General features: G+C 39.5%; 7 protein-coding genes across 7 annotated transcripts; 4 read left to right on the top strand and 3 right to left on the bottom strand.

Annotated features, from left to right (window-relative positions):
* The first annotated feature begins 934 nt into the window (after window positions 1-934).
* Window positions 935-1,905, top strand: LOC104415346 (germin-like protein subfamily 1 member 7). The gene is made up of 2 exons (XM_010026623.3): window positions 935-1,116; window positions 1,204-1,905. Exons 1-2 carry the CDS (start codon window positions 999-1,001, stop codon window positions 1,755-1,757), a joined length of 672 nt encoding a protein of 223 aa, XP_010024925.2. The 5' UTR covers window positions 935-998; the 3' UTR covers window positions 1,758-1,905.
* A 5,938-nt stretch (window positions 1,906-7,843) lies between these two features.
* Window positions 7,844-8,796, top strand: LOC104415345 (germin-like protein subfamily 1 member 7). The gene is given in 3 exon segments (XM_010026622.3): window positions 7,844-8,025; window positions 8,113-8,523; window positions 8,526-8,796. Coding segments are annotated over 3 exon segments (669 nt in total). The 5' UTR covers window positions 7,844-7,907; the 3' UTR covers window positions 8,666-8,796.
* An 18,953-nt stretch (window positions 8,797-27,749) lies between these two features.
* Window positions 27,750-28,718, top strand: LOC104415344 (germin-like protein subfamily 1 member 7). Its single transcript, XM_010026621.3, has 2 exons — window positions 27,750-27,929; window positions 28,017-28,718. Exons 1-2 carry the CDS (start codon window positions 27,812-27,814, stop codon window positions 28,568-28,570), a joined length of 672 nt encoding a protein of 223 aa, XP_010024923.1. The 5' UTR covers window positions 27,750-27,811; the 3' UTR covers window positions 28,571-28,718.
* A 5,045-nt stretch (window positions 28,719-33,763) lies between these two features.
* On the bottom strand, window positions 33,764-34,374 carry LOC120286891 (two-component response regulator 24-like). The gene is made up of 2 exons (XM_039299484.1): window positions 34,114-34,374; window positions 33,764-34,000 (listed from the first exon to the last, which is right to left on the bottom strand). The coding sequence occupies exons 1-2, from the start codon at window positions 34,369-34,371 to the stop codon at window positions 33,824-33,826; spliced, it is 435 nt and encodes a 144-aa protein (XP_039155418.1). The 5' UTR covers window positions 34,372-34,374; the 3' UTR covers window positions 33,764-33,823.
* Window positions 34,375-35,928: 1,554 nt separating this feature from the next.
* Window positions 35,929-38,842, bottom strand: LOC104415343 (GDSL esterase/lipase At5g33370). The gene is made up of 5 exons (XM_010026620.3): window positions 38,581-38,842; window positions 38,359-38,486; window positions 37,604-37,846; window positions 36,847-37,099; window positions 35,929-36,444 (listed from the first exon to the last, which is right to left on the bottom strand). The coding sequence occupies exons 1-5, from the start codon at window positions 38,840-38,842 to the stop codon at window positions 36,209-36,211; spliced, it is 1,122 nt and encodes a 373-aa protein (XP_010024922.2). The 3' UTR covers window positions 35,929-36,208.
* A 9,390-nt stretch (window positions 38,843-48,232) lies between these two features.
* LOC104415342 (germin-like protein subfamily 1 member 13) lies at window positions 48,233-49,357 on the top strand. Its single transcript, XM_010026619.3, has 2 exons — window positions 48,233-48,431; window positions 48,613-49,357. The coding sequence occupies exons 1-2, from the start codon at window positions 48,314-48,316 to the stop codon at window positions 49,164-49,166; spliced, it is 672 nt and encodes a 223-aa protein (XP_010024921.1). The 5' UTR covers window positions 48,233-48,313; the 3' UTR covers window positions 49,167-49,357.
* A 14,447-nt stretch (window positions 49,358-63,804) lies between these two features.
* Window positions 63,805-64,903, bottom strand: LOC104415341 (germin-like protein subfamily 1 member 13). The gene is given in 3 exon segments (XM_010026618.3): window positions 63,805-64,283; window positions 64,286-64,537; window positions 64,720-64,903. Coding segments are annotated over 3 exon segments (669 nt in total). The 5' UTR covers window positions 64,838-64,903; the 3' UTR covers window positions 63,805-63,984.
* Between the last annotated feature and the right edge of the window lie 6,566 nt (window positions 64,904-71,469).

Below are 71,469 nucleotides of genomic sequence, written 5' to 3'. Positions count from 1 at the left end.
ACTTGAGGGGGAGTGTTGGAATGTATTGGAAAATCTTCTATAATCTCTCCCCGATTATATGGAATATTACGTGATATTATGTGATTTGATTTGATTTTGTTAGCTGTAAATTAGCTACTGATAGAGATTAGAGGCTAATTAGGATCTTTACCTAAATAGGTTTCTTACCTAATTTAGGTCCTCTATACCTATATATATACACCATGTAATCACTCTATGTAATATAATAATACAGATTCTTTTCTACAAAATTACTTTCTCCTGATCCAAACACTAGTGGACCATCGCATATTCGAAGCTTCCTCAATTGAAAACTAGTAAGGAAATTTCTTAATTAAACCAAAGCATAACGATATTGAACAGGATCAAATGAATATCAAATGGCATGTTCGACCCAAAATCAAGAGTTTTTAAGGAAATTAAGCCCTCCTGTTTTGCCCTTTTGGGTTTCCCCCGGGACCAAATCGCCGAGCAAGCATATTTGGAAGTCCCTCACGCAACTGCCTCCGTGGTCGGCGGAGAGAAAGATGCCTATGGAAAGTGTTCTTTTGCGATCTAGACCAATCAATCTTTTTCAGATATAAGGCCTCGCACAGGAAATGCTCTTTACTAGGTAGCCTTCTTTGAGATATGCTAAAGAGTTGCAAAAGAAATGAAGAACAGGTACAAGGATGGAAACTTCATCAAAAACCATTTCCATATCAGGTGATGTCAATTCTTTAAGCAGGAGGAGACAAAGTCAAACAGATCACCGAGTCGTCGTAGTTGTTATAGAGTAATTCATCCTCGGACTTGTGAAGGGGAAAACAGATAACACCTCTGAAGACTTGATCATCTGCAGGGAAACTTGCTGAATAAACTATAGACTGGGTCAAATATTTCCATCTATAAAGAGAGATCGTGATGCCATGCAACTCCTCACTCCTCCCTCAAGCAATACTAGCCTGTGCAAGGATTAGAACTTGAGGAGATCAAGGCCCTAACCGTCCACAACCACAATGAAGTTTCTTCCTATCAGCTTTCTCGTCTTGGCTTTGGCGACTGCCACTGCTTTTGCTTATGACCCGAGTCCTCTTCAGGACATATGCGTGGCCACTAATGATCTGAGCTCTGGAGGTTGGTCCTCCATTCTTCCATCACCCGTGTCTTTGGCTTCTGCCTTATGATGTCCAAACTTTAACGTGAATTCTTTTTCTTATGCAGTATTCGTGAATGGAAAGTTCTGCAAGGACCCGAACCAAGCCTCGGCTGATGATTTCCTCTTCACGGGGTTCAGGAATCCTGGAAACACTTCGAACCCGCTCGGATCAAAAGTCACAACAGCTTTTGTTGACCAATTTCCAGGGCTCAACACTCTGGGAATATCCATGGCTCGCCTCGACTTTGCTCCCGGCGGCCTAAATCCTCCCCACACTCACCCTCGTGGCACTGAGGTTCTAGTTGTGGTGGAGGGTACGCTATTGGTTGGTTTCGTCACATCCGACCAATTAAACAACACTCTCTTCACCAAAGTCCTGTACAAGGGGGACGTGTTTGTGTTCCCTATCGGTCTCATTCACTTCCAGTTGAATATCGGAAACACGTACGCGTTGGCCTTTGCCGGTCTTAGCAGCCAAAACCCTGGACTCATTACCATTGCTAATGCCGTCTTTGGAGCAAAGCCACCCATTTCTGCTGATGTTCTCACCAAGGCCTTCCAAGTGGACAAGAAGGTTGTTGACTATCTACAGGCACAATTTTGGTATGACAACAACTAAGAGAATCTATGACCAACATAAGTTGCCTGGAATAATTGAATTACAAAATTTACCTTGTTACCATAGGTGGTTGCTATACACACACAATTAATCTATGTATCTCACATATGACTGATTCAAATAAAACATTGTTACCTCTCTCTTTCTCTCTCTCTCTCTCTCTTCATGCATAATGACGATGACCGGATTCGTGCCTCAAACAAAGGGCTACAAATGTGAAACGAAAAGCATACCCTATCTAGAAGTGGAGAATAATATTAAACTGTGATAAACTCGGAGGTCGGAAGGATGTTATCTAAGTTTGAATAATGCTTATCAGATTAAGGAAACGTGTACTCTGAAAAGGCTACCATCATAAGAATGTACTGCCCTAATAAAGAGTCTGATTGGGTTAAGAGAGTGCTTGAAGAAAACATTAGTGTAATCATTTACAGACACCGCCCTCGGGAGGCCAAAGAGAGAAAAAAAGAAAAAGAAAAAAGAGTGTAATAATTTATAGACACCGTCCTCAGGAGGCCAAAGAAAAAAGAAGAAAAAGAAACAGCTTTAATTTACATCATTATCCTGGAAGAGGAAGTTACCGTACAGTATTTCATGAGTTCAAGTTTTTGATAAATTACGGCGGATGACATTTCTCATTTTATCTCCGGCGTACTAAATTCTGCGGATAACTTATCTTTTTTGTTAGTATACAGGAAATTGGGCTCTGATCTCGAGTTCAGAAGGGCAATTGCTTCAGGGAGGAGTGAGGTGTCTTGCATGGTAACATGCTGTCTATTTATAGATGACAGTGCTTGACTCAGCATATTCAACAAAAGTGCCTTGCAGTTTACCAAGTCCTTAATGGTTACTTCTTTCGCTTCTTCTCCTCAAGTCCAGGAACAACGTTCCCCAACAACCACGTTGACATGGCAGTTGGTCTGATTTCCTCTTCTCCAGCTTAAAGAATTCATATTCATCTGATACGAAAGTGGTAAACTCAAATTATTGCAAATATTTGATTACTTATTCTTCGCCATTTCAACTCTTCAGCATCAATGCAGTGGGGGCGTCATCAATCACGCACCATTTCTTCAAAAACTTACCTACCTGAAGAAAGATTGAATCGACAGGCTATGGCTTTGCACACCTATCTTCACCAGGTAAAATTTCAGGCTGATAATATACCCTGCTAATTTTTAATTAGGAGACTTCATTTGATTTAACATACCAGGCACCAAAGTTCATAACCATGTACGCCTAAATGAATAACCTTCCTTTAGAGGCCTTACTGGTCAAATGATGCTCGTGTATAACTTATTCATTTTTCCAGGAATGGTTTATGGGGAGGTTGGAGATAAGATACTTTTGTCGCCAGCTGCCTTTGCTTTGCAACCTAATGAACAGAAGGTTTTAGTTTCATGCACGGTACCTTAATCATCTAGAGCTTCAGGGCCCGTTACTTGAGGATGGACAGTACAAGTTATTTACTTTCTTGTACCGGTGAATCTTGCAAATTGCTGAATTCTCTTGGAATTCTGACGAAGAAATGGCAAATAAACAGGAACCGCTGCTGCGGTCAGCTCTGTCATGGCCTGGAGTCAGCAACACTTCTCAGTATAACATGGAAGATGCCTGTTTAGATGATGGCGACTTTATAACTTGTACCTCTGCTGCAAGCTTTCACATCCGAATCGTTGTTGAAACTGAAATTTTATGAGAAAATTTTCCTTCTCTGCTTATGAAGTATGGAAAGTTCTATGGCTTAAGCGCTCTCCATTCTCCACTGAACACCTGCTCCATATAAAATATGAGGGGGGACTCCAATTTGGTTATAGCGAGTCTCTGTCGCCCACTTATTTTGAATTTTCCATATCGAACTTTCCGCAAAAGAAGGAGAGGGAGTGTTTTAGAATAAGATATTTTATTGCTCAATGACCATTGAGATGAATTATTGTTTATATTAAAACTACATCAAATAAAAAGACAGTTAATGATCAGACCGGTCAACTTTAAGATACATAAAGAGTTGGATTGTAATTTTGATGTGGACATAGAGAACTAGTGAAATGGTTCCACGTCTGATAAATGTCGTGACAAAGAGCATTTAATATATTTAGTTGATCCTAGACTTGTTGGCTTAAGTTTTTGGTTAAAGGTAAGTCTGGCAGAATATGTTAATAAGTCTAATTAAGCTCTCTCAAGGTAATCTACTTGATGAGGCATGGCAACAACTGCTCTACTCAAGGATGAAGATTGGTTGACCCAGTACAGTGCCTCTGCGTGATAGGCAGCATAAAATTCGCATATGTTCAAATGTTATGCTTGTTTAGTTGTAAACACAAATGACGAATCATTCCACAACAACTTCAAGCACGTGTCCACTAATTTCCTGTTCCTCAGATTAAGAAATGAACACCAACCTTCATGAAGTGGTGCGACCACCTGTACTAGATCCATGGAGGCCAAGTCTTAAAAGGAATATCAAGTGAGAGGATCTGACCACGTTTGTTGTACATAATTGCTATCCAACACCGTTTCAAGCAACAATTTGTTTAAGAATTGACACAATATTGTATCTGTAAATGTTGTTGAAAGGGTCAATCTCCATGTCTTTGGAGCATTTGCTTTTACATTCATGAAAGAAATAGTCTCTGGTTGCTGATGTTGTTCTTTTTTAATTTAGAAAATTTGACCCACTCTGTTATTTGGAGGAAAATACAAAAGAACATTCAGAGCATATGCTTGCTTGCAATGCACTATTATATGCTGGGCTAAAACATATCTTATCCAGGACTAAAGCATTTCTTAAGATTGTTTCACACAGCTAGGCTTTGTTAAGAAGGTTATCTCATATTCTGTTGCATGGATTTCTGGATAGTCTCATATTTTATGGAATGGATGAGCCTGCTTGAGGATCAACCTGATTTTCAGTTTGGTTTTGTATGTCATTATTGAAATTTGAAAAGTTCTTCAAGCAAGGACTACCTTAGCAAGCATGTATTATCTAATGTACTAGAGAGGAAACTATGCTGTGAATAGATCAAGAAATCAGGCAGCACACTTGGACATGATTGTTTAATCCTGAGTTTAAACACAAGTCAAATAAAATATAGATACGGCATTTCAGATTAGATAGACACAACTGGATAGTCATTTGATCCTGTTCAACACCATTATCCTTTGATTAGTCAAGAAATTCGCTCACTAGTTTTTAGTTAAGGAAGCTTCAACTATGCCGTGGTCCATTGGCGTTTGGATCCTGAAAAAGTAGTTAAGATCAATAGTTTCAGTTATTGCATTGCACTTCACCTACCTCCGTACAATGTAAGTCACAACACCTGAGGCAGTCGTGCATACAAGTTTTTTTAAACTTTCCTGCATACAACTTCTCAGGCAGCCTGCTTATTGAAGTAAATTGGATCCAATGAAGCTTTTTGAAAGGGAAATATGTGCAAAAACCCCATTGCCTTGCCTGGTGTGCGTATTGCATTTATGATTCAATCATGTACTTCTGCTTTTGATTTTTTTTAGCATTGCACGGATGTAAAAGTGCAGCACAATCAGCAGCCAACCAATCTTGGTTCTGTTCGTTAGATCCAAAAAGAACATGTAGGGGGATGATGATTGAAAAAGAAAAACATGGAATAGAAGGAGGTCATTCTTGGACTTCTGCTAACGAGGACTTACTTGCAGGAAATTGCAGAAGAAGGGGCAGAGCTGTTAAAAGTGGTTACACGATGGTGACTTTCTACCGTAAGACTATGGTCACCTTGTCAAAAGTCTGGTGTCGACCTTCTTAAAAACACTGCATCCATCATTGGGTCCTCTGCTTTCAATCCTTCTCTGCAGAGTAACTAGTGTATGTACTGCATTTTTCGAGCGATTCCCACTCTTGATTCTCCACCTGGACCGATAAAAGTTTTAATGCAGATGCCCACAATCTGGTTTGTCGTTGTTCATTGTTTTTCCTTGTTTAACCAACCATCTAAATTAAGGTTCTTGAGGTGTAATTTGATGTAACCTGTCAATTTCCCCTCTCTGAGCTTCCATGCGACTGAAGCGAGGAAAAATAACACCGATGGAGGGCATAGTTGAGACTTATGACATCGAGTTATTATGAGAACTGAACTAAACTCCCCGCACCAAACGCAAATAATAAAGTCACTGTAAGGAGACATTCATTTTCACTCTGTCAATTCTTGAGTACTCCTTTGGTTCCTGGCTCAGGGTGAGGATTATTTTTGTTGAACTCACATAAGTTGATTGGATGGACATTTTCTGTTTTATCTGCCGGATCTTCTTGGTATGTCGTCTACAAATTTTCCTCTGAACCATGTGTTAGGATGCACATGTAAATGAGTTGTGTTAGAGAAATCCTACGTCGGAGAATTGATGTGGTGCAGAGAACTTCCCCTGCCGTTCATCACCATCACGATCCCATTTAATAGCATCCCAATCGTAACTTCAATCCCACAGTTCATCAGTGTGGTCATAACGCTGAGCTCATCGCGATTCTGGCTGAGGGCGTCATCGCGGTCATCCTCTTCGCATCAGCCAAAGCCACGAGTTGTCTCCCTGCCTATTCCCATACAAATCAGATTCCACTGCGTAGGGCGGACGATGGCTGTTCCGAACTACCAGAGTGAGCTCTCCGAACATTTGTCTGGGGGCATTACCGTAGCCACTTCTATGGTGGCCTAATTCTTTGAAAAATTGCTAATTTAGATTCAGTTCCAATTTTGTCTCAAACTTTTTTGTCTAAAAGAATCACCAATTTAAGTACAGTCTTAAATCTACCCCGAACTTTAACTATTGTCTAAAAAATATTACCAACTTCAACTATTGTCCCAAAATGATCCCCATTAGTCCTTAGTCCAAAGATCATCTTTAGTTGTCCCTAATTTCGCGAATCTTCCCATCAAAGAGCAGTTTCATTTTGGAATAATTTCCGCATCACCTTGCTGAAATGGATTTGTTACCAATGTCAAAATACTATGTCAAAAAACTAATGGTGATTTGAGATTAGATTGAAAGTTGGTGATTTTTTTAAACAAAAAAATTTCCCTAATTTTCCTAACTTTCTTATCAAATAATGGTTTCGTTTTGGAGATAATCACCTTGCTGATATGGATTTGTTATCGACATGGAAATATCACTTCAAGCAACTAATGATGATTTTTGGACGAGGGGTTAACAAGGGCAGATTTAAGGCTTGACTGAAAGTTTGTATTTTGTTAGACAAAAAAAAAGAAAAGGTTCAAGCTAGATTTAGGACTGGAGTTAAATTTGGTGATTCTTTTTAGATAAGAGAAAGTTCAAGGAAAAACTGGGATTAGACCTAAAATTGGAGATTTTTTTGGACAAAAAAATCAAAGCAAAATTGAGACTAAACCTAATGTTGGTTTATTATTATTATTATTATTATTATTATTATTATTATTATTATTATTATTTTTTATTATTATTATTATTATTATTATTATTATTTATTATTTATTTTTAAGATAAGAATAAGTTTGGGACACAATTGAAACTAGACCCAAAGCTGAACACAATCGAAACTATCCATTGTTCTTGATTTAAAATGATTTCCTACCTTCTTTGGCCCTTTTTGGATTTCCCCCTGGACCATATCACCGAGCAAGCATATTTAGAAGTCCCTCGCGCAACTGCCCTCCGTGGTCGGTGCAGATGAAGATGCCTATGGAAAGTGTTCTTTTGCAATCTAGACCAATCAATCTTTTTCAGATATTAGGCCTCGCACAGGAAATGCTCTTTACTAGGTAGCCTTCTTTGAGATATGCTAAAGAGTCGTAAAAGAAATGAAGAACAAGTACAAGGATGGAAACTTCATCAAAAACCATTTCCATATCAGGTGATGTCAATTCTTTAAGCAGGAGGAGACAAAGTCAAACAGATCACCGAGTCGTCGTAGTTGTTATAGAGTAATTCATCCTCGGACTTGTGAAGGGGAAAACAGATAACACCTCTGAAGACTTGATCATCTGCAGGGAAACTTGCTGAATAAACTATAGACTGGGTCAAATATTTCCATCTATAAAGAGAGATCGTGATGCCATGCAACTCCTCACTCCTCCCTCAAGCAATACTAGCCTGTGCAAGGATTAGAACTTGAGGAGATCAAGGCCCTAACCGTCCACAACCACAATGAAGTTTCTTCCTATCAGCTTTCTCGTCTTGGCTTTGGCGACTGCCACTGCTTTTGCTTATGACCCGAGTCCTCTTCAGGACATATGCGTGGCCACTAATGATCTGAACTCTGGAGGTTGGTCCCCCATTCTTCCATCATCCGTGTCTTTGGCTTCTGCCTAATGATGTCCAAACTTTAACGTGAATTCTTTTTCTTATGCAGTATTCGTGAATGGAAAGTTCTGCAAGGACCCGAACCAAGCCTCGGCTGATGATTTCCTCTTCACGGGGTTCAGGAATCCTGGAAACACTTCGAACCCGCTCGGATCAAAAGTCACAACAGCTTTTGTTGACCAATTTCCAGGGCTCAACACTCTGGGAATATCCATGGCTCGCCTCGACTTTGCTCCCGGCGGCCTAAATCCTCCCCACACTCACCCTCGTGGCACTGAGATTCTAGTTGTGGTGGAGGGTACGCTACTTGTTGGCTTCGTCACATCCGACCAATTAAACAATACTCTCTTCACCAAAGTCCTGTACAAGGGGGATGTGTTTGTGTTCCCTATCGGTCTCATTCACTTCCAGTTGAATATCGGAAACACGTACGCGTTGGCCTTTGCCGGTCTTAGCAGCCAGAACCCGGACTCATTACCATTGCTAATGCCGTCTTTGGAGCAAAGCCACCCATTTCTGCTGATGTTCTCACCAAGGCCTTCCAAGTGGACAAGAAGGTTGTTGACTATCTGCAGGCGCAGTTTTGGTATGACAACAATTAAAAGAATCTATGACCAACATAAGTTTCCTGGAATAATTGAATTACAAAATTTACCTTGTTACCATAGGTGGTTGCTATACACACACAATTAATCTACGTATCTCATGTATGATTTATTCAAATAAAACATTGTTACCTCTCTCTCTCTCTCTCTCTCTCTTCATGCATAATGACAATGACCGGATTCGTGCCTCAACCAAAGGGCTACAAATGTGAAACGAAAAGCACACCCTATCCAGAAGTGGAGAATAATATTAAACTATGATAAACTCGGAGGTCGGAAGGATGTTATCTAAGTTTAAATAATGCTTATCAGATCAAGGAAACGTGTACTCTGAAAAGGCTACCATCATAAGAATGTACTACCCTAGTAAATAGTCTGATTGGGTTAAGAGAGTGCTTGAAGAAAATATTAGTGTAATCATTTACAGACACCGCCCTCAGGTTGCCAAAGAGAAGAAAAAAAGAAAAGAAAAAGAAACAGCTTTAATTTACATCATTATCCTGGAAGAGGAAGTTACCGTACAGCATTTCATGAGTTCAAGTTTTTGATAAATTACAGCGGATGACATTTCTCATTTTATCTCCGGCGTACTGAATTCTGCAGATAACTTATCTTTTCCGTTAGTATACCCGAAAAAAAAATCTTTACTGCAATCTTTTTCCATCTAAAGTCGAAAAATCGGTTTGAAACCTTGTAATTCAGCTGGAAATTATTTTCCAAGAATGTCATCCCACAACATACATATAAGTGTGTATGCGTGTCTGTAGGACAAAGTCAAAACCTCGAATAAGATACGTATGGCATAGATCTATTTCTAGAAGCAATCAATATTATATACCATGAATTCATATAGCAGGTAAATGCAGAGACACGAATGCGTTATTTGCTACGCTCTTATTTTGACAATTCCCAAAAAGAACTAGAAAGCTACGTTGCGTCTCAACATTAGCTTGGAATAATTTGACTTTATGGCTATTGTATCGAACAAATTTAGACATATCATGGTTCAGAGGAAAATTTGTAGATGACACACCAAGAAGATCCAGCAGACAAAACAGAACATGTCCGTCTAATCAACTATGTGATTTCAACTAAAATAACCCACACCCTGACCCAGAACCCAAAGGAGTACCCAAGAATTGATAGAGTGAAAATGAATGTCTCCTTACAGTGACTTTATTATTTGCGTTTGGTGCGGGGAGTTTAGCTCGGTTCTCATGATAACTCGATGTCATAAGTCTCAACTATACCCTCGCCGGTGTTATTTTTCCTCGCTCCGGTCAAAAGGAAGCTTAGAGAAGGGAAATTGATAGATTACATAACATCACATCTCAAGAACCTTAATTTAGATGGTTGGTTCCACAAGGAAAAACAATGAACAATAAGGGCACGTTTGGTAACATTTCTATTTAGGGGTGCAATTTTTGAACAGAAATAGTTTTTTTTTTGTTCCCGGGAACAATTTCTGAGTATAAGAACGTGCTTGGTAACTGCAAAATTTTTTTACTCCAAGAATAGAAATGCGTTTGGTAGACTTGTATAATTTTATTGTTTATTTTAATTTTTCAATATTTTTATTAAATTTTTCCCTTTTTTTTTCCCCTTCTTTCTCCTTTGTGGCCAGTGAGCTCGTTAGAGCCTCGCCAAGCCACCACGAGGCTCAGCCTCGCCCAGGCAGTGTGAGGTCGGCCTAGCCTTGGCCTGGCAAGGCCGATCTCTCATTGGGGGTCGGCTACGCTCCGACGAGATCGCTGGCCCTCGTCGGCCGGTCACTGGCCATGGCCAAGGCCGGCAATTGGCCAAAAGGAAGAAGAAAAGAAAAAAGAAGAAGAAAAAAGAGAAGAAAAAAAGAGAGAAAAATTGTTTCTCGGAATTGTTCTCAGGAACAAGAAACAATTTTTTTTTTCTATTTTTTGTTTTTATTCCAAATCTGTTCCCGGGAACAAAAAAATAGATTTTTAGTTTTCGGGAATAAAATTTTTACCAAACACGTTTCTATTCTTTTTTTGTTTCCCGGAACAAAAGAACAAAATTTTTTGTTTCGGAGAACAGAAATAATTTTAAACAAATAGGGCCTAACAAACCAGAGTGCGGGTGTCTATCGTAAAACTTTTACTGGTCCAGGTGGAGAATCGAGAGTGGGAGTCATTTGAGAAATGTAGTACATAAACTAATAACTGCGCAGAGAAGGATTAAACACAGAAGATCCAACGACGGATGCAGTACTTTTAAGAAGGTCGACACCAGACTTTTGATGAGGTGACCATAGTCTTACGGCAGAAAGTCTCCGTCTTGCAACCACTTTTAATAGCTTTGCCCCTTCTTATGCAATTTCCCATAAGTGAGTCCTCGTTAGCAGAAGTCTAGAGATAACCTCCTTTTATTTGATATCTTTCTTTTTCAATCATTGTCCATGTACATGTTCTTTTTGGATCTAATGAGCAGAACCAAGATCGGTTGGCTACTGATTGTGCTGCACTTTTACATCCATGCAATGCCAAAAAGAATCAAAAGCAGAAGTACATGATTGAATCATAAATGCAATACGTACACCACGCAAGGCCATGGAGTTCCTGCATATGTTTCCCTTTAAAAAAGCTTCATGTGATCCGATTTACTTCAATAAGCAGACTGCCTGAAGTGCTCTATGCAGGAAAGGTTAACAAAAATTGTATGCAGGACTGCCTTTGGTGTTGTGACTTACATTACATAGAGGTAGATGATGCGCAATGCGCAATGCAATAACTGAAACTATTAATTTTCGAATTTGTTGGAATGTGTTGGAAAATCTTCTATAATCTCTCCCTGATTATATGGAATATTACGTGGTATTATGTGATTTGATTTGATTTTGTTAGCTGTAAATTAACTATTGATAGAGATTAGAGATTAATTAGGATCTTTACCTAAATAGGTTTCTTATCTAATTTAAGTCCTCTATTCCTGTATGTATACACCCTGTAATCACTCTATGTTATATAATAATACAGATTATTTTCTACATGGTATTAGAGCCCAAAGGTCCTTTATCTATTTACCTCGGGTAATTTTTTAATTTTTTCCTTTGATCATTTGATCACTATGTCAGACGAATCATCAACCACCTAGTAGTCTAACCTCCCATCACTTCTCACAAAGTCCACCCAACCTCATCCCATTCAGATCACTTCCATGAAGTTGAATGGTGATAACTTTTTTCGGTGGTCTCAATGTAACATCCTGATTTTCAATATCTGTTTTCAATTGAATAAGTTGGGTTTTTCATCGACGCGTATATAGTTCTATTCTCTGAGTTGATCACTCACGAGATAACTAGTCTATCTGGTGAAGCCGTTAAGGGATTTTAACGCAATAGATTTGAGAATTCGACTATAAATTGACTGCTCAACCGTGCTAATTTACAAGGGTCAATACGAGACTGTCAAAATTCGATCAGAGATCGGAGATAGGTCTATTTGATTGAGGTGTGTGATTAAAGTGTGGGTGAATCCACCTAATTGCAAAATTCTCGTCGAATGGCACTAGAATGATTTTTTTTTGTAATTTCTGTACCCTGTGCCCATATATGAAATCTCGAGATTTTCACGACAACCGAGAGTCACTAATGAGTCGAAGATGTACAATGTGGCTTGAAAATAATTGACCATGGGTCAATTGGACTAAAAATTTCTAAAAGCTACCCGGTAGACTAGGTCACGCTAAAATTGCACTCGGTTGAATTTAACCGTGAATTTGAACACAATTTTAGAAATTGAAAGTTTTGTCATGTCACGATTAATTTTAGGAACATTGACTCATCCTCTGAAGATTTTTTTGCAAACTTGAGATTTCGATGAAAAATCAAAGTAAGGTTGTTTTGGACCAGGAAAATTATAGGGCTGTTTTTGGTCACATTTTTGGCTGTCAAGTTGGTTCAATTGACGAGGAAAAATCATGAGATGGACGATGGCACATTGGCTGAATTTTTGGACTCCAATTTGGGTCCAATTGAAGGAGAATTGAATCAAATTGATGAGGGAAATTGTCCAAATTCGTAGGTCCAAGGGGGCATCAACTTTTGGACCATTTGGATGGCTTCTATGAGAAGTTTAGGAGTGGATAAGGGGGTTGCTGGCCAAGGCTAAAGTGGTGGGGGCTTGTGTGATGAGTAGAAGGGGATATTTGTGAAGCCTTTAAGGTTAAATGGATCCTCTCCATCTTCAGCAGCTTCTCCTTCTTCCCTCGGCCCACTTTATCCATTGTTGAAGTATTTTTGAGCTTGAGTGAACCAGATAATAGCCAGCTCCTTCCCTCTAGCCCATCGACTGCCGTCGGAGCCCCCCTCGCCGCCTGTTTGCCGGTTGCGAGCTCGCACGCCGGCTGCGAGCCATCCTCCTGCCCTGCTCGCGTCCTGCTTGTTTGCCATCCCCCGCATGTCCTAGCCACCATCGAGACCTCCTGGCTGCTGTCTAGTCGCCGTTCGCTGCCGTCCAACTAGCCAGAACCACTGCTTGGCCTCACTGTAGCCGCCTAGCCCCATCCCGTGCCGTTTTAGCCCCTTCGATCTAGCCCAGCAACCCGAAGTAGAAGCTGAAGCTTAGCCCTTAGCTGAGAGCTTGTGGCCCCTTTTTAGGCTCATCTTGACCTCTGTTGGTATCGCCACAGGCTTGAGAGTCGCTTACCTCTGCGTCGCCGACATCGTGGACTCACCGGCCCGCTAAACCGATGAGTTTATTTGCTAAACTTTGCTTAGGGAGTTAATGACGCTTAGTGAATAATTAGTAAACCGGTGGTTAGTTAGTTTAAATTATTGATTTAATTATTTAATTATGCATGTTAGGTGGTTTGAATAGACTAATTAGGGACTAGATAGATTGTACTATTTATCTAGTTAGGTTCAAAAATTTTCTACACCCGTTTAGGTGGTTAGATTAGTTTTTTTTGGCCTAAGTTGGTATTTATGGTATTTAAATTGCTTTATTTAATTATTTTTGAGTGGTGATTGGAAATTTGGTTATTTATTCTAAAATTGTGAAATTTCGATATTTAATTAGAAAATTCTATGTGTCGGATTTTGACACCGAAAATAGTTTTAAATACTATATCAAATAGTGAGAGTTTAAAAAGAAGGGTATCAATTTTTCTGGTTCAAATTGACCGTGTACCTACATACAACTATTTTACCGTGTGCTTTTAATACGAAGAAAATAAGCAAAGTACATTATTTTAATTGGGACATTTGAGTACAAAGCACGATGTCTATTCAAATAGACCTAGACTTAGAACCAGAGAGAGCGAAGTCAGTTTCCTGCAGGTATGCCTTCCCACAGTGGGCGAACTTCTTCTGTTCAAGCCCTTTAAGGACAGCCTTTTAGCAGAAAACTACTCTGCCATTTAGTTCAGAGCATAGAGACATTCTGATAGAACCAGGATGGTAAAATTTCTAACTATCTGAGCTGCGTTTCTCAGAGGATCATACCAGGCTGGAGAAGAAGAAAGAGTTTAGAAAGCCATAGAGAGATTTTCATAAAATACTAACTTTACGTCAAGGGACTCTACCCCAGACATTACATCCTCATTGCCTTTTATAGGCAATAAGAGGTTACACACAAACAAAGACCAAATTCACAGGTCCTAGAACAAACAGAGGCTTCCGAAAATCTCGGTAAGGAATTATTCGCACGGTATTAACAATAACAGTGAACAGTGATTTTTCGAGCCTATTGCTATAATAAAAGTGAACAGTAACTTACTACAGTAAACTTGTACGGCCAGTGGTCTTGTTCAACGGTCTCGTTCGTCACGAGCATTGTAGTCATAGTCCGAGTCATCTAAGCCATACACTGTTGCTCGGAGATGTTCATCATATTTTTGTTCAAGCACTTCAAGGTCTTCTGGTGAGAGGATCTAGTTTAGCTGATATGATGTGGATGTGGATGCTTCCTCTTATGCCCAGTCTGTATTGTTGTCGTCTGTAGTGTCGGCAGGAATGCTTGGCTGAGGCCAATTATATGGCTGTGCATAGAAGGATGTGTTCATGCCTTGAGATAAAGACAAAGGTCCTTGATCATAAGAGTCTTGGGAAAGAGGACCTCCCAATTTAGCATAGGGGTCTTGAGAGGATTGTGCAATGTCACCCGTGTCTACCATCTCATGCTCCTATGATGATGCAACTTGTATGAATTCCTTGAGTGCTTCCTTGGCTTCTGATGCTAGGTCATAATGATCCCATGCAGTGGGTACATTATAATTTCATGCATCTTTAGGAATAGTTTTATTTTCCTGGCATAAGATTATTTGGAGTTCTCAATACTAGTGCTCACAGCAACCAACAAGTCTTGGATAGGACTTGTGAACTCAAGCTTCTACACTGTGTGGTACAGGTTTATATGATGAAGTACCTATACTTAGGAGGCATTGATGATGTTGCCATTATTAGTAAGAAAAGCCCATGATCGTCTAAAAAATAAAATAGTATGGACCTCAGGGTTTGGTTGTGTGGTTCTCAGTTCTTTTTGCAAGAGCCATTTCCAATGAGTTGGATGATAGAACCAATTGAGGAAATCCAAAAGATTTTTATCATTTTCATTTTCAATGTTACATCTGCCGAGTCCAAATATTTTGGTGAGGTTGGCAATGAATCTTCTGGTTGGAATTTCAATAACCATCAAAGTTGGTTAGGGAAATCATCTTCCTTCCAAATTAGAGGATGTATAAATGGATAATATGAATTTAATCCAAAAAGATAAAGAATTGAACCTCCATTGAGTTTGAACAGATCTGTGTGGCATTGCCATGAGTTTATCCAGATTTTTAGTAAGGCTGTCTTTTTAAATTTGCTTAATGATCTCTTGGGGGTATCGCCAGCTTGGCTAGTCTTTTATCTTCTCAATCTTATGTTCTCATTATGATGAGAAGTATGGAAAACATGCCTCATGATATACATGTTGATTTATGTTGGTACTTTTGGTCTTGACAAAAAATCAGAAAGCACATTCTTCTTCCTAGCAATGTGTTTGGTTTCAAAATAATATTTTGAAAACCATTCAGCCCATTGAAGCAGTTGAAAATTTGGAACTTGTTTTTTTCCTTTTTAACTTGGTCATTTGGGGAAAAGATGCCATATCTAATTCTACCAGGAAATGGTGGCCAATGAGATGGAATTCGAACTTTTTTATTCCATTCTTTACTGCCAAAATTTCTTTAAAAGTGGAATGATAATGCATCTCAGCTTGGGAAATTTTTTCACTTTTGTAGGTACACAGATGCCTCTTACCATCAATTTCTTCAAATAGGATGGCGGCCCAGTATCCATCACTGGTGTCGGTTTGGAGAATTCTCTTCCCTGTTGATGGGATTTGTAGTGGAGGAAGAGTTTGCATAATCTCATTGAGTTCAGCAACTGCATTAGTCTGAGATTTTCCCTAAGGTGGGGGATTCTTTTTTCAGCATTGTCTGTAATGGGATCAACAGCTTTGCAAGATTTGGAACAAAATCTTTGAGATAATTGATTATCCCAAGAAATTGTTGAACTTGCTTTGTGGTGAAGTTTTCTTCAGGAAATTTCAGCAATTCCTGAACAATATGTGGCCTTGGATATTATGTACCTTTGTTAAGGTGCAAACTAAGAAATTCAATTTCTGTCTGGGTGATGTTCATCTTTCTTTGGGAAAGCATGATTCCATGCTTTTTTACAATTTCGGCGAACTGCTTAAGAAGTTGACAGTGTGACTGCTCATCTGGACTGTAAAGTAGAATGTCATTGATGTATACCGCTGCACTCGACATGATTGGTTGGAAAATTCGGCACATTGCCTTTTGAAAGAGGGATTGTGCAACTTTTAGGTCAAAAGGAAGAACTTTCCATTGGAAATGTTGATTTGGGATACAAAACCCTGTCTTGGGTCTGTCTTTGGGATGAATGCCCAATTACCAAAATCCGGCTTTGAGATCAAATTTGGAATAGATTTGGGCTTTGGATAAACTAGCAAAAAGAGAGTTTCTAGAAGGTAAATGAAATTTATCGTCTTGGAGGAAAAGGTTAAGAGGCTAGTAATTAATTACCAATCTCATTTTTCCTCAGTTTTGCTCAGCACGTTTGTTGACATAGAAGGCTTCACAAGCCTATTGAGAATGTGGGACCTTAATAAGGCCTTGTTGCAGTAGTTCTGAGCATTTCCTTTGAGCTAAAATCGGGTGTTCTGGATTCATTCCCATATGACTCGCCTTAGTTGGATTAATGTCTTTATTCTTTTTGAAAGGAAGGTGAACAAATAACTCTGGGTTTTTCCATAAAGGATGAGAACATTTTTGAGCAAACTCAGAATGAGATTCCGAATAGGATTCCAACAACTTTTGTATGATTGGGTTTAATAGACTCATTTGAATGGAAAAAAGTCTTTGGATATTGACAAATTCAGAGAATTGGTCCTTATACTTAAGACCTTTTCCAGGAATGATGCGCAGTTGAGAAATCTGAGTTATAATGTCCTAACCGATGATCAAATCTTTGTTGGGAAGACTAGAGCCAAAGATCTTAGTGGTTATGAAACATTGTGGAAAAAATTGGACTGTTATTGGAGTGGTTCTCACATTTGTAGAGAAAGTATCTCCCAAAGTAGAGTTGAAATACCAGACACAAGAAGTCCAATACTCTTCAGGAAGAACTTTAGTTTTAAGATTGAAGAAGCTACTCCAGTATCTATAAGAGCAATGACTGTGATTGGCTTGGCAAACTTTGAAGTGAATATTTTCACAGGAAAATGGGGACAATGAGTTTGGCTTGAAAATATGTCAGTGCCTTCTTCTGAAGGAGTCAGAGATATGTGAAAAATATCTTCAGGATTTGAATTTGAATCAGTTTCGCTGGGAGTTTGGTAACATTGGATGACACAAAGAGTTTGCTCACATGGTTCTTCATCCGCAGAAAATAGAGATTCGATATCATCATTTTCAAGATAAATACCGGTTTTATTCTCTATATGATGTATCAAATGATTCTGACTCTTTTTTGCCTGAGGATAGTTTTTAGCAAAATGTCCTTTTTTGTTGTAGATGAAGCATCGATTTGACTTTTTGTGGCTTGAGCGATCTTTCCTTTTGCGTAGATATCGCAATTTCTTCTTTCTTCGGAAGTGCTTAGAGCCATGCTTGGATTTTTTTTTTTATCCAAAGCTTCTTGAAATGCTTGTTTTTCCTGGAAGATTTGCCACAAGAGCAATCACAATCTTTTTTAGAACATTTGATCTTTAGCTTATGGCGAGAACGGGCTGCGTCAAGTTCTCTATTGTCGTTGACATATGTTTGGATCATTTGGCATTTGATACACAATTCTTCAAGGCACAAATGAATTTCTTGTTGGATTTCTCTCAATGGAACATCTTGGATCCTTCTCTATTTAGACATAAAGGTTTTTTTTTTTTTATTGTTGAGATAATTCCTTGGGAATGGAAGTTAGGAAAACATGCTTCAAATTTGCATCAGCTTCAATTTGATAAAAGAGCTTAAGCATTTCACGATAACGCTTATCAAGATGTTTTTTTTTTTTTTTTTCTGAAGAGAGCATCATCTTCTTTCAAAAAATTCTCTCATTTTGAGTTCTATGAGATCAACCGGTTTCCCCACAAAGAAATGATATAGGAGAGTAATGGCATGACCAAAATTTGGTGAGAGTAAAAAGTGAAGTTGATCTTATTCTGACATAGATTGCCACCAAAGTTTGAGGCTACCTGTGACTCTTGTGACAAAGTTGAAAAGAACATCATACTTGTCCTGGTTAGTAATGGATTGGGTATTTAGCCAAGTATGAAATTCTTCAAGCCTCTCTGGCCATTTGTGATAGGGAATGTCATCAATAGTAAAGAACTGTTTTGATGAAATGGACATATTTTGGGAGGGATTGTTTGGTTGAACAACTTCTAGTTCAGAAGGATTTGATTTCAAATTCTAGTCTGGAGGATCGGCTATGAATATTGAAGAAGTCACTGGCACAATAGGAAATGAATCAATATAATGAATTGAGAAAGATGATGAGGATGACAAAGATACTGAGTTTGATTCAGTGTCAAAGATATTTGGAAATGCGGGTGATGCTAGAAATAAAATCTGATCTATTGGAATGACAAGATCAGGCTGTTGGGTAATAGGATCAAGCTATAGTTCCTGATTACCTAAGTCTCTTAAGAAAGATTCCAACGGGTTTGACAGCATCATTTGGTCTGGCTCCCTTATGACAAGAGAGGATTCTTTGGGCATTTTCTCTTTTCCTTTTTCTTTCCTTATTCGATCCAGTTCCTTAAGACGATTTCTCATCTCAGCCACATATGTCTTGTCTTGTCTAACAAGAATATCTGTGATAGTAGCAAATATAGACGTCTGAGGTGGTGGAGGATGGGGAGTCTCTGTTCTCAGAGTAGTCGAAAACGGATTGAGTCTTCCTTCCTCAAGGATTTGGATTTGCCTTTTAAGCTTTTCTATTTCCGCTCTAGGACTTTCAAGATGATGATACCCTAAATGTTGTCTAGATTCTAAGGCATGAAGCCTCTTCTGGAAATCTGAAAGCATTTTCTTGGTGGCTTCATCATATCTTCGAAGATCTTGTTGCACATTCCTAATCTTGGAATCAATTGCTTTAAAAGCATTGTTGTGCGCTAAGAGAGTCTCCGATTGCCAATTTAGGACAGCTTCAGCAACATGAGTTCTTTTCTGCCTTCCATGCTCATCCACATTAGTGGGGGCAGGTATTTTAGGGACATGCCTATATCTGCATTGTGGATCAATAAACTCTTCTAGAGCGGGAAATGAGAATTTGGAACTTTCCTTGACAAGAGGAGGAAAGTCTGTTTCTTGAAACATGGCGATGGAAGAGTTAGGTGGTGTTTCTGCTGGAACCTCAAGTGGGTAGGAATGTTCTTGGCCCATTTTACAATTGGCTTATAAAACGGGGAAATTGCTAGTTTTTTTTAGGAGGAGATGGAGGAGGTGATGACGGTGGAGTTGGTGAAACTGAGAGAGGAGCAGTGAACGCTGGTGGTGGAGTTGGTGCATATGAAACCATAAACTGAAATTTATTACACTCACCTAGAGTATCAACGGAGGAATCTCTGTTCAAGTACCTTTGGTACATAGGATCTTTTGGCTTCTTATGCTTCCTTCGTGGTGGAGGTTTTGCAAATGGATCTACCTCGTCAGGAGAATTTGTACAGTAAGAGTATTGACAGAAAGGATTCCAAAAATAATGACCATACTGGTCCTTGTAGTAATGAACATGATGTCCATCACTTTTTAAGTATTTAACAAGCTTTTTTGGATCTGGTTTGGAAATTGACTCAGGAACACATGGTTCAATCATAAAGAGGGTCTAGAAGATAGAATGACTTTCTTCTTTTTCTTTGCCAAATTTGATGGAAACAGTTCCATATTTCCTTCTGACAAATTCAAAGTCTGAAGACTGGAAAGGCTTGTTGTTTTAGTGCAATTTTTCATAGTTGGTAATCCAAGTCTCTAGAAGGAGCTTGGCCAACTTTTCTTTTGGGATCTGTCTGGGAACATGAATGTAGGATGCTTGGTCATTCTGCATGGAAATGAACAAAGCATCTTCATTTCCATTGTGGAAATTTAAGTCTAGAGCATGGTTCTATACTTGGTAAACCATTTGGTAATGCAGTGTTGCTGCTACAAAGTCAGCAGTTTGAGGGGCTTCAATGAGCTAAACTTGGACTTTTAGAAAAGAGAGTAGCTGAGGGTCTGAAATGGCAATATTGGAATTTGGATACAGAGTCACAAAGACTATTCCAGCATTCAAAGTGGTTTGAACAGTACCGATGCAAGCATGTTGGTATTCTAAAAACTTGGTATTCAATAGAGCAATTCTTGCCACAACTGGCAAGCCTTTACAACCATGAAAAGTAAGAGCAAGACAAATAGCTCTATAATGGACATGAGAATATCCTTGTTGAATCCACTACCTGGGAAACTTTGGAGGGATCTAAAGAGTAACAAAGTATTCATTTTCAGTGGCAGGAATAGGATGTTGGTTGAACTTGGAGGACTAAACGTACTCTTTTACTTCCTTCGGAGTCTGGCGAATGAGTTGGCGAATGGAATGGATGGCGGAAAATGATGAAGTGGGTTTAGTAAAAGTAGAATAGGGCTTCATTAGGGGAAGCTGGGTTTCAGAGATCTTGGTTTCGTCACTAAGAGAGACTTCATAGAGATAGTCTATCTTAGAAGCATTTGAAACACGAAAATCTGAAGGGGTTGAAGAAGATAGAGTTGCAACAATGGAAACATGTGCTTCTAGTATTTATGGATGATCTGCCATAATGTAAAGAGTTCTTCTCAACATTGGATTCACCTTCTAAGCGCATGGAACATATATAATTACAAACGAAACCATGGCTCTGATACCATTCGAATGGACCTAGACTTAGAACCAGGGAGGGCGAAGTCAGTTTCTTGCAGGTATAGAACCCGTTATGAGCCTTTAGGGTTGGACGATACTCATTCGGGAATGACCCAAGTCAACGGATGCTGGTTGCAGTGGAGGCTGGACCGATGCTCCTATGTGGAATGCCGTCTAGATGTAAATGTTGCCATGCTCGATGGTGCGAGACGACGCCCAGCTACGCCAGAAGACCGTTGACTGTTGATTCGGCCGTGGCCATTGGGTCATAATCAATTGGGACACATAATTGATTGATTTGACGCGCCTGATTATGAGACAAAATTGTGTGGTATGGTATGAGACGTGTTATAACAAATTGGCCTTATAATCATGATCCTTGTGTTTATTGAGATGAAAGTGGTGGCGTTCCAATTGTTTGAGTTTGATTACTGCATATGGTTGTGTATTTAAACTGTGCTGACCTACAGGGAGGATCTGAGACAAGGTAAGTTTCTGTGGTTATGTGATTGGGCTAGACATATTTCCTTCATAATCGGAGTTTATGGGGTGAACTTGCTGAAACATTGTCTCACCCATCATGGGCTCAATTCTTTTCAGGTCCTTAGATGGCGGCCTCGCCGGTTCGTTTTGGTCAGCCTCGGAGGGTTATTGAGCTGGTTACTGTCTACCTTGTTCCCGGAGGTCACGAGGTCTGGGTCTATAAGCTCGTAGTGACCGCCGTCTCGTCGATGAGGGCCTACCTCAAAGGGTACCTCATCGATTCAGGGTGTGGTTTCGCCATGGACTTAATGGGTATAGGGTAGGTCCCTTTCAGGGTTTTGATATCCCTGCCATTGCGGTTAATGCCGCTCTAGGTGAGGGTGTAGTTGACCCTTCTGATGGAGTTATGGAGGACCCGAAACCCCTGGAGCTTGTGGAGTCCAAAGGATTGGTGAACGCATCCGACTAGTGGACTGTACGGCAGTTTCCTTTTTGAGGATTGATCTTTTTGGTAGATAGACTAGTATTATATATAAACTCAGCTTGTTTATAAAGTGTGGTTTTTGTGAAAATTGATTGTCCTGCTTTTCTATCCTAAGTTGGTTGTTGTTAGAGGATTTGTTTATTTGCTTCCGCATGTGCAATAAAATGAATGTGTTGGCAACGTGTCTTGGGACGTCGCAATTTCATTGACCACTGAGGGATGTGCGCACGCTTGAGATTCGGGGCGTGACACTCAATTTGTTTGAATATATATATACAGGGTAGAGGAAAGATTGGCTATCTGATTGGAGATAAGATAGAACCAGAGGCAAATGACCCCACCTAGGCTGTTTGGGATGTAGAGAATTCAACGATTATGACATGGCTGACCAACTCCATGGAAGAAGATATTGGTGCAAACTATTTGGGCTATCATACCACCAAGGAACTCTGGGATGCGGTGTGTTGGATGTATTTAGATTTGGGTAATCAATCTCAAATCTATGAGTTAACCTTGAAGCTAGGGAAGATGCGACAAGGAGTGGAAATTGTCACAAGATACTTTCACTCTTTGAAATGTTTGTGGCAGGAGTTGGATGTATTCAATGACCATGAGTGGACATGTATTGAAGATGGCAATCGGTATAGGAAAATTGTAGAAGCAAAACGTATCTATGCTTTCTTAACATGGCTTAGAGATGAGTTTGATGAGGTACATGGCTGAATACTTGGGAAGTAGCCTCTTCCACCTATTAGAGAGGTATCCTCAGAGGTTTGGAGAGAAGAAAGTAGATGGGGAATAATGCTGGGCAAGGCAATTACTAGCGGAAAGAATGGATCATTGGAAGGTTTAGCATTGGCTATCTTCGAAGACAAGAAGGGCCGTGTTCCTGCAACAATAGTCTCCGAGGAAAATGTAAGCAAAATCCTTATTAACTTGTGAAGATCAGATGGGAAACCCCATATTTGGTGTGATGTCTGCAACAAACCTCGTCATACACAGGAGACCTATTGGACGATTCATGGCCGTCCAGCTTCTACAACTAGTGAGGCTAGGAGACCAGCTTCATTCAGTCGTGATAATAAGTCATCTCAGCGTATGCCTCCTACAGCTAATGAGGCCACCGCATTCCCTTTCAGCAAAGAAGAACCAAACCATCTTTTGCAGCTACTTTAGGCTGGGTTCGTATCGGGTAATCCTATTGCTTCAATTGCCCCCCAAGGTAGAAATCTAAATGCCTTCTCCTGTTGTCCACAATCTATATCTTGGATCATTGATTCAGGGGCATCCGACCATATGACTAATATTCCATATTTGTTCAAATCCTATATTCCTTGTCCCGGCAACCAAAAAATTCAGATTGCCAATGAGAGTTTTTCATCTATTGCTAGCAAAGGATCAGTTCCACTTTTAGATTCTATTACACTTCATAATGTACTGCATGTTCCTAAGTTAGCTTGTAGCCTATTGTCTGTTAGTAAACTTTCTAAGGAGTCTAATTGTCGTGTTGTCTTTTTTGCTTCCCATTGTGAGTTTCAGGATCAGATCTCGGGGAAGACGATTGGTAGTGCTAGGATGAGGGATGGTCTCTACCATTTTGAAGAGTTTGTCTTTAATAAAAAAGCTCAGGCATATGGAACTTTTAGTTCTTCCTCTGTTCAAGAAAAAATAATGGTTTGGCACCATAGATTAGGCCATCCTAGCTTTGGATATTTGAAACATTTGTTTTCTCATTTTGTTCAAAGATGTGGATGTTTCTTCACTATATTGTGACAATTGTCTTTTTTCTAAAAGTCATCGTACTAATTATAGTCCAAAACAGTATCGTGCATCATCACCATTTTATTTAATCCATAGTGATGTTTGGGGTCCTTCACCCGTGCCAGCAAAAACCGGGAAATGATGGTTTGTCACCTTTATAAATGATTATACCTGTTTATGTTGGATATACTTCATGAGCGGCAAGTCTGAAGTTGAGTCATTGTTCAAATTTTTTTATCAAATGGTTATGACTCAATTCTGAACTACTATTAAAATTTATTCGTACTGATAATGGTACTAAATATTATAACCGGTTTTTGGGGAGTTTTTTTGAAAGAAAAATGCATCATTCACCAGTCAACTTGCCGAACGCAAAAATCGCCATCTCCTTGAAGTATCTCGTGCCCTCAGTTTTTTAATGCATGTACCTAAATACTTATGGGGGGAAGCTGTGCTAACAACATCTTATTTAATTAATAGGTTGCCTACTCGGGTATTAAACTACGCTACTCCCTTAGATTATTTTAAACAAGTGTACCCCACAGCCCAACAAAATGGCATTACTGAATGCAAAAATCGCCATCTCCTTGAAGTATCCCGTGACCTCAGTTTTTTAATGCATGTACCTAAATACTTATGGGGGGAAGCTGTGCTAACATCATCTTATTTAATTAATAGGCTGTCTACTCCCGTATTAAACTACACTATTCCCTTATATTGTTTTAAACAAGTGTACCCCACAGCTTGTATTTTTTCTAATATTATCTAATAGTGTTTGGTTGCATTGCGTTTGTCCATCTCCCAATTCAGTGTTGATCCAAATTAGATCCTCAGGCTGAAAAGTGTGTGTTTATAGGGTATGCACCTAATTAGAGAGGTTACAAGTGTTTTTTTTTTTTTGGTAGAAGAAGAGGATACAGGTGTTATAATCCACATACTGGCAAAACTCATATCACTATGGATGTAACCTTTATAAAGTCACAACCGTTTTTTTCTAACAAATCTCTTCAGGGGGAGAATGCCGAAGTTAGAGAAGAGATTTTGTGACACTCAAACTCTCTTGTCCTTATCACTCCTTTGTTTGAGTCTTTGAAAACACCTCTACTGAATCTTGATGTGTCAAAGATAGGGGGAGGAAAAGTTCAAGATCACAATGTGATTAACAAGCCCGAGCTTTAGGTTTATACTAGAAGAAAAACTCTTCAAAAGGTTGCAGATCATAACTTTTTCTTGGAGCCTCATCTATCTATAGCCCCGATAGATGATCTCTTGCCTCCATCATTAGTTGATCCTAGTAGTACTTCTTTTCCCTCCATTCTAGTCTCAAATTCTAATACTAATACTTCTAATCTTGATATGCCTATAGCTCTTAGAAAAATGGGTTAGATCATGTACTTAGCATCCTCTATCAAAACATGTGTCATTCCAAAAGTTGTCTCATCATCATAGAGTGTTTGTGTCAAACCTGTCTCACATATCTATTCCTAGAAATATCCAAAAAGCTGGCAGTTGAGGATGAAATGCAGGCACTTAAGAAGAATGACACATGGGAATTGGGATGCACCAGAAGAAAAAAAGATTGTTGGCTATAAATGGGTATTTCCAGTCAAATGTAAACCTGATGAGAGTGTTGAGTGGTATAAAACAAGACTAGTGGCGAAAGGGTTCACTCAGACTTATGGAATTGACTATTAGGAGACTTTTTCCCCAATTGCCAAGATAAATTATGTTTGGATTTTACTATCTTTGGCTGCTGCATTTGATTGGCCCTTACACTGGTTAGACGTGAGAAATGCATTCTTGGATGGTAACTTGGAGGAGGAAGTGTTTATGAGTTTGCCACTAGGTTTTGCAGAAAATGAAGGCAAAGTCTGCAGATTAAAAAAGTCACTGTACAGACTTAAACAATCTCCAAGAGCGTGGTTTGAATGGTTTAGGAAGGTGGTTAAAAGGTTTAGCTATCACCAAAGTCAAGGGATCCCACTCTATTCTATAAACACTCAAAGGAAGGTAAGCGTGCAATTCTAATCATCTATGTTGATGATATAATACTGACTGGTGATGACAAAGTTGAGTTGGAAAGCTTGCGAGAGAAGCTGGTTGAGGAGTTTTTTTTTTTTTTTTTTTTTTTTTTTTTTTTTTGTTTTGCAATAAGGCTGAGGGGTTTAAGGTTAAGGATTTGGGTATCTTGAAATATTTTCTTGGGATAGAATTTGCGAGATCTAAGAAGGCATATTTGTAAACCAACGCAAATATGTTCTTGATCTACTCAAAGAGATAGGTCTATTAGGATGTAAAGCAGCAGAGATACCCATGGAACCAAATATGAAACTTGAACTTGCCAACGCTAAAGAAGTGATAGACCAAGAAAGGTATCAAAGGCTTGTCGATCGACTTATTTACCTATCTCACACTCGACTTGACATATCGTTTGCCATAAGTATGATGAGCCAGTTCATGCACTCATTAGGGTCGAGGCATTTTGAAGCAGTATATAGAATTTGACACTATGAAGTCTTGGTAAGGGTCTAATGTTTGAGAAACATGGACATTTGGAAATTGAGGTGTTCACCGATGGAAATTGGGCTGGAAGCAATATAAATAAGAGATCTACTTCAGGCTCCTGCACGTTTGTTGGTAGTAATTTAGTCACTTGAAAGAGTAAAAAGCAGAGTGTGGTGTCAAGAAGCAGTGTTGAAGCTGAATCTTGGTCACTAGCACATGGTGTATGCGAAATTATGTGGATTAAAGGTATCTTGAATGAACTACAGATCCCGAGTTCCATACCAATGAAAGTGTATTGTGACAATAAGGCACCAATCGCAATTGCTCATAATCATGTGTTACATGAATGGACAAAGCATGTGGAAGTTGATAAACACTTCATCGGAGAAAAACTTGATAGCGGACTGATTTGTATGCCGTATATTTCAAGTGATGAACAGGCTACTGACATTTTGATCAAGGGACTGCATAAAAGGCAATTTGTTCGTCTAGTGAGCAAGCTGTTTATGAAAGATATCTTCAAGCCAACTTGAGGGGGAGTGTTGGAATATATTGGAAAATCTTCTATAATCTCTCCTTGATTATATGGAATATTACGTGATATTATGTGATTTGATTTGATTTTGTTAGCTGTAAATTAGCTATTGATAGAGATTAGAGGCTAATTAAGATCTTTACCTAAATAGGTTTCTTACCTAATTTAGATCATCTATTCCTATATATATACACCTTGTAATCACTCTATGTAATATAATAATATAGATTCTTTTCTACAAAATTACTTTCTCCTTATCCAAACGCCAGTGGACCATGGCATATTCGAAGCTTCCTCAATTGAAAACTAGTAAGGAAATTTCTTAATTAAACCAAAGCATAACGATGTTGAACAGGATCAAATGAATATCAAATGGCATGTTTGACCCAAAGTCAAGAGTTTTAAAAGAAATTAAGCCCTCCTGTTTTGCCCTTTTGGGTTTCCCCCTGGACCAAATCGCCGAGCAAGAATATTTGGAAATCCCTCACGCAACTGCCTCCGTGGTCGGTGGAGAGAAAGATGCCTATGGAAAGTGTTCTTTTGCGATCTAGACCAATCAATCTTTTTCAGATATAAGGCCTCGCACAGGAAATGCTCTTTACTAGGTAGCCTTCTTTGAGATATGCTAAAGAGTTGTAAAAGAAATGAAGAACAGGTACAAGGATGGAAACTTCATCAAAAACCATTTCCATATCAGGTGATGTGAATTCTTTAAGCAGGAGGAGACAAAGTCAAACAGATCACCGAGTCGTCGTAGTTGTTATAGAGTAATTCATCCTCGGACTTGTGAAGGGGAAAACAGATAACACCTCTGAAGATTTGATCATCTGCAGGGAAACTTGCTGAATAAACTATAGACTGGGTCAAATATTTCTATCTATAAAGAGAGATCGCGTTGCCATGCAACTCCTCACTCCTCCCTCAAGCAATACTAGCCTGTGCAAGGATAAGAATTTGAGGAGATCAAGGCCCTAACCCCTGTCCACAACCACAATGAAGTTTCTTCCTATCAGCTTTCTCGTCTTGGCTTTGGCGACTGCCACTGCTTTTGCTTATGACCCGAGTCCTCTTCAGGACATATGCGTGGCCACTAATGATCTGAGCTCTGGAGGTTGGTCCTCCATTCTTCCATCACCCGTGTCTTTGGCTTCTGCCTTATGATGTCCAAACTTTAACTTGAATTCTTTTTCTTATGCAGTATTCGTGAATGGAAAGTTCTGCAAGGACCCGAACCAAGCCTCGGCTGATGATTTCCTCTTCACGGGGTTCAGGAATCCTGGAAACACATCGAACCCGCTCGGATCAAAAGTCACAACAGCTTTTGTTGACCAATTTCCAGGGCTCAACACTCTGGGAATATCCATGGCTCGCCTCGACTTTGCTCCCGGCGGCCTAAATCCTCCCCACACTCACCCTCGTGGCACCGAGGTTCTAGTTGTGGTGGAGGGTACGCTACTGGTTGGCTTCGTCACATCTGACCAATTAAACAACACTCTCTTCACCAAAGTCCTGTACAAGGGAGACGTGTTTGTGTTCCCTATCGGTCTCATTCACTTCCAGTTGAATATCGGAAACACGTACGCGTTGGCCTTTGCCGGTCTTAGCAGCCAGAACCCCGGACTCATTACCATTGCTAATGCCGTCTTTGGAGCAAAGCCACCCATTTCTGCTGATGTTCTCACCAAGGCCTTCCAAGTGGACAAGAAGGTTGTTGACTATCTGCAGGCACAATTTTGGTATGACAACAACTAAAAGAATCTATGACCAACATAAGTTTCCTGGAATAATTGAATTACAAAATTTACCTTGTTACCATAGGTGGTTGCTATACACACACAATTAATCTATGTATCTCATGTATGACTGATTCAAACAAAACATTGTTACCTCTCTCTCTCTCTCTTCATGCATAATGACGATGAACGGATTTCGTGCCTCAACCAAAGGGCTACAAATGTGAAACGAAAAGCACACCCTATCCAGAAGTGGAGAATAATATTAAACTATGATAAACTCGGAGGTCGGAAGCATGTTATCTAAGTTTAAATAATGCTTATCACATCAAGGAAAGGCGTACTCTGAAAAGGCTACCATCATAAGAATGTACTACCCTAGTAAATAGTCTGATTGGGTTAAGAGAGTGCTTGAAGAAAACATTAGTGTAATCATTTACAGACGCTGCCCTCAGGAGGCCAAAGAGAGAAAAAAAAGAAAAAGAAAAAAGAGTGTAATCATTTATAGACACCGTCCTCAGGAGGCCAAAGAGAAAAAAAAAGAAAAGAAAAAGAAACAGCTTTAATTTACATCATTATCCTGGAAGAGGAAGTTACCGTACAGTATTTCATGAGTTCAAGTTTTTGATAAATTACAGCAGATGACATTTCTCATTTTATCTCCGACGTACTAAATTCTGCAGATAACTTATCTTTTTTGTTAGTATAGCCGAAAGAAAAAAATCTTTCCTGCAATCTTTTTCCATCTAAAGTCGAAACATCGGTTTGAAACCTTGTAATTCAGCTGGAAATTATTTTCCAAGAATGTCATCACACACCATACATATAAGTGTGTATGCATGTCTGTAAGACAAAGTCAAAACCTCGAATAAGATACGTATGGCATAGATCTATTTCTAGAAGCAATCAATATTATATACCATGAATGGATATATCAGGTAAATGCAGAGACACGAATGCGTTATTTGCTACGCTCTTATTTTGACAATTTCCAAGAAGAACTAGGAAGCTAAGTTGCGACGCAACATTAGCTTGGAATAATTTAAGACTTTATGGCTATTGTATCGAACAAATTCAGACATATCAGGGTTCAGAGGAAAATTTGGGGATGACATACCAAGAAGATCCAGCAGACAAAACAGAACATGTCCGTCTAACCGACTATGTGATTTCAACTAAAATAATCCACACTCTAAGCCAGAACCCAAAGGAGTACTCAAGAATTGACAGAGTGAAAATGAATGTCTCCTTACAGTGACTTTATTATTGCGTTTGGTGGGGGGAGTTTAGTTCGGTTCTCGTGATAACTCAATGCCATAAGTCTCAACTATGCCCTCCATCGATGTTATTTTTCGTCGCTCCGGTCAAATGGAAGCTCAGAGAAGGGAAATTGACAGATTACATCACATCACATCTCAAGAACCTTAATTTAGATGGTTGGTTCCGCAAGGAAAAACAATGAACAATAACAAAACAGATTGCAGGCCTCTACTGTGAAACTTTTATTGGTCCAGGTGGAGAATCGAGAGCGGGAGTCATTTGAAAAATGCAGTACGCAAACTAATTACTCCGCAGAGAAGGATTAAAAACAGAAGATCCAATGACGGATGCAGTGTTTTTAAGAAGGTTGACACCAGACTTTTGATGAGGTGACCATAGTCTTACGGTAGAAAGTCACCATCGTGCAACCACTTTTTAATAGCTCAGCCCCTTCTTCTGCAATTTCCTATAAGTGAGTCCTCGTTAGCAGAAGTCTAGAAATAACCTCCTTTTATTCGATATCTTTCTTTTTCAATCATTGTCCATGTACATGTTCTGTTTGGATCTTATGAGCAGAACCAAGATTGGTTGGCATCTGATTGTGCTGCACTTTTACATCCGTGCAATGCCTAAAAGAATCAAAAGCATAATTACATGATTGAATCATAAATGCAATACATACACCAGGCAAGGCCATGGAGTTCCTGCACATATTTCCCTTTAAAAAAGCTTCATGTGATCCAATTTACTTCAATAAGCAGACTGCCTGAAGTGTTGTATGCAGGAAAGGTTAACAAAAACTTTAGGCAGGATTGCCTCTGGTGCTGTGACTTACTTTAAATGGAGGTAGGTGATGCGCAATGCAATAACTGAAACTATTAATCTTCAAATTACTTTCTCCTGATCCAAACGCCAATGGACCATGGCGTATTTGAAGCTTCCTCAATTGAAAACTAGTAAGGTAATTTCTTGATTAAACCAAAGCATAACGATGTGCTGCCTGATTTCTTGATCTATTCCCAGCATAGTCCTCTCTCTAGTACATTAGTTAATACATGCTTGCCAAGGTAATCCTTGCTTGAAGAACTTTTCAAATTTCAACAACAACATAGAAAACCAAAGTAAAAATCGTGTCGATTCTCAAGCAGGCTCCTCCGACGCCATCTACAAATCCATGCCACAAAATATGAGACTATCTAGAATATGCAACAGAATATGAGATAACTTTCTTATCAAGGCCTAGCTGTGTGAAACAACCTTAAGAAATGCTTTAGTCCGGATGAGAAATGTTTTAGCCTGACATATAAAAAGTGCTTTGCAAGCAAGCATATGCCCAGAATGTTCTTTGTATTTTCCTCCAAATAACAGAGTTGGTCAAATTTTATAATATAACAAAGACAACATCGTCAGCCACAGAATCCTCCATGAATATAAAAGAAAAAGTTTCTAAGAGATGGAGATTGACCCTTTCAACAACAGTCCTTACTCAAACAAGTTGAGCTTCAAAACAAACATGGTCAGATACTATCACTTGATATTGTTTTTCAAGACTTGGCCTCCATAGATTCATTCCCAGGTCATCGCACCGCTTCATGAAGGTTGGTGTTCATTTCTTAATTGGAGGAACATGAAATTAATGGACACGTGCTTGAATTTGTTGTGGAACGATTCGTCCATTGTGTTTACAACTAAACATGCATAACATTTGAAGATTTACAAATTTTATGCTGCCTATCACGCAGAGGCACTGTACTGGGTCAGCCAATCTTCATCCATGAATAGAGCAGTTGTTTACATGCCTCATCAAGTAGATTACCTTGAGAGAGCTTAATTAGACTTATTAACATATTCTGCTGGACTTACCTTTGACCAAACACTCAAGCCAACAAGTTTAGGATCAACTAAATATATAACTGCTCTTCATCATGACATTTATTGGACGTGGAACCATTTCACTAGTACTCTTGAATGTCCACCTCAAAATTACAATCTAATTCTTTATGTATTGTAAGGTTGAGCGAGCTGATCATTAACTGTCTTTTTATTTAGTGTAGTCTTTAAGTTAAACAATAATTCATCTCAGTGGGCGACAGAGATTCGCTATAACCAAATTGGAGTACCCTCCCATATTTTACATGGAGCAGGTGTTCAGTGGAGAATAGACAGCGCTTCAGCCACAGAACTTTCCATACTTCATAAGCAGAGAAGGACAATTATCTCATAAAATTTTAGTATCGACAACGGTTTGGATGTGAAGCTCACAGCAGAGGTACGAGTTAAAAAGTCGCCATCATCTAGACAGACATCTACAACTCTCCCATTTCTACATGTTATATTAAGAAGTATTGCTGACTCCAGTCCATAGCAGAGCTGACCGCAGTAGTGGTGTCTGTTTATTTGCAATTTCTTCATCAGAATCATCCTGATCTGTGTAAAAGATTTCGTTGTTCATCCTCTGTTGAGTCCTGATCTATACTTTATCAAGAACTTTAAAGTTAAAAGCAGTAAAATGAAATTTGGTGATCTGGGGAGGATTAACGTTCTTTGTTTTTTCTTAACAGAAAACTCATGACCTTCCTGAAGCATCAAATTCCCAGAGAATTCAGCAAGTTGCAAGATTCACCAGTACAAGAAAGTAAATAAATTGTATTGTCCATCCTCAAGTAATTTGTCTTGTAAGCTCTAGATGAATAAGGTACTGTGCTTGACACTAAAACCTTCTGTTCATTAGGTCGCAAAGCAGTGGCAGCTTGCGATGACAGTATCTTACGCAGGAATACTTTATCAATTTTTGTGCAAGGAAAAAGAGAAATGCAACCAAGTAAGTGTTAAAAACTTTGGTATTTGGTACCAAACAGGGAATATTGAGAACGAGCTTATTTTCAGGATGAATACAGATATGGATATAGTTTTCCTTTTGCAACCTAGATAACCAATTCAATCTTTCCAAGATGTCAGATTGTCAAAGAAGAAATGGTCTATACTTGATGTTGCTGCTTCGAGATGGTGCTAGAGAGTTTTGCTTTTGTACAAGAAAAGTGGAGAAGAAACAGTACAAGGATGTAGAAGTTATTGAAGACCACTTCCATATCAGATGATGTGCCTTGTTCAGCTGTAGGTGAGGAAATCCTACAAATCACCAAGTCATCATAGTTGTTATGGAGCAATTCATCCCTGGAGTTGAGAAGGGGAAAACAGATTCAACTTCTGAAGACTTGGTAATCTGTGGGGCAACTTGCTGAATATACTATATCTTGATATATTGCACCCTTAATCCTCAAGCAAGCTGCGTCTTATAATCTCTGGATGCTGCTGGAATATCATCATATGCTCATAAACAAAGTGGAATTAAAACATTCTTCTCATTAGGCTGCTGAAAATTGGCAGCTTGGAAGAACAGTATCTTATTCCCTACCTTCCAGGAACCACGCTTGGGAAAAAGAAAAACTTACATGAGTATTATACAACAAACAAGGAACTTACTGCACTGAATGATCAAAACATCGGCGATGAGCTTATCATATATAAGTGCTAAACTCATCAACTTTGTGCAACAAAAGAGTGCATTTCTACCAAATGTTAAAAAGTTGGGTGCATTATGTTTTTTCACTATGAACTTTTTCTGTTGTACACGAGAATGGTCCCCAAAATCTGTGGGAGTTTGCTATCAGAAAATTAAAAGTAAGTATATGACTGATTGATGAAAAACTGAAAATTAAATATAAACTACAAGATTATAGGAAAAAAATGTGGACAACAGACAGTAAATCCTCGCAATAACACCTAACAATGTCCATCACACAAGAGGGGAGCATAAACACCCACGATTTTCATTACTCCCTTGATTAATAAGCAGTAATATAATCAGCAAATGATTGCATGGTTACAGAACTCGTGTACCATGCTCTGTCATAGATCTATATAATCGAAATAACTAGATGAACCCTACAACTCTATATTTCGCATGATCACTCATTATTCCTCCTTTGGGTATAAGCTGATGCTCCCATCTCTAGTTGTTCTTCTCCAGGGTGTCAACAAGAGACTTGATCTTCTCATCAGTCAATGGCTTCTCAAGGCATTCATCCAGACCTGCCGCCATGAAAGCTGCCCTGTCCGCTTCAGCATTCTGTGAAGTCAGTCCCACAATCATGCTCTTTACCCCCTTCGCTCGCAGCTCCTTCATCACCTTCACATGCAAATACAAGGAAGAAATAGTACATTTGATGTGAAATTGATATTGTTCATATATATGTATATGCGTCAAATAAAAGATAGAAGGAAGAATTAATTAGTTTTTACTTCAAGGCCATCCATGATGGGCGAATCAATGTCCATGAGAATAATATCAAAAGATGAACCAGAAAGGTGAAGATCCAAGTCTTCCTTGTCTGTGGCCATTTCAGTCTGGACTTCTTCCTTTACTTCGAGCTTGCCAAAAAGCGTCTCATGGACTCTGCACTCGAGCACATCATCACCCACAATCAACACTCTCATCAATCCAGAATTATCACCTTCCTCGTCATGTCCATTATCGATCCCAGTGCTGGGGCTCGCCATTGACTCGTGTCGCTGGAGCACCTACTAATAAAAAAAATGGAGAGAAAATATAAGACAGGGATGATGAACATGCATGAAGACTTTCATGATGTAACAGATGAAGCTCTCTAATGCAATGCTTTTACCTTTGCAAAAGAGGAGATACCAAAGATGAAATCAAAATGGAGAGAAAGCTTTAATTGATGCCATTTCAACATTGCAACCAGGTGTATATATAGTGAAAAGATGAGATACTAAAGTTGGACTTATTACATGATCCAACGGGTGGATTGCCGATGCTATTAATGGCATGATCAAGAAGAACACACAACGTAGATGAATAACTCCAGAATCAAATATATGACCTATCATGCCAAACAAGTTGTACTGGTAGTTGGCCCTCTGTTTTTTGGCTTGTGAGCTGTTTACACTCTCATTTACCCCCTGCTGATCTTCCAATCTCTACTTTATGGCATTTATTCGTAACCTTCCTTGGTCGAACAGTCCTGAATCCTGATTAACGTGGAATTCCGGTGGCAATCACAAGGAAGTTTCCACGATTATGACTGCAGGTGGCCATTTCGGTGATGGAATAATACTGAGGAGAACATAAACTCAGATTAAAATGTTTTTGATTCCATGTTAGAATGGCACAATTCACCTTAACAACGAAGATAAAAATGAAAGAGATTCCTTGCTTTAGGTTTTCACTAAGCAATGCAACGTGGGAATCTTTGTTGATCCTTGCAGTCCATCGATGGTAGGAATATCTACGACTGACTTGGACTTCCTTTGCTGCCCCATGGTAACGCTATCATCACCACCCCAATGGCATTGCGAGGTTTGATATTCCCATGTTAGGATCTAATTGCCAATGCCTACCTTAATGTATGAGACCTCAAAGGGGTTACATTGCCATAGGCTTGATCGATGGGCTGGGGCTAGTCCTTTTGAGTAAATAGCCAAGGCATAGCATTGGAACAGAAAAACCATAGCGCCAATTCGCCCATGAAAAAAAACAAATCATTAAATTTTCGTTTTATGAAAAAAATTGAAAGGGCCTAGGTAGGCGGGGAAGGGAACGATCGACGTAGGCCCATTCATATTACAGAAGAAAATCAAAGAAGGATTGACTCTCCCGATCGGCCGAATGTCATCGTTCAAGCCCGCCCATTAGATGCCCATGCTTAGTGGGCGATTCAGCTTCGGCCCATGATCATGTGTGCTTCATTTGTTTTCTTCTACTGTGTTGCCCATTAGGGCCCGTTTTCTTTTTAAGCTTGTCATTATATGTCAATGGCCTCTAAAGGTGATGAAGAAGAAGCTACTGTGCTTGGAATGAGTCCTGTTCACTAGAATCCTAATTGATTAGAGCATCCTCTTTTAATTTTTGTTAGCTATGTGTAAGAAGAATTGGCAGCCTAAAGTTCATGAGTCGTTTAGCTCAAGCTAATTTAAATTTCTTCCTTGGTAATTGATGCAAGATTTGACTGAAATCGAACCTCCGAATTTATTCTCGAGTCAACATGATTCATTCATTCCACAGTAAAACCAGTCCATCAACTTTGTCCCGTGATTTATTTGATCTATATCGATGACAGGTTTGACGAGTAAATACAACAAGCTAACTTGAGAAAAAAAAAGGATTAAAACTCGAATTTCCCCTTTTTGAGGACATATAACCAAAATAGTTTATACATAGATATTAAGAACACTTCATCGGGACCCATTCATCAATCCTGGGAATTGCGCGAGTCCTCCTTGATAACTTCAGACGGACCACAAGACAATGCTTTGCAAGAAAACGACTAAAACAAAAACAGAAGCCTCTCAGGCAGCTTTGAATTGATTAATTTCTTCAGACCAGGTGAGAATCAAGGGCCAGGATGGTGCTGAGGTTCATTGGGTACATGTATTCGGCGGACCCCTTCATGATGGATTGGACGATCAATTTGTTCGCCTTCTGTGAAGGGTGAAATGGATCCCAAAATGCATATTGGTCTCGATTAGTGCACAAGTCCGATGCAGTGGTGCATAGCCCGATCCCATTGTAAGGCCCTTGACCACAGCATGCCACTTTTGATGTCACAAATCCTGCACCAATGTAATATCATCGAATCATTACATTTGTGTAAATTATGATACGTTGTTGGTAAACATAGCATGACCATATTAGAATTCTTTTAAAATTTTGGCTTTGAATCTGCACATTGGTGGCATGAGAAACTTTAATTTGCATTGCAACAATTCACGAGATAAGTTCAATAATGCCTTTTCCTCCCTATCAAAAGTCTTTTTCTCCTTAAGGGTTAAACAACTTCAATAGACTTAGACAAACTACTGACTCCAAGAACATGTGCAAGATACTCGTCGTGATCTCTAATTGCCACTGATTTAGGTAAGCTGTTGTGATCAATGCCAAAACATATGACGTATTGAGATGGAGGATATGTATGTATGTGGCATATTAGTTTGCATACGTATGATTAAGATTACCATAGGCCTGAGGGTCGCTGATGAAGTCACCATGCATGAGGTCGGTGTTGGCGGCTATGAACACGGGAGAGCCGTACTCCTGGTTGAGCCCTTGGAGCATTTGGGTAAGCTGAGGGTTGAAGAGCGAAGCAGCCTGCTGAAGCTCTGGCGCACACTGCCCGTTCCTGCCCCGCAATGCCAGCTCCGCCGGGACACACCCCAGCGGCCCTGTCCCTGTCACTAGCACCCTCCTCGCCCCGAGCTCATACAGCCTCTGCAATACCATCATTGCCATAAAAACATTGACATTGAATGATAAACAAAAATGTGAAGAGTTATGTCCTCTTTTATATTTTTTACGTCTGTTTTTGGTAAAAATATATTGTGTTGTACAATGTTTTCTCAGCTAGTAAGGCCCTTGCTTGGTAAAGGGTTACTGGTGATAGAGTCAAGTATCAAATTCAGTGCCTTCTTTTTATTTTTATTTTTGCACGCAGGACATATATATATTGTGTAATCAGATAATCATAGCTTTTAATATGTTTGGTTGAGCACATTGGATAGTTGATGGACATGTCCTTAAGTTCAATTGGATCCCCCAACCCCCCACCACCTCCCCGTAAAATATCTCCGGCATTGCTCCAGAAAAAGGCACGAAGAAAAAGCTACGGCTGAACTTGAAAGTTAACGACAAAAAAAGATAGACAATGCGACGTTGCATGAAAAGAGACTTATCAACAAAATCCAAAGGAAGCCAAAAGGGATCGAATTCGATTACCTCGAGGAGTTTCCGGTACTCAGAGATGAGGTACTTGGCGTACTCGGGGATCGTGAATTGGCGTGACCGGGCCGAGTAAGGCACTAGGAAGTAGTTGTTCACAAAGTCATTCCCTCCGACGGTGATGAGCACGAGCGCTTGGTTCACCAGCTGTTGAGTTCTCTCAGCTCCTACCAGAGCACTCACTCTCTTCTGGTATTCCTCAAAGTACTGCAATTGCGTATACATCCCTATAATGTTTATCTGCCAAAAAAAAATACGCACTTCATTTCTTCACAAGACATTTACATACCGATAGATCAGTAGCGGAAAGAGATATAAGTGATGACAATCACTTGCTGCGTCTGCCTAGAGGACAGTGGCTTGCAACACCTACTGCAAATGAATGATAATATCTGATATACATTACAGATTTAGTACTTGTTGGGTGTGAGAAATATTAGTTTCTATGTCATGCAAAGGTCGACATCAATGAATGCATCGTGCGTATATCTAGCTCATAATCACCCGGACGGGGCATATACACGAAATTTTCGGGTTTTATGAGACTGGGGAAAGAAAGATGCCGTTACGTTGTACGTTCCAACATGTTAAATAACGTTGATGTCAGCAAGTATACGACGTCCGTACTTTCTAAAGTATTACTCTTAATTTGTTGACTTAATCGAGTTGACGAAGAGCTCTTATGTTATATGCTGATTCATCGTTAATATATATTATCCATTCTAGAGGTAGCTAGAACAGATGATGCTTACAAATTGCGTTCCAGTGTCATTGAGAATTCCGATTCCAGCAGAAGCGAAATTAGCACCAACTAATAACTTCTGTCCTGTGAGCTCGGGACTCAGGTACGGCAATGTCGACTCTGAACCTAATTCCTGACCTGAGTAATTCATATTTTAGCTGATAAACCGGACCTCATTTGCATCATAATGAAACAGAAAATGCGCGCTGAAATGTGAAAACGAAAACCCTACTGATGAAGTCCGGAACGTTGAACCCATTGGAGAACCGGCCGGTGGGCTGGCCAGTCGGGTAATCAATGCCATAGGGGGGTGAGTCCGCACGGGCTGTGGTCACCAAGTAGTTGTTGTTGCCATTGTCGACGAGCGAGTCACCAAACACGAAGAACGCTCGAGCCGCCTCTGCAGACGGGCATAGGAAAGTTCCCATCATCACCTTGGCTAAAATGATCACGGCAAGGACGGTCGTCGGAGATGAATGCAGAAATCTAGCCATGGTCGGGGGAGAGAGAGAGAGAGAGAGCGAGACACTAACGAGTTCTGGGTTTGCAATTTAAGTGAGATGCTCACTTGGCTACGTGACTGCAATAAGAAAACAGGCTTCGTATAGTTATAAGTTCCTGTCCGACGTAGTAGAAAGGAAAAAAAGGTTGGTTCTCGGAACGAGTAGTTGCACGCGGTGCCGCCAACAGGGACCACTTCTTGCTTTTTGTCCGGAAAAAATATAGAAAAATAGGAGCGGCTGGCTAATATCACTTTCGGCATGCTTGCGTCAGTATTCTATTTCTCTAGGTTGCGCAAGCACGAAAATGAGCTGAGATGACGGATTTATTGCGTAACTTATCACCTAGGGTTGACAAGGTGACACATGTAAATGAAAAATTAACAAAGAAATCCTAAACCTATTATATTGTGCCAATTTAATCATAAATTGTATTTTTTTTGGCCAACCTTAATGGCATCACGTAAGACGGCCGATGTTCAAGTTAGTATTGGTTAGCCAAAATTGACTAAATGGACTGAAGTAACATAAATTCAAAAGATTTAAGACTCAATTGCAAAAAAAAAAAAAAAAAAAAATGATTGAATTGACACAATGCAATATGTTTATGACTTTTTCTAATAATTTTCTGCATATGCAAATGTATGTTCGATATGTGCGGGCTCACATTAGCATTATATTAAAGCCATGAAACGATTTACTAGGGATAAAAGCCTATCCATTCTCATCAATATACTTCAAATTTTGCCTTGTGCCGTGTAAATGGGTCATGCGTCGAATAGCCCTAGCAATAATCTGTGCTGTTATTTGATTTAGTGAAGTAGTTGGATCCGTTTGAAATGTCTCAAACTATATCTCAAATCTCACCTACACAAGAAATCATGCACAATCATAAGATACGACGAAAGCAACTTTTATATATTGAAAAGTCAACGTCTTGACATTGAATTTTTGGATTGGCTACGTAATTAAAGTCGAATTATTATTAAAAAAGAATGTATGTCAACATATAACTGAGAGGTTTATTTTTTTATTTTTTTAGGGGGTTAAAGAAAGAATGAGAGGTTTACAAAAGGTGCTCAATTAATTAAAGGGACGCAACTCGATAAATTTGGGGGACTAGGGTTTTTATGCAGGTTCACCTGCATTTTAGTGATTAAGAAACCGCGAACATCAACATCATCTTCCTCCTTTAAGTAGTCTCTCAAAGTTAATTTGTAGTACTAGTTGTCGTCTAACTTATTTTTAGATAATGATTTGGGTATTGTTGCACTTTTTCGACATGTTAGATATCGCTTTTAAGCCCCCACCCCCAACGAATCGAAATTCAGCTTCCATAAGCTTTAAACCGAAACTCGACCAGCGCCATTACAAACACCGTTAACCCAATAGCCGCGGCCATGCTTCTCGCTCTCGCTCAGGGTCGATCTCCATTAATGAAGGTCGCCTCCTACGGTTGAGGTGCACGATCTCACGTTTGAGGTTGCTCATCTTAGATTTGAGGTCTCGAGACTCAGACTTGCTGCCTAGATTCAGAGCTCCAGCGCCTCCACAAATGGATAGGTTAATGAATCCTCAAGTTCTTTAGGGCTTTGAAAAGAGAGATTTAATGTCAATGCATTGGAACCCAACATGGAATGGAAAGAAAATTTGAGGTGTTTGCATTGTTAATTACAAACAAGGATAAACTTTAAGCGTGGCACCAACTCCTCCTACAATTCCTTACGACACGGATTATTTTTACAGGTGGATATTGTTGCATTCATGAAGTTTCACTTATTTCATTGCCATGAACTGAAAACAGCTCATTGATCTTGGTTGAAAACACAGTCCTCGTTTCTATTACTGGATCTAAAAAGCATCACTTTACAATTTCTTAAAGCAAATTACACCCTGGCTTTCATGGTCTCCCATAGCATTAAGTGTCACCAGCTACTGTGGAAATAATTGCTAGCTAAACCGTTGACCATAGGTTAAGCAATAAATGAGTTCCCTTCTGTTTTGTGCTACGCATTCTGGATATTGTCTCAATCAGAAATCTTTTTTCTTTTTTTTTTTGTGTGGTGGATACAGTAGAAGTTCTTCCGAAAAAGTTTCAGGGTATAAATTTCGTGCTTATTATTTCTTGATATATGATTGACTTCATATCAACATAAATTAAGAAAATAAGTTCTCGCAAATTGATAACAAGGACAATTTTATAAGAGGGTTCTAGGGGCTTGGCCTCCGTGAGGAGAAGTTATTTATGAAACAAGAGATTCAAAACTCAAATGTAAAAGTTGACAAATGATGTATATTATATATGCATCATGATCGATCGGTTGTGCTACATTAGTCGTAAAACTAATACTAAAGATGTCTTTTTCATCCATTAGACCTATTCGGGGAAGATAGACAGAGGTCACACATGATCAACATCAATGAGCAGTCTCAAGGACTTGACCTGCTACTCAAGAATAATATGTAGCCCATTAACTATGTAACCTACCTATAGCTGATGCTGTATCACAAACAGTGTTTACAAAATCACACACGGTCTAACCCTGCAAAATCTTTAACGGTCAGTAACTACTCTCTCACAACTCTCATGCTGACTTGCAGCTGGCCTTGATTTCAGCTAGGTTTAATCTGTATTAACAATGAATCTGGAAAAAACAGCCCCACTTGCCTCTTTGGGAGCCATTATGATGCATGGAGTAATTGCTGTGTTTCATCATGTTTTATCATGTGGCCAGGGCTTTAGTACTTGAAGAGACATGGATCTAAAACCCTAAATCCCTCCTCTAGTAAACACTTCTAGTTGGGTATCACTCGTGGACCACCCCAAGCCAACTACCTTACCTACATAACTTTCCTTGTTTAGTGTGATTCCCTTTTTAGGATGCCTCCCTTTTTAGGATGCCTCCCTTTTTAGGGTGACTTAGCTGGAGAACCAAGCAGTTGAACAAACACCCTTTCCAATAAATGATCTCCCATTGAATTGCTGGGTATAAGATTGACCTACTTTTCAGGCTCTCATTAAATTGCCTCGGATTGGAGAAAACTTCTGGAGAGCCATGAGAACCCATCCCGTGTGACAAACTAATATATAATTGATCATGTGCCAGTCATCTAAGTTATAAGCAATGTACAACATATAAATTGAGTCAAATCCGACCGTTGAAAATGGTGGGTCTCATAGATCTAATGGTTCAAATTCGGTTTAATATATATATATATTAAATTTTTATGAAGTGACACAAAGTCATGGGAGTGCAAAATTTTCGGAGATACATCCTCCGAAAAGCTTAGCCAATAACTTCTCATTACGGTCATTTTGTTGTAGCTCGTACATGAAGCGTAGCAATAGCATACAAAGACTTAAAAAAGTTTTAACTGATGGTTGGGGTTTACCATATTTTGCCATCCAAATCTGTCAATGTCTATACCTTTTGGTTCATAGACAGGGAGAGCACATGACAATTCAGGTTGATGGAAAAAGAGATGTTCGAAGTAGACCTGCAAACAGCAAGTTCGGGTGGGTTGGAGTCTGGGTTATTGGGGCGTGGGTTAATACATCTGAGTCTTTAAATGGGTCATTTCAAATGCGTTGAGATTTGATCATTAGATATTGGACCCTATTCAAACCGAGTTAACCCTTTTTTATCCCATTTTTTCTTTAGAAAATGGACCATATTTTCAAGCTCATATTTTTTCACCTCAAATGTGACCGCAGACACCCTATCACCTTATTTACTACATTATTCCCTATGAGTCCCATTTCAGCAATGAAGGTTGATGTCAAATGTGGGGTCCACTCTCGATTTAGGCTTTATTATTGCCTTTGTTTGAATCCATTTGGGACAAGAACAGTGACTCTTTTGCAAAACAAGAAAAAATTGTATTGGGCAAAGAAACTATTATTTTTTAATTAACCCAAGCACAAGTAAGAATGAAGAGCATTTCTACTAGTTTTTATTAAATGCATTTGTTTTAGTTAAAATTTTAATATATGTCTTACTTTATAACCCGTATAAATTTTCATTTTTTTCATTGAATCTAATGGTCCAATCTTTGCTTACATTTCATGTCATCACTACATGATATTTTGATAGACATTTAAAAAAAAAATAACAACATTACGGAGTTGAGTATATAAAAAATTCTTAACATGCATTATAATCATGCAAATTCAAAAGAAAAGACTCCCTAAAACTTACATTTGAAAGAGGTGTGGAAGAAGCGGCTTTGGTTGAAAAATAGTCATTTGAGAGGGGCAATGGTAGTTGTCTTTTGGTAAAATGGAAAGGCAATCCATTAATTTGTTAATAGGAGTTTGTTTACTTATTCTTATACTTTTTGTTAGGGTCTCAACGGTTCGGTTCGGTTTTGGGTTTTGAAGAAATCCAAACCAAAATGAATCGATAGGGTACGAGCCCAACCTGAACTAAAAACCCGATTTGGTTCGGTTTTGTTTTTTGGTTTTCCTTTTTTTCCTTTGCTTATGATATCAAATTGAATTAAGGGTGAGAAAGAAGAGAGATTTTAAGTTGGGCGTTTAATTTTTGTTGAGAATTTCGGTTCAGCTCGATTAATTGAACCGAACTAGAAACCAAATTGAACTGGAAAAAAGAATAGTTATTTTTTGGTTATCTGAATCGAAAACCTAACCGGATCGAAAATGCATGATATATTGGTTCAGTTTCTGTTTTGGTTTGGTTTTGACACCCCTAATTTTTGTAGGGTAATATCGTCCGTCCAAACTGATGAGGATGTCTACAACCATATGTGGGGTAAAGATGCTCAAGCCTATTTTTAATGTGCGAGTCTTGCCATAATATATATCCTCGACAAATGAATAGATAGATCATTTATATATCTGTCGCAAACTAATTATAGTTTTGTGTAAATCATATTTTTCTTCAACATATTACCCACACCTTAGTGAACAAGAATGAACATTATACATTTTTTGATATACTAAATTTTCAACAATAGTTATAGTAATTTGAGTTAAATAGAAAAGAAATTCCTCTTATGTCAAGTCTAAGTTAGTTAAATCGGTTCAACTTGACCCAATCAATAAAAGTTATTTGAACAATACCGAAGGTACTAAAATCTAGCTAATAAATTACATTTCATATAGATGTGCCACTTTATAAGTTGTTATTTAAGTGAATGGCGCTTTAAGCATCCGCCTTAATTTTGTCACATCTCATGAACAAATTGAAGAGACACCTCTTTAATATGTCCATAATATAGAGTTTATATTAATTCACCAATTCAAATATAGGAAATGATGAGTAAATATTTTTTCAAGACATTACCCAAATCTTGACAAATAAGATAAGACATTGTGTAATTTTGATTTATTTAAAATGTCAAATACAATTTTAGGAAAAAAAAAGAAAGAATATATTAGAGATATTTATTATTTAGCATATTCCATCTAATGTTCTATATTTATTTTGATTATGAGCATTTGTTGACACTAATGGTGTGTAATAGGAACTGTCCAGACTGGATAGCTGGTCTTAGGCAAGTTCCTAGAGGCGCCGATTTGATTCCTGATTTCATAAAATTGAGATCTAGACAGATGCTCCTATTTCCATACCCAGCGCAGGGCCACATGCTTCCACACCTAAACCTCGCCCACTAGCTCGTGGTGGTCACTCTCAAGAACCTGCCCCTCCTTAACCCTCTCCTCTCCGTCCACCCCTCCGTCCAGACCCTCGTTCTCCCCTTCCCTCCCTACGCCAAACTCCTATTGGAGGTAAAAAGATTAATTAAATCTAATCGGGCGTGGAGATTGCGAGTTAAACGACAAGCGAGCGAGGCCGGGAGAGTATCTGAGCAGAGAAGACATCCTCACACCCCGACCATTGAAATTTGGAGACCTCGCTGTCTTGCGGCCGCGGCCTAAAGCAAACGCCAGCCTACCATGCATTTGACTGTCGGAAACACCCCAACATGTGATCTCCCTCGACGTATGTAATGTTCACATCGTATTCACTAGTCGCTCCATCGCTCCCCCGGTTCCTCGCATTCCTCCGCCATTGCCAAGCTTCGAAACGAGAAGACATCCTCCATCTCTCTCTCTCTCTGAAACGTTTTGATGCTAGTTCGATGGCTGAATCTATGAGTTCTTCGTTCTTTGTTTTCGGTTGCTTAGCCTTGTTCTTAGTCTTAATCCGGTGACGTATCGTTCCGTTACCTTCATGTTGCTAAAGCAACTGTGGAAATGGCTGCAAAAAACAAAGGTAAATTTGAGTCGTCAAGGCCTCCCGTGCGTGCATGCAAAAAACCGCCCCTTCTTCTTATTCATCTGGTTCGTGACAAGAGGGACGGGAGGAAAGATTTTTAGACTTGTTTGGGCTGAAGGTGGATTGGGCTGAGGGTTGGGCCTTTTCTTTTTCTTTTTTAAGCCCAAGCATTACGTAATATCCAATCCAAAGCTAAATAAAATGTTGTATGAGAGAAGGCTTTACCAGAACGGTACCTGCGTCTTCTGCCTTGCAAACTGAAACTCAAGCTCTGATCGCGACCCTTCAACACCTATTGCAGCAAGATAACAATGAAATGCATCTTCAGATTGATTCAGATTGTCCTCTTTTGGTTGATTCCATCAACAACAAACTCGATCCGCCATGGGAGATTTGCACTTTGATAGCAGAAGCCGCCGCTCTCTTTTGCCGCTTTTCTCATCTCTGTATTAGGTTTTGCAAAAGACAGGCAAATTATGCAGCTGGCTGGGCCGCTAGGGCCCATAGCAACCCCCCCCTCCCCTTTCGGATCTTCTTGTATCAGATGCTGTAGCTGCAGGTTGTAATATTGTTTCCATCTAATAATATTTCTTTCCGTCCAAAAAAAAAAATGTTGTATTGAGAGCATTTTGTTAATGCACAGTGGATGTGAACAGCCACCTAATAACTCAATTCAGACAGCACATTCTAGAGGTTGATAAGACAGTGCCATTAAAATATGCAAACCACGAGACTAACGGTCACAATCACAACAAATCAAGATTGGATGATGCTGCCACATAGTTTTATAGGTGTAGATGGGAGAAAAGAGAGTGCATGAGTTGTTAGATATTGATCCTGAGAGGAAGATAAAGATAAATTTTTCTCTATATGGATCAGTGTTTGAGAAGGTCAGCAATAGACCTTTGACAGCAGCAACAGAGATAGGGTTCAGGAAATCAACCATCCTATGAGCACTTTCAACAGCTCTTTCCCTTTTTTCTCCGATTGACTAGTCTGCTTTGCTGGGGCCATCGGTAGATTTCTTAATCCGGCGATGCGTTGTTCTGCTACTGCTTCCACGAAAGGGCGATCAGGTTGAATTTTCTCTGTTCCAGCTGAAAATGCATGAATCTGAAGTGGGAATGATATTCACTGATAACGTCAGTGTGTTGCAGCCGTCCAGGGTTGACTCAGCAGCGGGATTGTGCGGACCATTTCCTCAGAAGAAGTATCGTATCCTTAAAAAGTTGAATAACTGATTTACGAGAAAACGCAGGAATAGATGTTCCCAATATGCCTTCATCATGAAAGGACTTGCCTAGTTGGTGATTTGCTTCCGATTTTTCAGTGTATTATGCAGGACGTTCACACCATAAAGTCACTTGCTGTGCATTTGTGTTATGATAATATTAACAAGGATAAGCAGAGCAAGCATCTTAATATCAGAGAGGTAAAAGGCCGATTCCATCCAAAAGTAGAATCTGAAAAATTGTGTGGATAATACTCCCCAAGAAGATGACTCGAGATTACTAGTAATTGAAGATTCGGTGTGTAGAAGGTAAGAAACCGGGCAACAAAGACTCACTATGGTTGAATTAAAGTCTTCTAAACTTATTTTTGTGGAGCAGACGCCCGTTGGAATATTGCATAGTGTAAAATTAATTAATTATTAGGAAAAGAACACTATAAGTGTCATAACTTTTGTACGGTGTCATAACCTTTTTTCTGATCACTTGATTGCCATATAACTTTTCGATTAATCACTTAAGTGCTATAATTTTTTAAAAACTTTCATCACAAGTGTCATGCCAAGTTGAATTTTCATCACTTGAGTAAGCGTTTTAACAAGTTATAACATTCAACGAGTGATAGATTGGAAGTTATGACATTCAAGGGTACATTTTTTCAGAAATTATGATACTCAAGTGGTAAAAAAATAAAAAATTGTGGCACTCAAAGTGAGTATTGTACAAAATTATGAGATTATTGGTATTCTTATTTTCAATTTTATTACTCAAAGATATAGGTAGTCGGATTGTCTTTTGAATTTTCTATCTCTTAAGATGGTTGGCATAAAACCTATCATGACAACTTAGATTATAAAGCTGCCTTCATCCAGCCACCTTTGACAACTCTCCCACTTCTATGAGAAAATCTGCAGAGGAGCCTCGAGGTCAGAAGCAACAGAGGGACATTTGGTAATTCCAAGGGAATTAGCTGAAGTTCTTTGTTGCTGATATCAGAAGCCTCTTTTGAATTATAATCTTCCTAAGCTTCATTTTTCAACAGAATTAGGTGACTTATTTAATATCCACCTGCTCAACACGGAAACAATCACACCCATGATTCTCAAGCAAGCACTGTCTTATTAGTTCTAGATGCCATTGGAATAAGACATTGCTTACAAGTTCTAACTTTTGTAAAACCTTTGTGCTTATTAGGCTACAGAGCAGTAGCAGCTTTGGACAACAGCATCTTATTTCTGACCTCCCCTGAACCATTTTCCAACAAAAGAGGCAAAGTTGCACATAACCATGAATTAATGGACACGGCACTAATTATACTAAATGTTCATAACATCCAGTGATGAGCTCGCATTGTTTTTCTGAAGGTACTTAATGTATCAAGTTTTGTGTGACAGAAGAGTGAATCACTGCTATGTGTATTGTAACAAAGTTCAGTTTTTGGGATGTTAAACAGATGAAATCCTCTAATTATTACTGATGGGGAATATCGGCAGCCTCAAAATTTTCATGGCGAAGATCTATGTGAAAAGAGCTTTTCCTTCTCTAGAAAAGGCCAATTCAATCCACTTCAGACACATGAAACTGTGATCAGAGAACAGTCCTTGTTTGATCATGCCGCTCCAAATTGATGCTGAAGAGCTGAAGCGGTGAAGGAGGAATAATGCAAGGTTGTAAAAGTTACGAATGAGCACTTCCATAGCTGATAATATGCATTTTTTAAGCCGGAGATGAGAAAATCAAATTGACTGCCACGCGGTTGTAGTGGTTATGGAATGGTCCATTCTTTTGAATTAAGAAGGGAAAATAAAGATAGAGACATTGAAAACTTGGTCGTCTGCAGGGAAACTGGTTGCATAAATTGTTTACCAGGTCAAGCACTGTCATCTATAAATATAGACCATGTTATCACGCAAGGCACCTCACTCCTCCCTCGAGCAATAACACTCTGAGCTAGGAAATAGAACCTGCGATCAAAGCCCTAACTCCTGCCCACGATGAAGTCCTTTCCAATTAGCCTTCTCATTTTGGCTTTGGCGACTGCAACTGCCTTTGCTTATGACCCAAGTCCTCTTCAGGACATATGCGTGGCCATCAACGACCCGAAATCTGCAGGTTGAACCTCTATTCTAGTGTTATTGAGGTTATGTTTTCTTCTGGTCAATTATGCTATAGACAGAATACGCAAAAAGGTTTGCTTTGGTAGCATGCCAACGTTGTCATCTATCATAACTAGTCTAATAGTCATCAGATATTGAATGATGCATATTAAGATGAGTTCTGTTTTCTTATGCAGTGTTTGTGAACGGGGAGTTTTGCAAGGACCCTAAGCAAGCCAATGCAGATGACTTCACCTTTATGGGGTTCAGAAAGCCTGGGAATACTGCAAACCCACTTGGATCAAAAGTCACACCTGCTACTGTCATGGAGTTTCCAGGACTCAATACTTTGGGCATATCCATGGCTCGCATTGACTTTGCTCCTGATGGTCTAAACCCTCCCCACACCCACCCCCGTGGCACTGAGGTTCTGGTCGTCGTCGAGGGCACACTCCTGGTCGGCTTCGTCACATCCAACCAATTGAACAACACTCTCTTCACCAAAGTCTTGTACAAAGGTGATGTGTTTGTCTTCCCCATTGGGCTCATTCACTTCCAGTTGAATACTGGAAAGACCCCTGCACTGGCCTTTGCTGCTTTGAGCAGCCAAAACCCAGGAGTCATCACCATAGCTAATTCAGTCTTTGGAGCGAAGCCACCAATTTCTGTTGATGTTCTCACCAAGGCCTTCCAAGTGGACGAGAAAACTGTTGAGTACCTCCAGGCACAGTTTTGGTACGACAACAACTAAATGGAACAGATGACTCAAGAAATGCCAATAGAGCATTTGAGCCATATTACTTATGAGATCATTGCTACTTTCCATAAGAGATTGCTAAGAATAAATGAATAATCTATCTCAATGTTTATGGGGTAGTTATATACCTCGTTGTATGAATCATTGAGCAATAAAGATTATTCACTGAGAATCCCTTTCACCCCCCTCTTTCTCCCTCCCTCTCTCCCTCTTTTGAGGATATTTTCTCATTCCAAAGGCGCCAGATCCCAAGCAAAGTCATTGCATACACTTGATTAAGGGGCTTGGAGGATCCATAAGAATTCCATGGCTATCGCCTTTTCCATGCTCCAGTTGTGCGGATGCATGGGAAAGGAAGTGCCAGTCCACACGTCGCTTGTCATCAGGATCGATGCTTTGTGCTGCCTAGTTGCCAACTTTTTTCTGTTAACCAGGATGTATCGTCCCTTTGCGGAAAACATGCGGTATTATCACAGTTCAACATCTGCATATCTGTGAAAATTGTCCTATTGCAATGACGTGGGAGAACTTACAATTTATGTGTTCCACTCCATGCTGAATTTCAGACCATTTTCGAAACCTTGACTAGTTTCAACCAAAAGAGATTTGGAAAACCATTCACTAAGAAACCACGCCATAGGCAAAGAATACTCCCTAAAATAACTCAAGACAAAGTAGTTGATTAAAAGCAGAATATGGAAATTTAAAAGACAAAAAGAGGTGGAAGACAAAGACTCACTCAATTGAAGTCCCTTACAATATTTTATATGGATCAGGTGTTTGGAAAAAAACAGAGAACGCTTAGGCCACAGAACTTTCCATTCTCCGCAAGTAGAGAAGGACACTTATCTAATAAACTTTCAGTATCGGAAACGGTTTGGATGTGAAGCTCACAGCAGAGATGCAAATTAAAAAGTCACCATCACCTACACATCTTCAACCACTCTCTTATTTCTCCATGTTATATTAAGAAGTGTAAACTGCCTTTTAACAGCTCTGCTCCTTCTTCTGCAATTTCCTATAAGCAAGTCCTCATTGGCAGAAGTCAAAATATAACCCTTTTTTTTTTTTTTCATGTTTTATGTTTTGTCTCTTTTTCAATCATCGTCCCCAGTACATATTCGTTTTGGATCTGATTAACAGAACCAAGATTTGTTGGCTTCTGATTGGTGCTGCACTTTTTACATCCTTGCAATGCATTAAAAACGTCTAAAAAATGGAAGTACATGATTGAATCGTAATGCAATGCATACACCAGGAAAAGCGATGAAGTTCCTGCAAATTTCTCTTTCAAAAAGCTTCAAGTGATCCGATTTACTTCATCAAGCGGACTGCCTGACGTGTTGTACGCAGGAATAGTCAACAAAAATTTGCAATATCCCAAGGTCCGGTTGTCGTGAGTTACATTATATGGAGGTAGGTGAAGCACAATCCTAAAATTGAAACTATTGATTTCAAAGTACTCTTTCAGGAGACAAACGCTATTGGACCTTTGAAGCTTTTTCTAGTGAAAAACTAGTAAGCGCTTTTCTTAATTAAAACAAAACATAACGGTGTTGAGAAGGATAAAATGTACATCGGATTATGTCTATTTAATCTGAAATGCCATATTTCTGTTCAATTTGACTTGGGTTTTAACTGAGGATAATACAATCATGTCCAAGTGTTCTGCCTGAGTCCTTGATCTTTTCTCAGCTGTCTCTCTTTTACATTGTACATTAATCAATGCATGCATGCTAGAAATTCCAAGCTCAAAGAACTTTTGAACTTTCAACAAAAACATAAAAACCAAAGTCAAAGTCATGCTGACCTCAAGCAGGCTCGTCCGACCCTGTCTACAAGTCCATTCCAGAAACTGTGAAACCATCTAGAAATCCATTCAACAGAGTATGAGATAATCTTCTTAACAAAGCCTAGCTATGTGAAACAATCTTAAGAAATGCTTTAGCCCTGGGTAAGATCCAACATTTAAAAGTGCATTGCAGGCAAGCATATGCTCTGAATATTCTTTGTAGTTTCCTTCAAATAATCAAATATTCTGATCTAACAAGGGAGAACATCAGCAACCTCCAAAAGCAAATGTTCCCAAGACATGAATATTGACCCTTTCAACTTCATTTGCGGAGACAATATCGTGTCTGTCCTTAATCAAACACGTTGTGCTTGAAAAGGCGTCATATAGCAATTATATAAGACAAACACGGAAAAGTTGTCTCAATAACTTGGCTCGGTTTTAGGCCCCTGGATCACGTCAAATGTCTCGTCAAATCACCGTCGTTAGTACTGAATGGTTGTAATAAGACCCATCCATCACTTGAACTTTCCATTTCAAGGCTTGGCCTTCATTAATTTAGTCCCGGTCGTCGCGCCATTTCATGGAGGTTGCCGTTCATTTTTTATCTGAGGAACAGGAAATCAAAGTAATGGACATGTGCTTGTAGTTGTTGTGGAATGATTCGTCCATTGTGTCTAAAACTAAATTTGCATAATGCCTGAAGATTTGTCAATTCCATGTTGCCTATCACGCAGAGGGCGCTTACTTGGTCAACAATCTCCATTTATTTATAGAGCACTCGTTGACATGCCTCATCAAGAAAATTATCTGGAGAGTGCCTAAGTAGGCTTACTAAACTTATTCAACCAGACTCACCTTTAACAAAAACTTAAGACAACAAAGTTTAGTATCAACTGAATTAATTAACTGCTCTTCACCATGACATATCCGTCATGGAACCCATTTCACTAATACACTTAAATGTACCCCTTAAAAAATTAGATTATTAGTACTTTATGTGGGGCATTAATTACAGTCTTGTCCTTTATATATCCTTGTTTGAGATATCTAATCCATTAACAATTTTTTATGCAATGTAGTCTCTAACTTAAACATATTTGTGCATTGACTCATTCTATCATCTAAGTGTTATTCCTGTTGTCAAAAATGTGTCTAATTGTGACCCCACGCTAGAATAAAAAACACAAAGTACCAAAGGAAGATTTGGAGAGAGACCCTGCTCACAAGGGTCCAGCGTCCTGACCCGCAGCAGTGGTCAGCCAACCTCGTCGTGCTCAGCCAACCTCGTCCATGAGATTGTCAAGAATAAATCAATAGGTCATTGAGCAATAACGTATCATCTACTGAGGAACTCCCTCCCTCCCTATCTCTACTTGTTTTAAGGAAAGTTCAATATGGAAAGTTCAAAATAAGTGCGAGACCAAGACTTACTATGACAAAATTGAAGTCCCCTACCATATTTCATACGGAGCAGGTGGTCAGTGAAGAATAGAGAGCACCTAAGCCATAGAACTTTCCAAACTTCACAAGCAGAGAAGGACAATTATCTCATGAAATTTTATCCAAAACGGTTCGGATGTGAAGCTCACAGCAGAGGTACTAGTTAAAAAGTCCCCATCTAGATAGACATCTTCAACAACTCTCCCATTTCTTTATGTTACATTAAAGTATTGCTGATTCCAGGCCATAGCAGAGCTGACCGCAATAGTGGACTCTGCTTATTTGCCATTTCTTCGTCTGAATCCTGCATACAAGTTTTTCGTCGTTCATCCTCTCGAGTCCTGATTTTTGCTTTATCAAGAACTTCAAAGCCTAAAACAGAAACGAAATTTGGTAATCTGGGGAGGAATAACCTAGTTCTTTGGTATTTCCTTAGCATTAGCCACATCCTTCTCTTCTGACGATAAAATATTTTAGATTCACTCCATGTGTTCAATGTCCTTATATTGCGGGTCCAGCTGTTTGATCCGATGGAATGAGTCTAAACAATATCTTCCTCCTCACAACAATGTTTAGCGCATGAAACATTAAAAGATTTTTGTCAAATAAATGATAAGGCAATTTGAATTCCAAGAAAGAAAATTGATCAGTCGCACCATTGTTCTTGATCCGAAGTGTGTTGGCAAAAGCAACACTAAATGAGAGAAGCTACTAAGATGTGCATATCAATATGATCAATTTCATTACGATGCAGTGTTTGTGAATGATAAATTTTGTAATTGTTGGATGGTCTTGAACCTCTCTTACTTCGCTCATCTCAAAAGCTAATTGAAAGGGTGAGATTTTCTCTTACACTTATTAAATGACATGTCCCTTCCACAATTGATATAGGAACCCCAACAATCTTCCCCTCGGACTTCAGCCCCTTGCTTGGAGTAGCAACGGATTGTATCTCCCATTTGACTACTAGATTTAGACTTGTTGATAAACTGGGCTTTGATACTAGTATTAGGTGGTCCTAGGACTCTTTTTGTAACGAGCCGAGGTCTCCACTGTATACATATTGTCCACTTTGGACACTAATTCCTTACAGTTTTGTTCCTCTCAGGGCAGCTCATACTACCCAAGAAAACACGTATGTACAATTAGAGGGCCCATTGTCTTATAAGCTAGCTTAGGACTCCCTCCTTAGGTGATGTGGGACAAGAGAGGAACTCCTTTCTTGTGCACGTCCATAGACCGAGGCGTAGACGCACCGCCATCCCTCCTTCCCGCGCACTGCCACTCGGGCTGTCATACTCTCCTCGCTCGTGTATTGCTAAGGTGATCTTAGTCCGTCCCTCCGTACTGCCACAAGTCTGACTCATCACACTCTCCACCCCTTAGAGGCACAGCATCCTCATTGTGGCCCCACATGGGTCGGGAGTTGGCTCGTCACACTCTCCACCCCTTAGAAGCACAGCGTCTTCGTTGTGGCCCCACACGTGGTCGGGAGTCGGCTCCGATACCACTTATAAGGAGCCAAACCCGGGGCAGTACGGAGGGATGGAACTAAGATTGCCTCGGCAGTACGCGAGCGAGGAGAGTGTGAGGGCTCAAGCGGCAGTGCGCAGGGAGGAGGGATGGTGGTGCGTCCATGCCTCAGTCCCTAGACATGCGCAAGAAATGAGTTCCTCTCTTGTCTTACATCGCATAGGGAGGGAGTCATGGGCTAGCTTATAAGGCAATGGGTCATTTAACTGTACATACGTGTTTTCTTGGGGTAGTATGAGCTGCCCTGAAATGAACAAAACCGTAAGAATTCAGTGTCCAAAGTGGACAATATGTGTACAGTGGAGACCCATGGTATTACACTTTCATCTCAAAAGCTAGCTTAAAGGCTAAAATATTCTCTCACACTTATTAATTGATTACTTGCCCCTTTTACAATTGTTATGAGAACCCCAGCAGCAAGGACCATAAGAAACCATTAGCAGATGATTTCTTTGAATTCAAATTCCATGGAAGACCTCAAACTTGTTTAGATTATAGTTACGCTCGCTTTGTCAAATAGTTCCTTGAACTCAATACTTCAGGCATAACCATGGCTCACATCAACTTTGCTCCTAGAGGCTTAAACCTTTCCCACTATCACCCTTAGGCCACTAAGGTCATTGTCATCATGAAGGATGTCATGCCCTCGAAACCCCGAGCACGCAAACATCCCTCAACATTTGATTAGTTGCGATATCCCAAAACGTGTTGTTGACCCATTCTTTTTATTTTTTAATTAAACGCTAGCGGAAGCATATGATATAAACACTCAGTCAACCAATCTAAGAATAGAGATAGTAAACATATCAACCATTTCCAAAATATTGCTTTTATTATTTGCTGTTAACTCTAAGTAGTTTAATAATTACAAGCCTTTTTACAGCCTCTACCTACCGACCAACTCAAAAACCTTCAGGGGTCAGGGATAACCTAAACTTCACTAATGACGAGGTCAACCAAAAGTGACGCTAGACATGTCTATGTCTTGGTCCATCGAGATTCCAAACCGCATGCGATGATTCTCCCTATTATGGATTTGAAAATAATAAATAACAATGGGTGGATTTCCATAGAGGAGTATTAGTCCAACCTCAATTACAACTCGGCATCCGGACCCTTGTCGGGCATTCGATATATATCAGGCATTGTCCCCAAACTCCCATTAGGAGAAGGGTTTAATTAAGTGATCACACAAGTATGTCAATACTCAAGCCAATGCTTATCTACCGTCAATTAACCTAGTATAAAGTTCGTGTTTAAATAACAAACCTTGGAAAATCTTTACATTTAATATTCCAGTAAAATAATCATATGTGGTCATGTACTTAAAATCAATCTGGCAAATTTTGCACGCCTTCATTTTTAAAACCCCATTGCCCCATTTAGCATATAAAACATAGCGTCCAAACATGACACCTCAAAATTTGCCATTTTCTTTTCAAATAAACATTCTTTTCAAATAACATTAAAGCTCAAAATTTGTTGCTATTTTCTTTTAAATAAACCTTATTTGAAGTATTAAAACTCATAATTTGGGCAATCAATAACATGACATTACAAGCTTAGACAGTCATAATTATGCATAATTTCACCCAATAAATCAAGCATAAAATTCTACATAACGGCTAATATGCTATTAATTTCCACTAATCACAATTAATTAGCGCTAAACACCATTAATTAAGCATTGATTAACTACACTAAACACGATTAATTAAGACTAACTATAATCAATTAAGAATAATTGTCATTAATTAATATAACTACGATTAATTAAGATTAACTGCAATTAAACTAACTACGATTAATTAAACTAACTGTGATTAATAAAGTTAACCATGCTTAATTAATCTAAAACAAGATTAATTAAATTAGCCATGGTTAATTTAAACCAACTAAGATTAATTAACCCAACCACGGTTACTTTACACTAATTACGGTTACTTAACCTTACCATGATCACTTAAACTAACCATGGTTACTTAAACTAATCATCCTTAATTAAGACAAATCTCCCTTAAACTTAAATGAATCTATACTTAACCATAATTAACTAATACTAACCGCCATTAACCATAATTAAATCTTACCCCTAAATGCAATTAACTTCCTAACCAAGGATTAGGAGTTTAATCATCGTTTTACATCGACGGCAAGCTCATGGTGATGATAGTGCGACGACATTGAGGATATGCCATTCTCGACTTGAACAGGGAAACGAATGACAACGGTTCGACTCTTAAAGCCCGCAGCCACCAAGGGTGGTTCAATGGTGGCTTGCGGTGGAGGTGAGGGATGGCGATGGCATGGTTGATGGTAGAGTAAGCGGTGGTGAAGAACAATGGCAACGAGTGGCTCGAGCGGGTGGTGAAACTTGGGAGGCTCAACGGCTTGTGGTGGTGGATTGAGGGGTTGTGCAAAGGATGGTGGATGAGTGGAAGTAACGGTGGTGGTGAGCGGCGGTGGTCACGGCAAGGGAGGGGCGGTTATGGAGGAAAATGGAAGAAGAAAAAGAAGAAGATGAAGATGGAAAATGAAAATGAAGAAGAAGAAGAAGAAGAAGAAAGAAGAAGAAGGAGATGGTTTGTCTAGGGGGAGTAACATGAGAGAGAGAGAGAGATTTTCCAAGATTTTCTCCAAAATCTTTATCATTACAAAATACAACAAAATCCCTTAAAATCCTCTCATCCTTTCCTTTATTTCTTTTGTCCTCTAGTCCATAAATGCGAGGCCATTTGGACATTTCACACACTTTTTGTTTAAACTTTCTAATTTTGCCCTTGACCTGATTCCCTTTCTAGTTTCCAATTTTGGTATGATAATTTATTTTTTTTTCCAAAAATATCAAACTTGCTAATGATTCGATAGATAGTGAGGCAACATCCATGCTTTATCCAATAAGTTAGTCTTGAAATCCTCAAAAGTTCGATACCTAAAATCAAATTAAATTTTATGGTTAACATTGATCTAATGCGATTTTGATATGACTTAAACCATCGGATGGCTTTTAGGAATTATAATGCAGTTGTCCAAGTGCACTTAAAGAATAAGTGGTTTCTGTCTTTTATACTAGTCATATAAAAGTCACACTTAGTATTTACTGAAGATAACTATCGTGATATGACTACTGCTGTTGGTAGTCTATCTCTACAAGCCAACCACTTGATCAAATTTTGCTTGCTAATGTTGTTGATCCAAATTAATTGGTACCAATCCACAACCAATCCTTTTTGTCTGAATTCATTGTCTATCTCTTTGCAATAGTATGTTTGGTGAGAGAAAATAGGTGTTAGAGCAAGTCTTAACTTGAGAAAACATCGCCAACTCTAAGCCATACTACCTTTTATGTTGAGTTGCATAATGGGAGTACCTTTGCATTTAATATGATGAACCCAAGTACTCCGTAGGAATGAGGATGGAGAATCATGAGGCTCCAAAGCATGCAACCCATCAATACTTTATTCCAGAGAGTTTTTGATCGAGCAAGCCTAGTCCTCCCTCCTTTTTTGGTGAGCATATTGCATTCCATGCAACTTTGTGGGATCTATGAGTTTAATCATTTCCTGCACATAAGAATTGCCTAATCTTCTTTTCAATCTCGTAGATAGTTTGCTTTAGGATGAGAAACATTTGCATCCAGTAAGTGCAAATAGAAAAAAGCACTAATTTAGCTAATTGAAGTCTTCCTATGTAGTTGATATAATTAATGTCTCACCCATTTATTTTTTGGAATATCTTTTCTGTTAGGCCCTTACAATCTACATGAGTGAGCCTTCGTTTAATAAGTGGGACACCGAGGTATCTAATGGGGAGGGTGCCTGTGGAGAAAGGTGTGTGATCCAATGTAAGGAGTTTTTCATCCTCAGACAATCCAAAGAAAAAGATGTGGTATTTATCTAGGTTAAACCTAAGTGCTATAAGAGCAGCAAAATCATCAAGTGCATCAACAAGGCAAAGAATGGTGTACACATCCTCATGAGCTAATAAGAACTGGTCATCAGCAAAGCAGGATTTGCGATTTGCCACACCAATAGAACTTAAAAGATGAGGTAGCAATTTTCCCTGTGATAATTCTATTAAGGATTTCCCTAACTAGAACAAAGAAGTAGGGAGAAAGCGGGTCACCTTGTCGGAGCCCATTTGTGCTTGCAAAATACCCAATCTGTTAAATGTTGAAGTTAACTGAGAAACTTGGGGTAGTAATGTATTGATTTATCAAATCAATCTACTACTAAGAGGTATTAACAACTTTTAGAATCCTGATAACAGCATTCCATTTTACCATATCATACTTTAATGTAACATGAAGAAATGGGAGAGTTGTTGAAGATGTCTGTCTAGATGATGGTGACTTTTAACCTGTACCTCTGCTGGGAGCTTCACATCCGAACCGTTTCGGATAAAATTCCTTGAGATAATTGTCCTCTGCTTGTGAAGTATGGAGAAGTTCTATGGCTTAGGTGCTCTCTATTCTCCACCGATCACCTGCTCCGTAAGAAATGCTGTAGGGGACTTCGGTTTTGTTATAGTAAGTCTTGGTCTCCCACTTATTTTCAACTTTCCATATTGGACTTTCCTCAAATCAAGGAGGGAGAGGGAGGGAGGGAGGGAACTCCTTGGTAGATGATATGTTATTGCTCAATGACCATTGAAGGTAAATTATTGATTTATTCTTGACAATCTCTGATGGAAACTAGGAATGATCTCATAAGTTATATGGCTCAATTAGCCTGTCATCTTTCCTCTGATCATGCAAAACCAACTAGAGGATAGATTAAAAAAAAATTGCTTAAAAAATTAAAAAGTATTGTTTTGTTTTTTTAAATGATAGAAGGTCGGGAACCCCTTGCTTTGGGAAAGTGTTGCTAGCCCTCTGCCATCCAAGAGAGCACCGGTAGGCCGTCGCTGTGCGGTGTCTAGGGCTCGCCAGCCCGGCGTGCCACCGCCCGACCACCACCAGCAACGTTACCGACGACGAGGTTGCCTGACCTCTGCTGCAGCTCAGCCGGGGCGCTGGACCCTCGTGAGCAGTTGGAGCGTCCAATCCTCTGCGCGTGGAGCGTCCAGTCCTCTCTCTCTCTCTACAAAATTTCTCTTTGATACTTTTGTGTTTTTTATTCTGGAGTGGGGCCACATCTAAACATATTTTCGTACATTGCTACATCAGCGATTTGGCAATAGTAGTAACACTTAGATGACGGGACAACTCAATTGCACAAATATGTTCACCATAGAGACTACATTGCCTAATAAAATTGTCAATGGATTAGATCACTCAAATAAGGATATTAAAGGATTACTGTACATAAAGTACTAACAACCTAATTTTTTAAAGGTTAAAATTAAGAGTACTAGTGATTTGGGTTCCACATCGGATGCACATCATGATGAAGAGCAATTGATTTATTTAGTTGATACTAAATTTGTTGGTTTAACTTTTTGTTAACTGTGAGTCCAGTTAAATAAATCAATAGAAAGACTTTAGGCTTTCTCCAGGTAATCTACTCGACGAGGCATGATGACGAGTGCTCTTATATAAATGCAGATCGTGGACCAAGTACAGCACCTTTTGCGTGATAGGCAACATTGAAAATCTTCGGATATTATGCAAGTTTGGTTTTAGACGCAATGGACGGGTCATTCCACAACAACTAAAAGCACGTGTCGATTACTTTGATTTTATATTCCTAGGAAAAAGAAATGAACAGCAACTTTCATGAAGTGACGCGACGACCCGGTACTAAATCAATGGAGGCCAAGTCTTGACAAGGAATGTTCGCGTGATGGGTCTTTATCACGACCATTGATGTACTAATGAGCGTGATTTGACGTGATCTAGGGACTTAAAACTGAGCCAAATAATTGAGTCTACCCTTGTTTGTTGGGATAAGTACACTAATGGTGTCAAAAATTGTGTATGGTGCTCACTTTAGTGCCAAAAGTTTCCGTCGGATCACTTAAGTGCCAAAAAATTTGAAAAACGCTCACTTTGGTGCCAACTCCGATCCGGTTGGCCGGAAATCCGTCGTGACACTTTTTTATTAATTTTTTAAGCTAATGTGGCTCACCGGAGAACATAGCCAGCATCCTAACACCAAAACGACGCCGTTTGGTGTCTCCCCCAATTCAAAACCCTAATCTCCGGCCGTCGCCGTCCTCAATGGTCCTTGCGCTCGGCGGCCACGGCTTCGACCCCGACCTCGACCCCAACCTCGACAATGGCCACTCAACGGCAGCGGCTTCGATCTTGACCCGACCCCGACCCCGACGATGGCCACTCGGCGGCTGCAGCCTCGATCTTGACCTTGACCCCGATCGCGACGATGGCCACTCGACGGCCGCGGCTTAGACCCCGACCCCGACCCCGACGATGGCCACTCGACGGCTGCAGCTTCGACCCCGACCCCGACCTCGATGATGGCCACTCGGCAGCGCCGCAGACCCCGACCCCGACCTCGATGATGGCCCTTGGCAGCCGCAGCTTCGACCCCGACCCCGAACCCCGACGACGGCCACTTGGCGGCCAAGTCGAAACCCTAATTTCAATCCCTAATGAGTTAAACGGTGTTGTTTTTGTGAGGCCATCCATGTAGGACGGAAAAACGACGTCGTTTAAGGCCTTATCGATTTAAAAAAATAAAAAATTCACGTAATTATTTTGGCCGGAATCTTTCGCCGATGGCCGGAATCTTTCGCCGGTGGCACCAAAGTGAGCGTTTTTCCTCCGATTTGGCACTTAGGTGATCCGACGAAACTTTTGGCACCAAAGTGAGCGCCGTATACAACTTATGGCACCATTAGTGTACTTATCCCCTTGTTTGTCTTATACAATTGATATCTGACGCCTTTTCAAGCTCAACTTGTTTGTGTAAAGACTAATACTATAGCGTCTCTGCAAATGTTGTTGAAAAGGTCAATCTCCGTGTCTCCCGAACATTTGCTTTTACATTTGCGGAAGAAATAGTTTAGGGTTGCTGATGTTCTCTCTCGTTAGATTAGAAAATTTGATCCACTCTGTTATTTGGAGGAAACTAAAAAGAATATTTAGAGCATATGCTTGCTTGCAATGTACTTTTATATGTTGGACCAAAAACATATCTCATCCCAGACTAAAGCATTTTTTAAGGTTGTTTCACATAGCTAGGCTTTGTTAATAAGATTATCTCCTATTCTGTTGAATGGATTTCTATATGGTCTCGTAGTTTCTGGAATGGACTTGTTGAGACCGGCAAACTTGAGGATTAACATGATTTTTACTTTGGTTTTTATGTTTTTGTTGAAAGTTCAAAAGTCCTTGGAGCAAGGAATATCTAGCAAGCATGCACTGATTAATGTACAAGTGAGAGAATTATGTTGAGAATAGATCAAGGACTGAGGCAGAACACTAACCCTAGTCAAATTGAATAGAGATATGGCATTTCGATTAGAAAAACATAATTCAATGACTAGTTCATCCTGCTTGACAACGTCATGCTTTCGTTTAATTAAGGAAAGCGCTTACTAGTTTTTCACTTGAAAAAGCTTCGAATACGCTGTAGGTCCATTCGTGTTTGGTTCCTAAAAAAGTACTTTGAAAATCAATGGTTTCAATTTTTGGATTGTGCTTCACATTCCTCATATGATTTAAGACACAACAACCGGACCTTGGGAGTTCACAAATTTTTGTTTGACTTTTCCAGCATACAACATGTGAGCCTTGGTGGCTCACTGGATAAGAACCCCTTGCCTTGGGGGAAAGGTGAGGGGATCAAACCCCTTGATGAAGTAAATGGTGGGTCCTCCGCTATCACATTTAAGCGGCTTTTTGAAAGGGTAAAAAAAAAAAAAAAAACATGAGCACCTCTTGATGAAGTAAATTGGATCACATGAAGCATTTTTAAAAGGAAAATGACACCCAGACCCATGGAGTGCCAAAAGTCGGCATAAAGAGACATTTAAGTGCCAAAAGTTACGAAAATGATACTTAAATATTAAAATTGAAGCAAAATGGATCACTTAAGTGCCACCGGCGAAAACATTGACATGGCAATTTTTCGGCGAGCTGTGTGCAAAATGACGTCGTTTTGTATGTTGATGTGACTAAATAGTGTCAAAACGACGCGTTTTGGTATAATTCGAATTTTAATATAATAATTAAATAAATTAAAATTTTAATAATTAATTAATTAATTTTTATTTTTTTAAAAGGAGGGGGAAGGAGGAGGAGGGAGGTAGCTGGTAGTTGAGGGCTTAGCCCTCGTCGCCACCGTTGCTATTGCCTCCCCTTAGTCGCCGAGGAGGTGGGGGAGTGTTAGTTGAGGCTGTTGAGCCCAGGCTAGGGGTCAACAGCCCTAGCCGATCGACGACAAGGGCATGCGAGGCCCTCGCCACTTATCGATCGGGGCCATCAGCCCTCATCCAAGGCTCGGTGGCCCCGCTTGACCCTCCCCCACCTTCCGGCGACGGTGGGGAGGTGGTGACGGCGAGCTCAACCCTCAGCTGTTGGTTGCCTTCCTCCTCCTCCTCCTCTTCCTTATTTTTTTAAATAAATATATTATTAATAATAATAATAATATTATTATTATTTTGTTTTAAATTTAATTTAATTAATTTTTATATTATATTAAAATTTCAATTATGCCAAAACGACGTCATTTTTGTGTGTGTTTTGCTTATTCGGCACGTAAGTGAGAAAATTAATAAAAAAAAATGCCACTTAGGATTTCTGCACTAAAATGTTTAATTTTTCATAAAAAGTGGCACTTTCGTAAGTTTTGGCACTTAAGTGTCCATTTGTGCGCATTTTTGGCATTTGAAGTATTCTTTTGCCAGGAAAATATGCAAGAACTTCATCGCTTTGCCAGGTGTATGCATTGCAATACCAATTCAATCAGGTACTTCCATTTTTTAGCTATTTTTTTATCCATTGCAAGGATGTAAAAACCGCAGCACCAATCAGAAGCCTACCAAAACGAATATGTATTGCAGACAATGATTGAAAAGAAAAAAAAAAAAAAAACCTATACTCGGAAAAGAAAAAAAAAGGTTATTTTTTGACTTCTGCTAACGAGGACTCGCTTATAGGACATTGCAGGAGAAGCAGAGCTGTTAAAAGGCAGTTTACACTTCTTAATATAACATGGAGAAATGGGAGAGTCGTTGAAGATGTGTAGATGATGGCGACTGCTTAATTTGCATATTTGTAGTGAGCTTCACATCCAATCCGTTTTCGGTAGTGAATGTTTAATAGATAATTGTCCTTCTCTACTTGCGAAGAACGGAAAGTTCTATGACTTAATGTGCTCGCTATTCTTTTCCGAACACCTGATCCATATAAAATATTGTAGGGGACTTCAATTTGGTTACAGTGAGTCTTTGTCTCCCACTTCTTTTGTCTTTTAAATTTCCATATTCTGCTTTTAATCAACTACTTTATCTTGAGTTATTTTAGGGAGTATTCTTTGGCTATGTGGCACAGTGAATGGTTTTCCAAATCGGGCTTTTGGTCGAGACTAGTCATGGTTTCAAAAATGGCCTGAAATTCAGCATGGAATGGAACACATGAATCGTAAGAGCTCCCACGTAATTTCAACAGGACCGTTTTCACATACATGCAGATGTTGAACTGTCGATAAGACCGCATGCTTTCTACAAAGTGACGATACATCGTGGTTAGTAGGAAACAAGTAGACAACTGGGCAGCACAAAGCAATGATCCTGATGACAAGCGGTGTGGACTGGTCCTCAAAACAGTGAGGGAGGGATCCTCGCCCCGTAGAAATGTGAGGAATGACTTTGCTTGGGATTTGGCTCCTTTCGAATGAGAAATTATCCCCAGTAAGGGAGGGAGGGAGGGAGGGAGGGAGAGGGAGAGGGGTTGAAAGAGATTCTTAGTAAATGATCTTTATTGCTCAATGATTCATACAACAAGGTATATAACAACCCTATAAACATTGAGATAAATTATTCATTTATTCTTAGCAATCTCTCATGGAAAATAACAATGATTTCATAAGTACTATGGCTCAAATGCTCTGTTGGCATTTCTTGAGTCATCTGTTCCATTTAGTTGTTGTCGTACCAAAACTGTGCTTGGAGGTAGTCGATAGTTTTCTTGTCCACTTGGAAGGCCTTGGTGAGAACATCAACAGAAATGGGTGGCTTCGCTCCGAAGACAGAGTTAGCAATGGTGATGACTCCTGGGTTTTGGCTGCTCAAACCAGCAAAGGCCAGTGCAGGGGTCTTCCCAGTATTCAACTGGAAGTGAATGAGTCCAATTGGGAAAACAAACACATCACCTTTGTACAAGACTTTGGTGAAGAGAGTGTTGTTCAATTGGTTGGATGTGACGAAGCCGACAAGAGTGTGCCCTCGATGACAACCAAGACCTCAGTGCCACGGGGATGAATGTGAGGAGGGTTTAGACCGCCAGGAGCGAAGTCAATGCGAGCCATGGATATGCCCAAAGTATTGAGTCCTGGAAACTCCATGACGGTAGCAGGTGTGACTTTTGATCCAAGTGGGTTTGCAGTATTCCCAGGCTTTCTGAACCCCATAAAGGTGAAGTCATCTGCATTGGCTTGCTTAGGGTCCTTGCAAAACTCCCCGTTCACAAACACTGCATAAGAAAACAGAACTCATCTTAATATGCATCACTCAATATGCGATGACTATTGTACTAGTTATAGTCGATGACAATGTCGTTATACTACCAAAACAAATCCTTTTAGCATGTTCTGTCTATAGCATCATGGATCAGAAGAAAACAGTATGTCAATAACACTAGAATAGAGGTTTAACCTGCAGACTTGGGGTCGTTGATGGCCACGCATATGTCCTGAAGAGGGCTTGGGTCATAAGCAAAGGCAGTTGCAGCCACCAAAGCCAAAATGAGAAGGCTAATTGGAAGGAACTTCATTGTGGGCAGGAGTTAGGGCTTTGAACTCAGGTTCTATTTTCTAGCTCAGTGTATTATTGCTCAAGGGGAGAGTGAGGTGCCTTGCCTGCTAACATGGTCTCTATTTATAGATGACAGTGCTTGACCTGGTAAACAATTTATGCAACAAGTTTCCCTGCAGAAGACCAAGTTTTCAATGTTTCAATCTTTATTTCCCCTTTCTTAATTCCAAACAATGAACCGTTCCATAACCACTATGACCGGGTGGTAGTCAATTTGATTTACTCATATCCACTTAAACAATGCATATTATCAGCTATGGAAGTGCTCATTCATAACTTTTACAACCTTGCATTATTCCTCCTTCACCGCTTCAGCTCTTCAGGCATCAATTTGGAGCAGCATGATCAAACAAGGACTGTTCTCTGATCACAGTTTCTGCGTCTGAAGTGGATTGAATTGACCCTCTCTGGAGTAGGAAAAGCCCTTTTCACACATATCTTCACCATGAAAATTTTGAGGCTGCCGATATTCCCTATCAGCAATAATTAGAGGATTTCATCTGATTTAACATGCCAAACACTGAACTTAGTTACAATACACATAGCAGTGATTCACTCTTCTGTCGCACAAAACTTGATATATTATGTACCTTTGGATACACAATGCAAGCTCATCACTGATGTTATGAACATTTAGTACAATAAGCGCCTTGTCCATTAACAGATGGTTATGTGCAACTTTGCCTATGGTTCATGGGAGGTCAGAAACAAGATGCCGTTGTCCAAAGCTGCTACTGCTCTGTAACCTAATGAGCAGAAATGTTTTAAAGGTTAGAACTTGTAAGAAATGTCTTATTCTGGCTTCTAGAACTCATGGGACATTGCCCACTTGAGGATAAAGGGTGTGACTGTTTCCATGTTGAGCTGGTGGATATCAAATAAGTTACCTAATTCGGTTGAAAAGTGAAGCTTAGGAAGGTTATAATTCAAAAGAGGCTTTACTATCAACGCCAAAGAATTTTAGCTAATTCCCTTCAAATTATCCAATTTCTCTTTATTGTTTCTAATCTCGAAGCTCCTCCGCAAATTTCTTAGAGAAGTGGGAGAGTTGTTAAGGGTGGCTAGATGAAGGCAACCTTGTAATCATAATTGTCATGATAGATTTTATGCTAACCATTTTAAAGAGATAGAAAATTCAAAAGATAATATGATTACCTTATATCTTTGAGTATTGAAATTGGAAATAAGGACATTATAAATATCAAAATTTTCGTATGACACTTAATTGAATACTCCCAACTTTTTTTTTTGACCACTTGGGTGCATAATTTCTGAAACCTTTCCTTAATTGTCATAGCTTTCAATTGAGTGTCGTAATTTTTAAAAACGCTTATCCAAGGTTCTTTTCTTTTTTCTTCAGTTGAAGCTTGTCCAAGTGTTGAAAAGTCAACATGACATGACACTTGTGATGCATATTTATGGAAGTTATAGTATTAAAGTAATCAATTGAAAGTTATGGCGCTCATGTGAGTACTATACATAAGTTATAGCATTTAAATGAGCAAAAAAAGAAGAAGTTATGATACTTAAGTGAACACTACATAAAAGTTATGACAGTTGTGTTATTTTCCTAATAAAATTGCTAGAAGCGCAATTTTTGTTTATTAATTTGACGCTATGTAATATTCCAGTGGGCATCTGCTCCCCAAAAATAATATTAGAAGACTTTAATTCAGCCAGAGTGAGTCTTTGTTCCCTGGTTTCTTACCTTCCGCACATTGAATTTTCAATCACTAGTAATCTCGTGTTTTCTTCTTGGGGAGTATTATCCACATACGGAAGTTTAAATACTCATTAGTTTTCTCGATCCTACTTTTGGCTTGAATCGGCCTTTTAGCTCTCTGACATTAAGATGCTTGCTCTGCTTATCCTTGCCAATATTATCACAACGCAAATGCACAGCAAGGGACTTTGTGGTGTGAACGTCCTGCGTGATACACTGAAAAATCGGAATCAAATCACCAACCAGGCAAGTCCTTTCATGGTGAAGGCGTATTAGGAACGCCTATTCCTGCATTTTCTCGTAAATGAATTATTGAACTTTTTAAGGATATGATACTTTTTCTGAGGAAATGGTCCGCACAATTCCGCTGCTGTGTCGACCTGGACGGCTGCAACAGTGAAGTACAGAGATAAAAAAAGAAAAAGAAAGACGCTGACGTTATCTGTGAATATCATTCCCACCTTAGATTCATGCATTCCTTAGCTGGAACAGAGGAAATTTAACCTGATCGGGGTTTCGTCGAAGCAGCAACGGAACGACCCATCACCGGATTTAGAAATCTGCTTATGGCCCCCGCGAAGCAGACTAGTCAATTGGAGAAATAAGGGAAAGAGCTGTTGAAAGCGCTCACCCAGGGGTTGATTTCCTAAACCCTATCTCTGTCGCTATTGTCAAAGGTCCATTGTTGACCTTCTCAAACACTGATCCCTTCAGAGAGCAGTTCGTCTTTATCCTTCTCTCAGGATCATTATCTAACAACTCATGCACTCTCTTTTCTCCCCTCTGCACCGATAAAACCATGTGGCAGCATCATCCAGTTTTTTTTTTTTTTTTGGTCGGTAGCATCATCCAAATTTGATTTGTCGTGATTGTGGCCATTAGTCCTGTGGTTTACATATTTTATTGGCACGGTCTTATCAACCTCTAGAATGTGCTTTTTGAATTGGGTTATTAGGTGGGTGTTTACATCCATTGAGCATTAAAAATGCTCTCAATACAACGTTTATTTTGCTTTGAATTGCATAATATGTAATACCTGGGCTTGCAAAAGAAAAGAAAAGGCCGAAGACCGCAGCCCATTCCACATTCAGTCCAGATAAATCTGAAAATGTTTCCTTCTCTTCTCCCTCTTGTCACGCACGGGAGGCTACGATGACTCAAGTTTGCCTTTGTTTTGTAGCACCCTAGGATTATAATCCTTGGTTCATTTAATCAGCGGAAATTTTGGAGTTAGGACATAAATTTAGGTCTATGTTAATTATGAGTTACTGTGTCGATTCAGGAGTCGTTTGGCTGTGAAAATTATGTGGAAATGATAATTATGGTGTTGTGGAACCGTGAGATCTTACAAAATTCAGTTTCAAGTTACAGTTCGATTGGAGCAAATTTTTAGAGTTTTGTGCACGTTGCTACTCAATTCAAAATTTTTATTTTTTACAACGGTTTTCACTCTTCTCTAGTCATCTTTTGAGCTGATAAAGCTTAGGATCTTATAATACTTAAAAAGAGTTTTTTTTTTTTTTTTCATTCAAAGTTTGCTTGTGTTAGGATTTGGTGCACAAATACAACAAAATAGAGTCTAAACATAAGAAAGAGAAATCGAGACACAAACTTTATCCTAGTTTACCCTCAAGGGGTACATCCAACAGATGATTATGCTATAATTAGCTTCTCTCACATCTCTATATATCACTCAATTACAAGAGAAATATAATATATATAGATGGCACAAGAAAACTCTAGGGTTGAGAAAGCATTAGGCTATTCAGTAGCTATTTATGGATCCAAGCCCAAACTACTCTTTTTATGACATCCAAGATTTTTAGTCCTGTTTTATACTGAATAAATCGGGCATTTAATCGATGCGCCTATAGTACTTTTCTCTGAGATGACCACTCATAAGATAACTAGACTATTTGAGAAAGCCATTAAGGAATTTTAATGCAATAGACTTGAGAATTCGACTAGGAATTGGCTTCTCGACCGTGCTTATCTTTAGAGGCCATTACGACACAATTAAAAATCGAATTAAGATCAGAGATAGGTCGGTTCGATGGAGATGTGTGGCTGATCGTTGGTAATTACACTAAATTGGAAAATTCTCGTCGACCAGCACTAGTTTGATTTTTCTGTCGTTTTGGTATCATGTGTCCGTATTTGAATCATCGAGATTTTCACAACAATCGAGAGTCGCCAATGTGTCGAGTAGGTTCATTATGACTTGAAGAAAATCAACCACGGGTCATTTGCACTAAAAATCTCTAAAAACTACTCGATAGCCTAGGTCACGCTAAAAACGCGTCCGGGTGAAATTAACTTTGAATTCAAGTCCGATTTTAGAAATTGAAGATTTTGTCATATCACAATAAATTCTAGGAATGTTGACTCAGTCTTAAAAGATTTTTCTGACAAGCGAGACTTTTTAGAAAAAAAGTCGTCGCAGGATCGTTTTTGTGCAGAAAAAGCCGATAATTGTTTTTGGTCACACATTTGAGATGCAAGATAGATTCATGGGTGAGGAAAAATATCAATTGAAGTATTGAGGTGTCAATTGAAAATATGAGGGCCAAATGAGGTTGATTCGAGATGGATTAAGTGTCCAATTGAGGGAGATTTATTGGAAATTCGTAACTCCCCCTCCCCCTAGCCTTAGTGGACCATTCCAAGGGTTGTATGGAGTGTTTTGGTGGTTCAATGACAGCCATAGAACCTTGGCTTGATGGACAAGCTTGAAGGGGGGACAAACTTGTGGAAAATAAGCTTAGTAGGCCCCTCTCTTGCCTTTCTTCCTCACCAAGGTAGCTGACTAGCCGATTCTCTTCTCCTTGCTACTATTCAGAATCCAGAAAATGCAAAGAAGAAGCCGGAGCAGCCCCTCAAGCTGTCGCACGTCACTCACGCTGCTGTTGCCGGTTCCGCCCCGCTTGCGTGTCGCGCGCACCACTGCCCCCTCTCGCTTTACCACCGTCCACCAGCTCTTGTTTGTGTGTTTGAGAAATTGTCCAGCAGCCGTGAGGGCTATGGAAGTCTTCCGGAGGCCGTTCGATCGCCATAGACCGCCCTTTCAAGCTATCGAAGTCTCCACCGGTCATTACTGCCCATTTCAGCTTGTTTTCTCCTATTTTTGCAGCCAAAGCAGAGAGAGTTTTTGTGGGTATCGCAGCAGCTTGTAGGCCCGCTTTGTAGGTGTTTCGGGCCTCGGATCTTAGGCCCGCTTTGGAGTAAAACGTCCCTATGATGTTCTCGACATTTGAATCCGAGCGGATTGTTAATTGAGTGAGTTTAGCTCACTAATCATTTCTTAGTTTGCTAATGATGCTTAAGGGTTGATTAATGTTAATTAAGTAGGATTAGGTGGTTAGATTAGAGTAAATTAGTGATTATTAGTTAATCTCAATGCATGTTAGGCAATTGGTTAGTGTAATTAGCAAGTAGAGATGTGCTCGTATTTACTGATTGCATCTCGGGATTTTTCCCGATCCGTTTTGGCGTCCAATCAGACATTACGACCTTGAATTGGATTTTTAATAGTTATTTATCAATTTTCGAAATTAATTAATTAATTATTTTCCGAAAATTAGGCAGGGATAGCCGATGACCGGAATTTTTATGTTGATTGTCATGGTACAGTCCATTTATTTATTTGAGCTCTACATTGTGTTAAATTGAATTAATTGTGGAATTTTAGGAATCTTTCCTATATTGTATGGAATTTGAGTAATTGATTGGTAGATGGCCAGGTATGGGTATATAGCGCCAGTAATGCTTTAATGGGCTATAAAGTGGAGAAAGTCGTGTGAACAAATTAAATATACTTTTGGCTAAGACCAATCGGGTACGATGTTATCGGGTATGTTAAAGTTAAGGAAGAATTAGGTAACACGTGGCTCGGTGATTAAGTACATCACCATGGCGAAAATGGCGCTTGAAAGAGAATGTACATAAATTGTCAAATATATATCACGTAGAACATGCCTGTGTGGCGATAATTGATCATGTCTATGTGGCGATAATTAATCATGCCTGTGTGGCGTAGAACGTGCTTGTGTGGCGAATATCGAGCCTGCTAGGCTGTATTTCTATGTGTGTTGGGTATCGTGCCAGTGTAGCCGAAATTAATTTAAAGGCATGAGTTACGTACATCGTTTATGGCGCCCGAGGCAATGCACGTGACTCGATGACTAAATATATTATACTGGAAGTTGTATAGTATGAATGGAAATGACCGGTGAATGGTCTGACTGATATGTAATCGACTAGGTGGATTGATCGAGATATCGATTTGTGATATTGTCACGCCTCTGGTCGATACAAATGAGACTTCCCAGGACACGTCGCCGACCCATTCATTTTATTACGCACATGCGGAAGCGAAACAAATCCCCTGACAACATTTAACTTGGGATAGAAAAGCAGGCAATCAATCACAACCAAACAAGGTTTCTTATAAGCACATAGGTTTATATACAACAATGGATTGACTACAAAATAGACCGGCTTAACAAAAAGGGAACTGTCCTATGACCAACTTGTCAGGCACGTTCGTCGATTCTTCAGCCTCCACCTTCCGAACTCCAGGACTTTCGGTCCTTCACGACCGTCATCTAGGGACCTGAAATATTATCCCACAACCGAGATGAGACAATGTCTCAGCAAGTCCTACCCTCTAAGACTCAATTAGGAAGAAAATACGCCTCAGGGTGCTCTAGCCACACAAATAGGATAGAGGACTTACCTCGCCTCAATTCCTTCCTGCACGTTAGTACAATTCATATTCAAGCAATGCTCGCACAAGTTGAAACTACCGACATACCCATCCATCTATCAATTCAGTCAATCCAATTGATATCATACGATCCACACATCTA

This window comes from Eucalyptus grandis, chromosome 8, assembly GCF_016545825.1.
Source record: "Eucalyptus grandis isolate ANBG69807.140 chromosome 8, ASM1654582v1, whole genome shotgun sequence".
Taxonomy (NCBI): Eukaryota; Viridiplantae; Streptophyta; class Magnoliopsida; order Myrtales; family Myrtaceae; genus Eucalyptus; species Eucalyptus grandis.
This window is presented reverse-complemented; position numbering and strand designations above follow the sequence as displayed.

Bases quoted from the DNA above. Each gene is read 5' to 3' on its own strand.
- LOC104415344 (XM_010026621.3), top strand. From the start codon at position 27,812: ATGAAGTTTCTTCCTATCAGCTTTCTCGTCTTGGCTTTGGCGACTGCC. The intron at 27,930-28,016 runs GTTGGTCCTCCA...TTTCTTATGCAG, and splicing joins TAATGATCTGAGCTCTGGAG to TATTCGTGAATGGAAAGTTC.
- LOC104415342 (XM_010026619.3), top strand. From the start codon at position 48,314: ATGAAGTCCTTTCCAATTAGCCTTCTCATTTTGGCTTTGGCGACTGCA. The intron at 48,432-48,612 runs GTTGAACCTCTA...TTTCTTATGCAG, and splicing joins CAACGACCCGAAATCTGCAG to TGTTTGTGAACGGGGAGTTT.
- LOC104415343 (XM_010026620.3), bottom strand. From the start codon at position 38,842: ATGGCTAGATTTCTGCATTCATCTCCGACGACCGTCCTTGCCGTGATC. The intron at 37,100-37,603 runs GTAATCGAATTC...ATGGTATTGCAG, and splicing joins AGTACCGGAAACTCCTCGAG to AGGCTGTATGAGCTCGGGGC. The intron at 36,445-36,846 runs GTAATCTTAATC...ACATTGGTGCAG, and splicing joins CAGCGACCCTCAGGCCTATG to GATTTGTGACATCAAAAGTG.
- LOC120286891 (XM_039299484.1), bottom strand. From the start codon at position 34,371: ATGGCGAGCCCCAGCACTGGGATCGATAATGGACATGACGAGGAAGGT. The intron at 34,001-34,113 runs GTAAAAACTAAT...TTGCATGTGAAG, and splicing joins CCATCATGGATGGCCTTGAA to GTGATGAAGGAGCTGCGAGC.
- LOC104415346 (XM_010026623.3), top strand. From the start codon at position 999: ATGAAGTTTCTTCCTATCAGCTTTCTCGTCTTGGCTTTGGCGACTGCC. The intron at 1,117-1,203 runs GTTGGTCCTCCA...TTTCTTATGCAG, and splicing joins TAATGATCTGAGCTCTGGAG to TATTCGTGAATGGAAAGTTC.